The sequence below is a fragment of the Lithobates pipiens genome, unplaced genomic scaffold (genome assembly GCF_037356315.1).
Source record: "Lithobates pipiens isolate NorthernLeopardFrog02 unplaced genomic scaffold, aLitPip1_a1.2 Scaffold_25, whole genome shotgun sequence".
NCBI classification, from domain to species: domain Eukaryota; kingdom Metazoa; phylum Chordata; class Amphibia; order Anura; family Ranidae; genus Lithobates; species Lithobates pipiens.
In genome coordinates this window covers 100,902,986-100,975,074 of record NW_027507787.1, presented here as the reverse complement: position 1 = coordinate 100,975,074, position 72,089 = coordinate 100,902,986, and the positions used below count along the sequence as shown (strand labels likewise).

Genomic DNA, 72,089 nt, shown 5'->3' with positions numbered 1-72,089 from the left:
TGCCAGGCTGTGTGTTTGGATAAGGGTCTAGTATGGATTTTTGGGGGGACCCCCATGGCATTTTTTTATTTTGGCATGGGATTCCCCTTAAAATCAGGTCTGATAAGGAGTTTGAGGGGGACCCCTATGCCATTTTCTCCAAAAAAAAAATTGCCGCAGGGTTCCCCTTAATATTCATACCAGACCCAAAGGGCCTGGTAATGGACTGGTGGGGATTCCATGCTGTTTTTTTCAATGACTTTTATCTGTATTGTCGGGACCCGACAATTCATTATAGCTGCGAGTACTTTTAAATTACTTTTTTTCCTTTAGAAATGTCCTTTTGTGCAGGGACTGTTCTAAACACGGGAAAAATGCACCACTTTACAGGCATACTATAGATACCCCCCAGGTACGAAATTTAAAGGAATATTTCACTTTTATTGTTTCACTTTATGCATTATTAAAATCACTGCTCCCGAAAAAAACATCAGTTTTTAAAACTTTTTTTTGCATTGATACATGTCTCCTGAGGCAGGACCCGGGTCCCCAAACACTTTTTATGACAATACCATGCATATTATGCCGCATACACACGGTCGGATTTTCCGACGGAAAATGTTCGATGGGAGCTTTTTGTCGGAAATTCCTACTGTGTGTAGGCTCCATCGGACATTTTCCATCGGAATTTCCGACACACAAAATTTTAGATCTGGATCTCAAATCTTTTGACAACAAAATCCATTGTCAGACATTCCGATTGTGTGTACACAATTCCGACGCACAAAGTTCCACGCATGCACATAATCAAGCAGAGGAGCCGCACTGGCTATTGAACGTCAATCTTCTCGGCTTGTTGTATGTCACTGCGTTCTTGAAGTTTAGAATTTCTGACAACATTGTGTGACCGTGTGTATGCAAGACAAGTTTGATCCAACGTCCGTCTGAGAAAATCCAGCGGATTTGGTTGTCAGAAATGTGCGATTGTGTGTACGCAGCATAAGCCTTTAAAATTAGCAATTTTGGTGTCTCCCATAGACAATTCATTATAGCTGCTAGTAATTTTAAATTACTTTTTTTTCTTTAGAAATTTTCATTTTTTATGACAATAACTTGCATATTTACCCTTAAAATTTGCATTTTCAATTTTTCATGTTCATGTCCCATAGACTTTAACAGTCTTCGCGTTTTCAAGCAAATTTTTGCCTGTTTGCATGTTCTGCTGAGAACCAAACCGGGGGGTGTTCGGCTCATCCCTATTAATGGGGGCTTACAGATTCCGATAAGCCCCCCATTTGCAGACCCTGCCAACCATCGACCAGGGTTGTTGAGAGGAAGACCTTGTCCTCATCAACATGGGGGGTAAGGTGCTTTGGGGTGGGGGCTTAGAGCACCCACTCCCCCATGTTGAGGGTATGCAACCTGGTATGGTTCAGGAGGGTATGGGGGGGGTGCGCTCGCTCGTCCTCTACCTTTCCTGACCTACCGGGCGGCATGCTTGGATAAGAGAGTTTACTACTAGACTGGACGAACCTGGTATGGACCGGGAGGGGGGGGGGGGCAGGCTTTCCGGCAACCATCTATATACAGTGTTAAAATAAAAAACGCAAAACACTTCAAACATTGCATATCACAAACACAACACTTGCGTTTCTGGCGCGGTTCCATTGAAATCTATTACCCGCAAATCACAGCAAAAAAGTCCCTGACCCGTTCCAAAAAGGCACCAGCTGCAAAACATATAGATGTGAACTTGTACCATAAGAAACCATGTTAAATGGACTGTAGTGCGTTTCTGCAAGCTGCAAAACACATAGGTGTGAACCAAGGGTAAGTAGCAGGAGCCAGCCCTGACACCCCCTTGTCCTCTGTAATGACCTAATAGTGAACAACTCAGTGCATGTTCACTTGGTGACCATATGCCCTCTTCACCACCTCTTCTCAAGAAAGAATAACTTCAGTTCAGGTAATCTTCCCTCATAGCTGAGCTACTAAGTGCCTCTTATCAAAGGTTGTCCTTTATCTCCACTTTATCCAGTTCTCCAACATCCTTTTTGTGAACAGTGCCCAAAATTGAGCTGCCTTTTCTAGATGAGGTCTTACTAAAAATTTGTACAGGAGAAAAATAATGTCTTTCTCTGGAATCTATACCATTTTTATTACAAGAAAGTATATTGCTAACTTTAGAAACTGCAGCTTGGCATTGCATGCTATTATTAAGTCTATGATATACCAATTACTTTCTCCACCATGTTATAATGTCAAACTTTATAGTTGAAAACTTTTCACCCACAAAACTTTATTGTGTTATGTCAATAAAACGATACTTTAACAGTATGTATATGACTCTTTGGTTATTGATTGAGGGGTAGTACCTTTGTTAAAGTCTCATTTTTTCTTTGGATACATATTCAGAATTCAAAAGACTCCAAATAAAGTCAGGCCATTGCATCCCTTGTGGTCCTGATGCAAACACTGTCAGACTCAACTCAACTCATTCCACTATTAATAGCATACAGAGTGCAGTGGTCACTAGCCATATACTGTATAGCCTAGCATACAAAGTGCAGTGAGCAGGAGCATGAAATGCACAACAAAGTGTATACAGTACATGGTACAAGAATACATGTCCTGTAGGGCTCAGGAGTAGGTAAAGCTGGGTACAAATTTGAAAATCGTCTGGTTCAGCAGGAAAAATAAGATCAATTTCTACCAACAAATATAAAGAAAAATTGTAGTTCCATATGTGCTGTAGAGTAAATGGAAAAACACTCTGCCTACTCCTTGCAAATAAAGGATCTGACATGTCAGAGGATAAAAGTTACTGTATTAACCCGTGATTGGGTGCAGTGGCAGAAAAACAGTCAGGGGTAGATTTACAAAAAATTATGCACTCAGAATCTGGTGCAGCTGTGCATAGTAGACAATCCGCTTCTAACTTCAGCTTGTTCAATTAAGCTTTGGCAATACGATTTGGAAGCTGATTGGTTTCTATACAGAACTGCAATAGATTTGGCACTCTCCAGCTGCAGTAAATCAACCCCTCCGAGTCCAAGTACAGAGAAACCGAAATATACTGTAACGGGAGCTCTGCAATAACAGGCCTGATGGGAAAGCAACTGACCGGGAGCACTCACAGCAGGAGAAAGTGGTGTGTCAGTAGAATGAGGCCTAAGGTGTGCCAAGAGCATCTGTCTGGAAGGGTGGGATGCAATCTGGCCAGTCCGTACCCAACTGGGAAGGCTTCCAGATAGGATGACATGTCCCTGTACTTTCCCTACTCTTCAGGAACCACTCCCTGGTGTTAAGCATTTTCCTTGCCAGGTGGATGACCTGTCAATACTTTAGCCACATGTAAAATGTGTGCCAGCCCCGGAAGCTAGGGTCTGAAATATACTCTGCCTGACCCAAGATGGCCACCAAAGTCACATGGGCCTCTCTATGACTGAGAAAACCATAGAGGAGCTAGGTTCTTCTTGACTTCCTCCTGCATGCAACCTGCATTGTGGCTTCAGATGGGCACCACCTGCAGTGGAGAAAATAGCACCTGCCTACAAACCCTTTATGCTTCATATTACAAGAAGCAATCATATCGAAGCCTATTATCCAAAGTGAAGAGATATAGAATTTTCAAACTGCCAACTTTGCCCTAGGGGGAAGAAAAGCACAGGTTAAGGGTGACAAATGTCAGTGGAGACTAGGTATCCCTGAACAGGGATATTGATGATAAAAGATGGAGAGTTATCCAGGTGGCCAATGAAAGTCTCTCACATCTGCTTTCAGGGAGGGTAAAGAGCAAAGGAAATTTATAGGCCAAAAAAATATAGTTTGCACGGACAAAGGCTCAAAAAATACCCATAATATCATAGCATTATATATCACTGGCATAAAAATTGGTATGTGGAGACACACACTACCATCCCCGAGAAAATGAGAACAAAAAGAGAAACCCACCACGTGGGAAGTATAGTAGATGGTCAAGAGCCTGCAATCTACAATTTTTGCAGTGGGGCTGTTTCAGGCTCAGATCTGACGGTGCAGATCTCAGTGGTTGTTGCACCTAGAACAAATTTAAGGATTAATAGTGTAGGTCCACTGGGATCTCTTGTTCAAGAGTGTAGAGATAGTTCTTGATTTCCCTCAGGGTTGCAGCGTTGAAATCGGTCTTGCAGTTATCGAATATGGTGCGATTTTAGGAGTTGAAGGAGCGTTTTCATGGCATTTCTTTTAAGCACTATGTAATGTGCCAGATCAGCATACATTTAGTAAGTATTTAGCCGAAGAGACAAGATTTAGGCATCTCATGCTTAGTAAAAAAAAGTGGAACTTGAGGACAATGTGCCCAGGAGGGCCATCTGTCTGCCTTCAGGTAAGGGCTCTATGGAACATGACAAACTAACTCTTTGAAGGGAGCCAGAATTGAGCCTTGGGGGTCAGTGATACTCTCCAAGACTAATTGTGAGAGCTCTGGTGAGGTGATGACTGCCCCCCCCCCCCCCCCCTTATCTGCACACAGGGCTGCTGGACCTGTCAGAGGGTCATAATCGGCAAGGTATCAGTTCTTATGTTCTCCTGGCCCAAAATCTGTCTATACAAATGATAAATTGCGAACATCTGTGTAGTTCTCGAATCACTAAATAAATAAAAACTTCTGTCTACTACTGGCCACTTAAAAGCTAAAATATTGGTGAGATCAGCTTGCCTCTTTATTTTCATATCACACCAGGTCATCCTTCCTGAGATTTCCCTAGCCTGTGACTGGACAGTAGGTGATGATCGTAGCTTTCAGTTCTATCAGTTTTGTTCCTGTTCTAGTTACATATCTGCATATTATATAAGGTTGTGATTACCTGCCACTATGCTGTAGACATTTTGTTTAGTGCTTGGTACACTTTCAATAATCCTGTGTTTTGTGCAAATATGCCAAAGCAAAAGGGTCATTAAACATCATCCTTTCAACAGCACTTTATTACCTTTTTTTATTTGCTTACCTGCCACTCCCTTCTACTGCCAGGGCTGAGAAAATGAAACCCTTAGTCACGCTAGTCAGAGGACTGTCTACAGCACCTGTGGGACAGCACTAGGCCACCAGGTACCAGCAGTGTCACATGGGAGGAAAATAAACTAGTTATATGCTTCCTTCATCCTAAGAAGTACTGGTACTTTTCTTGGCTACCAGTAGCTCAACAGATTGCCCACTGAGCAATGGAAGGGTGAGTGTGCTGTTGGGAAAAGGGGGTATTAGGACTCATTCAGACAGGTGTTTAGACTCATCCTTTGTACTGAGCCATTTTATTCTACCTGTGCATCAACCTCAGAGCTGTGATCAGGCAATCCATAGAAGCGGATGCAAAGGCAGCAGCTGCATGGACACAGATACATGTCAAAATTCAACTTGCAGGCACAAGCGGGTGCACAGATCCGAACTCAGATTCATGCACCTGCTCCTTTCTGCATACCATTGAAAATTGTACTCCTCTCTTTCTTCATATTGGGCCAATAGTAGATTGTATGTCAGTTCATCTTGTTGTTGTCATAAAGTTGCTCCTTGCAGAAGATTTTCATTCAACTTCCAAGTAAAGGGTAAATTCAATCCCCTAGAAAAACATGGGAATGGTCAGGCCAAAATCTATTTTCAATATTAGATTGGGGAAAGCAAGATAAAGCGTAGTGTGAAACCCCAAAATTCAGCCATATGAATTATGTACACTAAAGTCACCTGTAAACTTTCATCTGCAGATGTTGAATACGCCAGATGTCTACTAGCTGCATTGCATATAGCCATTTTTCAAATTATGTCATTGCTAACATAGATCATGGGGTTTTGCCAGAGGTGGAGTCAAGCACAGAGTCCAGAACAAAATTCTCCCTCTAAAATCACCCTCAGCAAAATTCCTCACCGGAGAGAGCAAAGTAGAACCTGTTGTTGATTAGGTAGCTATATATTAGCCAACATGATTGCTTTTTGGAATAAAAACCCTTTTATGAAAAATATCTCCCCTCTGGATCACTGTATTGCTGAGCTATTTTAAATGGAAGGGAGGTATGGATCCCCCCTCTCTCTCTTTTTGATTTTTGCATAGTATAGTCCATTTAGTAAAATATCGATTGTGAAACAAGGTATGCTTAATCTTCTTTAAATTTAATAATTGCTAGTGTCTGTAAATACTTTGAAAATGTATCATTTTTTATTTTTGAAGTTATATAATTGTTTTAAAACCTGCAAGCTCCTGTACCTGCCATCTGTTCTATGGTAGCTGTAGTAAACAAGGTTTATTTGTTGAACCAGCCCCTTGTGCTTTCACCACCATTGCTTCTATTATAATACTATAAAAAGAACAAGTGTACTACTAAGGGTATAATGGCCAAAAATGTGATAGTGACATCAGTGCAGAATTTGGACAGAAGACAATGTAGAATTCTTTGTGTGTTTTTGATACACAATGAATAAGAACTGTGCATTAATCACAAAGGCCTTGAGCTGTCTATGAGATTGTTACAGGCGTTGCATGGTACGGGCTGGGTAAAGCACACATAGGAGTGAAAGCAAATTATGCCTGGAGTCCATACGCAGATAAGGAGCAAGTTAGCAGCCTTGTGATTTGTTTCAAAGTGACACTGTGTTAAAGAGACATGTTACACTGAGACAAGTCTGGAAAAGTCAGTCCCTCAAGTTGCCTCAGAAGAGACAAAATTACTAAAGTCCTAAACCAATTAAAATAAAGTAACAAGTAAATTATTATTATTATTATTATCCTAAAGTAAAAAGTAATTACTTGAATAGTTTTATAGTTTAATTGGGCAGATTTGCCAGAATAGTTAACTATTTTTATTTGAACATGGGTCTTTAGTTATAAGCCAAAAATATTTTAAAATGCAATGGTTTACCACCAAGTTAGTCTGCACTGTACGTAAGTTGTCACTGGCACAAGTTGGTACTGCACAAGAAGTATTACACCAAATTAGGGACAAAGGTGGGAGGTTTGAGCTGGACATGTAGGGGATTTATAGCCTAGAATTAACCCTTCACTCAGTGTTTGTCAAGACACCATCTGTTTTGAGTGGTGGTGCTGAGCGTTTCTTTCAGCAAATATGTCCAGATTGCACATACAGGCTTTCCTGTAGGGACAGTGGATTTCATGTGTGGCATGCATGTAGTAATGAAGTGCCTATTTAGAAAGGATTTAAAATGGACAAAGGTCCTCTTATGCATTTTAAGACGTAAACAATTTCGCACAGTTTCTAATATCAGCTCCCTATATGTTTGTATAAGAAGCATGGACTTTATGGGCACCAATAGTAAAAGCAAAAGTTTTTTATTAGTAACAATTCACATATAATAATATAAAAGGACATATAAAAACATTACTGCAGCATCCTATAGTTTGACATTGACATCTCCAACTATAGCCACTGAAATGGGGTCATGAAATCTGGCAACCCTGATAATGTTCAGTACGGCTGGAATAGAAGGTTGTAATGATAGATAAGCTGTACATGTTTTTTGATATATACGCTTCTTCAGGAACATATTTGCATTTACATTTCTAAATGAATAAAGAGACATTAAATAAGTATACATGCAACATGTACATTACATTAAAGTTAATTATAAAAAGCTGGATCCAAAATCCAAAAACCAGAGAGTTACATGCACAGTTAGGTCGAGGAGAGATGTGGGGACACACCTGGTGCTTTTAAAGGTAGAAAAAGTAGTAAGGTTCTACACCAAAAGTGATTTTCCTTAGAATACATACAGTATCTCACAAAAGTGAGTACACCCCTCACATTTTTGGAAATAGTTTATTATATCTTTTCATGTGACAACACTGAAGAAATGACACTTTGCTACAATGTAAAGTAGTGAGTGTACAGCCTGTATAACAGTGTAAATTTGCTTTTCCCTCAAAATAACTCACACAGCCATTAATGTCTAAACCGCTGGCAACAAAAGTGAGTACACCCCTAAGTGAAAATTTCCAAATAGGGCCCAAAGTGTCAATATTTTTTGTGGCCACCATTATTTTCCAGCCCTGCCTTAACCCTCTTGGGCATGGAGTTCACCAGAGCTTCACAGGTTGCCGCTGGAGTCCTCTTCCACTCCCCCATGACGACATCATGGAGCTGGTAGATGTTAAAGACCTTGCACTCCTGTGCCTGCATAGGTTTCCTCTGGGTACTCTGGTTTCCTCCCACACTCTAAAGACATGCTGTTAAGTTAATTAGCTCCTGTCTAAATTGGTCCTAGTATATGTATGAATGTGTGTTAGGGACCTTAGGTTCTAAGCTCCTTGAGGGTTCGGGACTGACGTGACTGTACAATGTATATGTAAAGCGCTGTGTAAATTGACAGCGCTATATAAGTACCTGATATAAAAATAATATAATAGATATTTATAGATGCCTATTTAAGTTGATGGCCCTGTTGACAGTCACCAAATAATCCCACCTTTTCTACTATTTACGCTGAGAGGCTACTATTTATATTGTATCCAATGACATTCGTCATATGTAGGTGTATTTTTGTGACTACCAGTGTAAACTTTGGCAGTATGGTTTAGGCTGACTCCTGATGCAGGGTATAGCGTTAACATATTTGGTGGTAGTCTCTCTCCTTATATATGTATTTTAAGAGAAAATCACTTTTGGTGTAGAACCTTACTACTTTTTCTTCCATTAAAAGCACTGGGAGTGTTCCCACATTTCTCCTCAGCCTAACTGTGCATGTAACACTCTGGTTTTTGGATTTCAAATATAGCTTTAATACCCTGTTTATAATTAACATTAACAATGCAATGTACATGTTGTATGTATACTTATTGATGTCTCTTTATTTATTTCGAAAAATGCAGATAGGCTCTTGAAGAAGTGTATATCGCAAAACATGTAGAGCTTATCTATCATTACAGCCATCTATTCCAGCCATGCTGAACATTATCAGGGTCACCAGATTTCATGACCCTGTTTCAGTGGCTATAGTTGAAGATGTCAATGTCAGACTGTAGGGTGCTGCAGTAATGTTTTTATATGTCCTTTTATATTTTTATATGCGAATTGTTACTAATAAAAACCTTTTTTTACTTTTGGTGCCTATAAAGTCCATACTTCTTCTCTAGGGATGAGCTTCGTGTTCGAGTCGAACGTACGTTCGACTCGAACATTGGCCGTTCGTGCGTTCGGCGAATTCCGAACGTTTTGGCCGTTCGCGTCAAAATTCGAGTGACGCGCGCGCGGACCACAATGCACTGCGTTGGCGCAGTGCATTGCTGTCCGATGATTGGCCAAGCATGCACTGTGACCCCGCATGCTTGGCCAATCGCAGCGCCGGCAGCGAGGAGAGCCATGATTGGCCACAGGCATCCTGCCTGTGGCCAATCATAGCTCAGACTGTGTAGTGCACGCCCCACACTATATAAGGCCGCCTTTAAGGCGGCCTCCTGTAGTGTGTTACTTTGCATCTGAAGCAGTGGGTGTTCTGTGTACCTTCAACACAGTACACACCAATCGTTTTTGGCTGATTTCCTATCTTGCTGCTGTGTAGTGGTTGTTGTCTGTGCCCTGACTGCAGTATACACCACTATATTCACCTCACCTATATAGCTAGTGATCTAGCTTTAACCACTTAACAACTGCCCATTGCCGATTAACGGCTTCAGGGCGGTTGTTTAACTCAGAGAGGCCGTTAATTAACGGCCTCCCAGAATTCTGCTCTCGCGTGCCCCGAGGTGTGCGCACTCGAGAGCATCCGTGACCGCCGGGTCCATAGGACCCGGCGCATCACGGTAAACGGCCGCTCATAGCGGCCGTTTACCACGTGATTGCTCCGTCAAATGACGGAGTGATCACTTGGAAACAAACCGGCGTCATGTTATGACGCCTGTTCCTCCCTCCCCTTTCTGTACCGATCGGTACAGCGGAGGGGAAAGAGATCGGTGTCAGCAGCGATGTGGGCTGCATCTGCAGTGCCCACATCGCTCCTCACCGAATTTAACCCCTCAATTCCCTGCCAATACTCTGCAATACCAGTGCATACTCTGCAGTACTCTGCCATTACTCTGCAGTACCCCGCCATTACTCTGCAGTACCCCGCCATTACTCTGCAGTGCAGTACCCCGCCATTACTCTGCAGTGCAGTACCCTGCCATTACTCTGCAGTACCCCGCCATTACTCTGCAGTACCCCGCCATTACTCTGCAGTGCAGTACCCCGCCATTACTCTGCAGTGCAGTACCCTGCCATTACTCTGCAGTACCCCGCCATTACTCTGCAGTACCCCGCCATTACTCTGCAGTGCAGTACCCCGCCATTACTCTGCAGTGCAGTACCCCGCCATTACTCTGCAGTGCAGTACCCTGCCATTACTCTGCAGTGCAGTACCCTGCCATTACTCTGCAGTGCAGTACCCTGCCATTACTCTGCAGTACCCTGCCATTACTCTTCAGTACCCCCCATTACTCTGCAGTAACCCCCATTACTCTGCAGTACCCCCCAATACTCTGCAGTACCCTGCCATTACTCTGCAGTACCCCGCCATTACTCTGCAGTACCCCCCATTACTCTGCAGTAACCCCCATTACTCTGCAGTACCCCCCAATACTCTGCAGTACCCCCCATTACTCTGCAGTACCCCCCAATACTCTGCAGTACCCTGCCATTACTCTGCAGTACCCCGCCATTACTCTGCAGTACCCCCCAATACTCTGCAGTACCCGCCATTACTCTGCAGTACCCCCAATACTCTGCAGTACCCTGCTATTACTCTGTAGTACCCCGCCAATACCCCGCCAATACTCTGTAATACCCTGCCATAAATTGCCATACCCAGCCATACTCAGAGATACCCAGCCATACTCGGTGATACCCTGAAGTACCCAGCCATAGACGTCCCCCACCCCTCACCGCCCTCTGGTGCTTCTACCAACTCGCCAGTACGATCAAAGCCAGAATCTTTTTTTTAATTTTTTATTTCAGGCTTCCCAGCCTAGAGGTGAGATGTGGGGTCATATTGACCCCCCAGATTTCACTGTAAAGAGGACCTGTCATCCCATATTCCTATTACAAGGGATGTTTACATTTCTTGTAATAGGAATAAAAGTGATCAAAAATATATTTTTGGGAAAAAAAATGTCAAACTAAAATAAAGTAAAATAAACAATAAAAAAATAAAATAAAAATTAAAGCGCCCATGTCCCCATGTGCTCGCATGTGCCACACATGTGAGGTATCGCCGAGAATGTTAGAGCGAGAGCAATAATTCTAGTCCTAGACCTCCTCTGCAACTCAAAACATGTAACCAGTAAAAAAATATTTAAAGCGTCGCCTATGGGGATTTTTTAAGTAGCGACGTTTGGCGCCATTCCACGGGCATGTGCAATTTTGAAGAGTGACATGTTTGATATCTATTTACTCAGCATAACTTCATCTTTCACTTTATGCAAACATTGGGCTAACAAGTGGTTAATAATAGAGCTTGCAGTCAGTAGTGTTAGGAGATAGTGCGTGCTGTCTGCGTGCTCTGTACCCAGTACATACCGCTATAATATAGGGCAGGCCCATACTTTCAAACATCCAACTTACAAACATCTCCTACTTGCAAACGCAAGGAGACAGCAGCAAGTGAGATGAAAAAAGATGGACGACAAAACAAAATTATACAGGGGTGATAACCCTTCCCTATGTTTTCCAAAAAGCTTAAAGATATTTTTTTTGACTGGAGCTACACTTTAAAAATGTACCGGTTGAAAATGACAAACAGATTCAACTTAACACAACAAACCTACACAGTCCCTGTCTTGTTTGCACCGCCTGTATACTGCTGTTCTGAGTATATAGGGCCTGGGGGCCACACGCATTTCCTTTTTTTAATATGGGTACGGGGTTCCCCTTAATATGTGTACAAGACCCAAATAGGCTGGTAATGGGCAGGGAGGGCTACCCATGCCATTTTTCTGAATGATTTTCAACCATATTGCAGGAACCAGATATAACATTAAAACCGCAAGCAGTTTTAAATGGTGTTATTTCCGTTTAATGTCATTTTGTGCAGGGACTGTTCTAAACACGGGAAACACGTGGCAATTCACAGGCATACTATAGACACCCCCCAGGCACCATATTTAAAGGAATATTTCACTATTTTTTTCACTTTAATCGTCATTAAAATCACTGCTCCCGCCAAAACGGTAGTTTTTAAAACTTTTTTTTGCAGTGACCCATGTCCCCTGAGGCAGGAGGCAGGTCGCCAAACCCTTTTTAGCACACTATCTTGCATATTAGCCGTTAAAATTAGCACTTTCCAATTCGAACGTTCGAGTCCCATAGACTTCAATGGGGTTCTAACGTTCGTACCGAACGCGGGGGTCGTTCGCAAGTTCTGGTGCGAACCGAACCGGGGGGTGTTCGGCTCATCCCTATTCTTCTCTAAACATGCAATATTATAATGTGGCACTTTATACCGTGTTTGTTTACACCCACAGCATCATCCTGTGTTGGTGCTTGCCAACCGGCTCACGCTGATATACGTCAGTAAAGTGGCACGGGTGCACAAAACTATATACCCATACGACCCTTCCGTCATCGTCAGCTTGACCCGCTGGTCCCACGGGCTCGATGTCTGCCGGTGGTCCACGATTGTGGCATGGAGAGGCAGAGCGGGGAGATGCCTATGTAAGCAAGGCATTTCCCTGTTCTGCCTAGCAACATGAGAGGGATCTACAGCTCCCAGTGATCATGAGCAGTGATCTCTGTCATGTTCTAGTGAGCCCATCCCCTTTACAGTTAGAACACACTGAGGGAACACACTTAACCCCTTGATTGCCCACTAGTGTTTAACCCCTTCCCTGCCAGTGACATTTACACAGTAATCGTGCATTTTTATAGCACTAATCGCTGTATAAATGCCAGTGGTCCCAAAATAGAGTCAAAAGTGTCCGATCTGTCTGCCACAATGTTGCAGTCATGATAAAAATCTCAGATCACTGCCATTACAAATAAAGAAAAATAATAATAAAAATGCCATAAATCTATCCCCTATTTTGTCGATGCTCTAACTTTTTCACAAACCAATCAATATACACTTATTACGATTGTTTTTTTACCAAAGAATAAGAAGAATACATATTGGCCTAAACTGAGGAAAAAATAGTTTTTTTTATATATTTTTGGGATATTTATTATAGCAAAAATTAAAAAATATTACTTTTTTTCAAAATTGTCTTTTTTTGTTTATAGCGCAAAAAAATAAAAACCGTAGAGATGTTCAAATATCACCAAAAGAAAGCTCTATTTGTGAGAAAAAAGGACATCAATTTTGTTAGGGTGCAAGGTTGCTAGACCGTGCAATTGTCAGTTAATGCGACGCAGTGCCGTATCGCAAAAAAGGGCTTAGTCAGAAAGCGAGTAACGCTGGTTTCCGTTACATCAGAGGGGGACGGGGTCACCCATACGTCATTGGGGGAAGCCCTGGCTTCCCTCACTAGTGTCAGAGGGGGCGGAGTCAGGTGACGGGTGGCCCTGCCCTCCTAATATAAGAAACGTCAGGCACCGGGATCCCCGCAGTGTCTCCTCAGTGGAGACAGAAGATGGATGCATGGATGGACTGCTCTGGACTGAAAATCACCTGTCGCTGGATCAGATCAGCCATCGCTGGACCCCAGAGAGATGATCATCTGTCGCTGGATAGCAAGAGTGGATTACCACCGCTGGAATCTTTTTTTTATTTTTTTTATTTTTAATCAAGGAATTTTTCAAAAGTGTGTTTGTCTTATTTAACCATTTCTTTACACTTTCTTTGTGAAATGGTAGGGGTACTTTTGTACCCCCTCACCATTTCAAACAGAGGGGGCCGGGATCTGGGGGTCCCCTTGTTAAAGGGGGCTTCCAGATTCTGATAAGCCCCCCGCCCGCAGACCCCCACAACCACCGGCCAGGGTTGTGGGGATGAACAACATGGGGACATGGTGCTTTGAGGGGTCACGGACCCCCAAAGCATCCTCCCAATGTTGAGGGCATGTGGCCTGGTACGGTTCAGGAGGGGGGGACGCTTTCTCATCCCCCCTCTTTTCCTGCGGCCTGCCAGGTTGCGTGCTCGGATAAAGGGTCTGGTATGGATTTTTAGGGGGACCCCACGTCAATTTTTTTTTAATTTGACGCGGGGTTCCCCTTAATATCCATACCAGACCTGAAGGGCCTGGTAATTGAATTTGGGGGAACCCCATGCTTTTTTTTAAATCAATGAATGAATTGTCGGCTCGCGTAATACAGAGAACACTCATTGAGTGTTCTCTGTATTACGGAGCCGACAATTCATTATAGCCACGAGTGATTTTAAATGAATTTTTTTTCTGCAGAAATTACACTTTGTGCAGGGACAGTTCTAAGCACGGGAAACATGCGCCCCTTCACAGGCATACTATAGACACCCCCCAGGTACCACATTTAAAGGAATATTACACTTATATTGTTTCACTTTAATCTTTATTAAAATCACTGCTCCTGAAAAAACTGCAGTTTTTAAAACTTTTTTTGCATTGATCCATGTCTCCTGGGGCAGGACCCAGGTCCCCAAACACTTTTTAGGACAGTAACTTGCATATTAGCCTTTAAAATTAGCACTTTAGATTTCTCCCATAGACTTGTACAGGGTGTTCTGGCTTTTCGAATTTGCTGCGAACAGCCCAAATTGTTTGCTGAACAAGCGAACAGGCAATGTTCGTGTGGAACATGAGTTTGTCTCGAACTCGAAGCTCATCCCTATGTACAAACTAGATGTCGTTTACTGTGTGACAATACTGAGGGTGAATCCACACAGAGGTATCCTCTTGGTTGGGGTTCCCCTTCTCCGTTAATAGATTAAAAACTCTACATGTTTCGTGACTAGATCCGAGCTTGAATATTTCTATACATGAAAAGGTATTTTTAGTAACACAATTGTACAAAACATGCATAAATCTACAGATAAAAATGAGTTGCTATAATAAATACATTCAATGTATATAAAAATTATAACTAGACTCACTTGCACTGCAGATAAGAGACAGAAGGCTCCCCCCAAGATGAAAGGGGAAGAGGCCACTCAGGTGGGTCACACATGTGCCGAATAGCACGCAGTCTAGGCGGCTATAGGCAGTCTTCCCCTATCCCTCCCCCTCACTTTAGCCTCTCCTTTGTTTTCCCCTTAGGATTATTAACAGCATCAACTTCGCAGTATATTGCTTGCTAGCAACAGAACCATCGCTATCTCTTATCATTAGCAAACTTTGCTTTATAGTATCAGCAATGGGCTTTAAGGTAAACCCAGGCTTCTCCCTGTTCTATTTACATTATCAGTACTTTTTTGCTCCCATATCAAGCTTTAGAGAACTTTATGTCTCTTCTCCTTTTATTATTGTTCTTGTCTGTGTCTAGCTCTGCAAGGTTCCATACAAAGCCAAACAAACCTGCTTTAACCAAACAAATTGCGTGTGTTTGATACGTGAGTATTGGGAGGGACTTTCCCAGTATATAGTTATATATCATGTGGGGCTTTTCACCCCAATGATATATTTACTCCTCTTTTCCTATTCAATTTTTAGCTACTATGTATGTCCCCACACCAATACAATCATGTATTAACCGCGGCTGCTTCCTGGTTATGGAGGCCGGGGTGGTTTGTTTCTTCCCCTTTCATCTTGGGGGGGGAGCCTTGCTGTCTGTTACCTGCGTTGCAAGTGAATCTACTTATAATTTTTATATACATCAAATGTATTTATTATAGCAACTCATTTTTCTGTAGTTTTATGCATGTTTTGTACAATTTTGTTACTAAAAATACCTTTTCATATATAGAAATATTCAAGCTCCTGAAGAAGCGATGGATCTAGTCGCAAAACATGTAGAGCAGAATTTTTTTAATCTATTAATGGAGAAGTGGATCCCCAACCAAGAGGAAACCTCTGCGTGGATGCACCCTCAGTATTGTCACACAGTAAACAATATCTAGTTTGTACATTAGGGGAGCCACTAGTAGTCCAACTTTTATGTTGACGCTATACATTTACCGTTATACTGTGATATATATATGTATATTAATAAACCAATTTTGTTAAAAAATCTATATACGTGCCTTTAAAGTCCATCCTTCCAAACATTACAAACTCTATATACTCTATGGGACGTGGCACACTTTTAATATTCTTGGTGCCTTATTGCCACCTATAGACACCAACCCATCAAATTTACAGTTATAAAGCAACAGTAGGGCCTCATCGCAGCCATATTTTCTGATTTAAAAAAAACAACCAAATAACACATACAGTCAGTTCCATAAATATTTGGACACAGGCACAATTTTAGATTTTTAGATATTTACCAAAATATATTCTAGCCATAGTTATATATTTTGAGGGTATGTACATAAAATCATAGAAAGGGTTTAGGAATTACAGCTTTTAATAATAGCCATCCCCCCTTTTTCAAGAGTCCAAAACTAATTGGACAATTGAATCAAAAGCTGCTTCATGGCCAGGTGTGGGCTACTCCTTCATTGATTAAGCAGGTAAAAGGTCTGGAGTTGATTCTAAGTGTGGTATTTGCATTTGGAATCTATTGCTGTGAACCTACATCATGCATTCAAAGGAACTGTCCATGCAAGTGAAACAGGCCATTGTAAGACTTGAAAAATGAAACAAATCCATCAGAGAGATAGCAGGAACATTGGGAGTGACCAAATCAACAGTTTGGCACATTCTGAGGAAAGAAGAACACACTGGTGAGCTCAGCAGAATAAAAAGGCCTGGACGTCCACAGAAGACAACAGTGGTGGATGATTGCAGGATCCTCTCTATGGTAAAGAAAAACCCATTCATAAAATCCAGACAAATGAAGGACATTCTCCAGGAGGTGAGCATATTATTGTCAAAGTCTACAATAAAGAGAAGACTTCACGAGAGAAAATACAGAGGGTTCACAACAATGTGCAAACTATTCATAAGCCTGAAGAATAGAAAAGCCAGATTAGACTTTGCCAAAAACCTAAAAAAGCCAGACCAGTTCTGGAAAAGTGCACTTTGGACAGATGAAACTAAGATTAATCTTTACCAGAATGACGGAAGAAAAAGGTGTGGAGAAGGCTTGGAACAGCTCATGATCCAAAGCACACAACGTCATCTGTAAAACATGGTGGAGGCAGTGTGGTGCATGCATTGCTTCCAGTGGCACTGAGTCATTGGTGTTTATTGATGATGTGACAGAAGACAGAAGCAACCGGAGGAATTCTGCAGTGTTTAGAGATGGACTGTCAGCCCAGATTCAGCCAAATGCAGCAAAGTTGATTGGACAGCGCTTCACAGTACAGATGGACAATGATTAAAAACACACTGCAAAAGCAACCTAGGAGCTTTTGAAGGAAAATAAGTGGAATATTCTGCAATGGTCGAGTCAATCACCTGATTTCAACCCAACCGAGCATGCATTTCACTTGCTGAAAGCAAAACTAAAGGCAGAAAGACCCACAAACAAAAAACAACCGAAGACAGCTGTAGTTAGAGCCTGGCAAAGCATCAGAAAGGAGGAAGCCCAATATTTGGTAATGTCCATGGGTTCCAGACTTCAGTCAGTCATTGCCAGTAAAGGATTCTCAACAAAATATTAAAAATTAACATTTTATTTATGATTATATTCATTTGTCCAATTTAATTTGAGCCCCTGAAAATGGGGGGACTGTGTATAAAAATAGTTGCTACAATTTGTACTTGATATTTATGTTCAACCCCTTGAATTAAGGCTGAAAGTCTGCACTTTGATTTCTTTTGGAATATTTCATTTTAATTTTATTCTGGTGGCATACAGAGCCAAAAGTATGAAAATTGTGCCTGTGTCCAAATATATATGGCGCTAACTGTACATGAATAAGATACTGAATAAGTGTTTTAGATACAGAATAAGAAGTAAAAAAAAAAACTATATACAATTGGAAGTGAAGGAAAAAATAAAGCTGAACTCTAGACAGCTATAAAAGACGCAAATCAACCCAGCTCTGCAAAGCTTTAAAAATCTTTACAGGCTATCAGTTTAGAGTTAACCGTGAATTACGGCACTAGAATTATTGCACTCACTCAGACATTTCCAACTATACTTCACATGTTTGTTACAATTGTGGTTTGCATACACATGCTCGCCTTATGCTACACTTTTTATATGGGGTGTGATTGGGTGACAGGGGTACTTTAAATAGTTTTTTTAAATTTCTCTTTATTTTATGGAATTCTTTTTAACCTTTTATTTTTATTTACTTTATTCATCACAAGGAGGCAAAAAATCAATGTGATAGTATGGTCAAGTGACAGGTACCCTTTATGGAGACCTCCAAAGTCTCCTTTGCCCTCCAATGCAACTTACTTGGAGGAAGCAGTTTTCCACAGTCTTGGGCTCCAAGTGGAACAGGATATCCCAAGAACCAGTTTGAGTACTGCCCATGGGGGAGATGGGTCTTTTGAGAACCCCATAAAAGTGATTGGATGGGTCTAAAGCCACCCAATCAATTTTACCGAAAAGCCCTGCACTGGCTCTTAAAGTTGGTATCAAGCTCACAGTTGAAGAAGCAGCTGTGAGCTTAGCAATTGTCTACCATTATGTTTTATAAAGTACCTTAGTAGACAAACGGTTAAATGTATTTTTTTTAATCCAAGCAGTATAAGTACCATACCTGGTGTCTACCTCTTTTAGTCCTTGTACAGTAGACCTGGAGTGTTGGAGGATGAAGCAGTACAAGGAACTAATAAGTTCATGTGATGAAAAGAAGCATGCTGATAGTAGTTGTCTACAGAGTGATAGGGTCACCGTATTGCTTCTCCTTTTACTGTCCAATCACAAGCTGGATGGGTCCAGGCTGAGCTGAGCTCTGTTGAAGTGGTTTGAATGATGTTGGCCACTATCAGACTGAGGATATCTAGTGACAGAAAAAACTACTGCAAGGGTAATCTCTGGAGTTCAATTTTGCAGCAAAAGCTGGTTTTATTTTAGATTTTGAGCAATTCATTTTTATCTTAATGATTTTGGCTGGAATTTTGCTTTAACGTTTTCTACAGTTATAAAACAACAGTAGGGCCTCATCACAGTCATACTTCTGTTTTAAAAAAACAACCAAATAGCACATGTATGGAGCATTTGTACTACTGCTCACTTCTGGATTTCAAGGCAAGTAAGCAGAGAGCTGTACAGATTAATGTTAAAAAACAAAAAAACCTGTAAAAGAGATCAGTCCCATGGCCATAAAAATCATGTGATCGACCTCCTCTCCAGTTATGGAGTTCTCTTGCTGCATGATGCTCTACACCACACCTGGCATTTTATGGAGAAAAGCTGGCCATACATTGGTAGATTTTTGTATGAACGTTCATGCAAAAATGTCATCCGTACATTCATGTCAGCAGAGACTTGCCGAATGTTGTTGGAAAGCTGTTTTGGAATGAATGGAAGAATTTCCCAAATAAAAAACAAAAATCCCATTTATTCAAGATCATATTTCAATCTTGCTCGTTTGATTTTTTCATCACTGCAGCCAAAAACAATCATCGATTTGACCCTAATAACTATTAGAAAGATCACTCTGTTTGTTTCATAGTAAGGATATGTCTTTTGCCTGAAAGCTTTATACTAAGGCCCGGTTCACACTGATGCGACAACTTCTCCGACTTTGGAGCACTAGTCGCATCAGAAGTCTGACCCCAGTCGGACCCCATTCTGTGCAATGGAACCATTCTAATAGGCACGACTTGAGTCGCTCAGACTTAGAAAAGGTTCCTGCACTACTTTTGGTCTAACTTTGGTACGACTTGCATTGACTCCTGTTAAAGAAGGCGCATGCAAGCCGTGCCAAAGTCGCGGGCAGTGTGAACCCGGGCTAAAGGTATCTCCATTTCACATTAACTAAAGCTGAGACATACATGTAGTTATGGCTGTAATCAGGCCATAATCAGACTCCTCCGTGCATGATTCTGGGGCTATGGAAGGAGTGACTGTGGAGAAGGAGCCGGTGGAATAGACTGCTTTGGCAGCTGCATTGGAAGGCAAACTACTCTGAGCCTGGGTGACAGAAGATGAGGAGGATGAGGGCAGCTTCTTTATCCACTCCACCAACTCTTTTGCATGTTGTGGCTCAAAAACATGACCAGCAGCAGCAAAAAAGGACAAGCGTGCTGCACGGCCCCCTGCAGAGGATGCACCATGTCCATGACCACCATTGTTGACTGTAGACACAGAGGCTGCTTGCCCTCTTTTAGTGGCCTGTGAGCAGCTGCCTCTCCTTGGTGGCCTTCAATGATGTATTATTTGTTCTGCAACAACACACTATACTGTATTAGATACTGTTTAGACCGCCTGAAGTGTATTAGAAAGTATACACCACCAAATGCACTGTATACATAGGCTACACTGAATGCAGAGTATATATATATATATATATACTGTACATATTAACACACTGTCTGAAGTGTATTGGAAACTGTACACACTGTATTAGATACTGTGTACACCGTTACGAACTGTACAACTGTCAGAAACCATGAATCAGACTGAGACAGAAGTACAGTTAAATCTTACTTGTTTAAAAATAATAAAAAAAGGTAAACAGAGTAAACGTAGTCAAAACATAGCCAGAGTTCAGGAACCAGAATGAATAGTTAGACAAGCTAAAACATCGGGGAGACAGAGATGAGCGTAGTAGAACAGCAAGCAGGATCTGGAGCCAGAAGGAATGTCAGTCAAGTAAGTCTTTAACAGGAACACAGGAGAGCGTCTCTAGAGATGTGACCAAGGCGAAGGCAGAAAACATCTGGACTGGACGGCATAAGTAGGCAGGACTGACAACAGGTGAGTTACCGTGGAGAGATAGGAGCTGGCAATTAGCCTAAAGCTGACCGGCCAGCTTTGAGAAGGAAGGGCTGAGCCCAGCCCTGACAACAACGGCTGCACTGTATTGTATACTGCGTACACCACCAGACGTGTAGTAGAAACTGTGCACACTGTATCAAATACTGTGTACACTGCCTGCACTGTATTAGAAACTGTACAATGGCTGCAATGTATTGTATACTGTGTACACCACCAGAAGTGTAGTAGAAACTGTACACACTGTACAGGAAACGGTACAATGGCTGCACAGTATTGTATACTGTGTACACCACCAGCAGTGTAGTAGAAACTGTACACACTGTCTTAGATACTGTGTACACCGCCTAAAGTGTATTAGAAACCAGTGCACCACCAAATGCACTGTAGATATAGGCTACACTGAATGCAGTGTATATATATATATATATATATATATATATATATATATACTAGACTGTATATATATCGTTTCATAGTTAGTAAGTAAGGTTGAATACACCAGTCCAACCTGAGTGAGTGTCTACCCCTATCCCTGTACATTGCACACTCACATTGGTCCCTACTCTCAAGGAGCCCACAATCTAAGGTCCAGATTCATATACTAAGGCCAATTTTGAACAGAAGCCAATTAAGCTACCTGCATGGCTTTGGAGTGTGGGAGGAAACCGGAGGAAACCCACGCAGGCACAGGGAGAACATGCAAACTCCAGGCAGGTAGTGTCATGGTTGGGATTCAAACCAGCGACCCTTTTTACTGCTAGGGGAGAGTGCTAACCACTACACCACTGTGCCACCTAAATAGTGTAATAGTAATGCACACATTTCCTACACTGACTGAATATAGGGTAAACACTGAATATATAGTCTATGCTAAATGCAGAATATATATATATATATATATATATATATATATATATATATATATATATATATATATATATATATATATATACATTAGACTGACTGTATATATATATATATATATATATATATATATATATATATCAAATACACTGCACTAACTGAATAACCCGCCTGCTTAACCTAACTCAAGCTATCTCTCTGTCCATGCCAAAAACACTACACACGGCTGCTATGTAAGCAACCTTATATAGTGTGGGGCGTGGACTTAGTTCCCCTGATCGATGATTGGCCAAAGGAATCCGGCCTTTGGTCAGTTATGGCTCTCTCAGCAAAGCATGCTGTGATTGGCCAAAGCATACAGGTCAGGTGCATGCTTTGACCAATCATCATACAGCAATGCACTGCGATCTCACAGTGCATTATGGGGCGTTCCACAGCACTAAAATTTCCTGCGAATGCCCCATAATCTTCACTGTTCGGGGAATGGGTGAACACCCGATGTTTAAGCGAACTTATGTTTCGACCCGAACATCAAGCTCATTCCTAGTTATAGCATATTAATGTATTATTCATTTTACTGTGAAATTACTGGTTTGAAGTTATAACTTCAAACTTCAGTAATTTGTCTGTCATGCCACCTGCTTTAAAAACAATATTTCATAATTATTTTTATATTACTTATGGTAATTAACCACTTGCCACCCAGGCCAATTCTGACACTTCTGTCCTACATGTAAAAATCATAATTTTTTTGCAAAAATTACATCTTAAAGGGACAGCATTTGTAAATATTTTTGTTAAATGAGTATAACTAGTAGAACTATAATCGCCTACATATTGAGAATCAAATACATAACCTGTGTGTATCTGGCTCTGATACTCAGACATCCCAACCTGCAAAAATTAATTTCAGGGAGGTGGCAAACTCATTTTAGGGAGGTTTTGCGCCGCCCCCCCTCAATTAAATGCAGCCTCACTATGCCCATCATTGCAGCCTAATCATACCCATAATTGCAACCTCACTGTGCCCATAATCACAGTCTCATTGTGCCCATAATCACAGCCTCACCATGCCCATAATCGCAGCCTTATGGTGTCCATAATCGCAGCCTTACAGTGCCCATAATTGCAGCCTCACCATGCCCAAAATTGCAGCCTCACTGCCAATAATTGCAGCATTACCGTGCCCATAATCACGGCCTTACAGTGACCATAATTGCAGCCTTACAGTGCCTATAATCGCAGCCTTACCGTGCCAAAAATCGCAGCCTAACTACGGTCATTACACACAGCAGGCATCCCGTGTCTCAGAATTCAGTGTGAAAACCTTGGCCGTGCTGTGACAAAAGTCCCGCCCTCTTCCTAGGTCAACTGATAGAAGCAGTGTTCTGTCTATCACACGAGCTGGTCTAGGAGGAGGGCGGGACTTTTGTTTACACTCAGCTCTGACCGCTGTGTGTGACTGACATAGTGGAAGAGGAAGAGGGAGGGCAGCGCCACCTGTCACTCAGCCACAGACAGAGCAGCCCGAGCGGCCGTACTCCATTCGGCCGCTCGGGATGCTCTGTTTGTAGCTGAGTGACAGGCGCAGCCGGGAGATCGCCCGCTACATGCGGGAGAGTTGAGATGTCTGGATACTAGCCAGTGTCTCACCAGCCACTGACCTCACCGCATGTCCCTGCTGGGTTATATTAGTGGGGATTATTATTATTATACAGGATTTATATAGCGCCAACAGTTTACTTAGCACTTTACAATATAAAAGGGAGACAATACAGTTATAATACAATAAAATACAAGAGGATTAAGAGGGCCCTGCTCAGAAGAGCTTACAATCTAATAGGGTGGGACAGGTGGTACAGAAGGTTGTAACTGTAGGGAATAAGCTGATGGAAATGGTAAAAGATTAGTTAGAGACCTGAATAGATGAGTTTTCAGGGATCGCCTGAATGCTTCCCCAGTGACCCAGGAAACCATAGAGGAACTGTGCTCCTTTTGACTTCCTCTCCAACTGCAGTGCCACTGTGGAAGAGCACCACTTGCAGTGGAAAAGTAGATTGCACCTGCCTACATACAGTTACATAATTTTTCAACATAGTCCTCTTGCTTTTCAATTCACCTGTTCCAGTGTTCCACAAGCTTGTATTATACAGTTAGGTCCATATATATATATTTGGACACAAACACAATTTTGATACTTTTGGCTCTGTATGGCACCACAATAAAATTAAAATGTAACAATCCAAATGAATTTGAAGTACAAACTATCAGCTTTAATTCATGGGGTTGAACATAAATATCAAGTACAAATTTTAGAACTGCAACTATTTTTATGCACAGTCCCTCCATTTTCAGGGGCTCAAATGTAACTGGACAACCAAATGTAATCATAAATAAAATGTTAATTTTTAATATTTTGCTGAGAATACTTTACTGGCAACAACTGCCTGAAGTCTGAAACCCATGGACATTACCAAAGACTGGGTTTCTTCCTTACTGATGCTTTTTCCAGGCTCGATTGTGCGGTCATGCGACACTCGCAGCCAATGGCAGCATAGCTATAACATAGACGAGGGCGCACTCCCTAGCACGGTGCACAGATCACGTGCTAGGTACGTAATCCTGTGCAGGAGAGCCGCCTTGCCACTATATATGTACTATAAACGATTGGCAAGCGGTTGACCTGTGAAATGTTAGAAAGACTCTGTTCTGCCAAAGTCTTTACAAAACTAGACTTAGGAGGGGCATATAACCTTGTCTGCATTTGTCAAGGAGACAGTAGAAAACCACCTTTAGAACAAGATATGGACATTTTGAGTGCTTGGTTATGCCTTTAGCACTAATTACGCAGCTGACAAAAAAAGGGATGCCATTTATGTGGTCACCTAAGGCAGAGACTACCTTTAGCAAGCTAAACACTCTTCACTTCTGCACCAATATTGGTACATGCTGATCATGAACTACCTTTTATTGTACTAGTGGGAACTATGCTTTCTCAGCGCAAAGAAGAAAAGATGCAGCTCCACCCTTGTGCTTATTTCTCTCATTTAATGTCTTCAACTGAGAGGAATTATGACGCTGGGAATAAAGAGTTTCTGGCAATTAAGGAAGCCTTTCCGAATAGAGGCATCTGCTGGAAGGTACTAATCATCTTATAACTGTTCTTATTTAGCACAAGAAATGTAAGCTTAAGCTAAAAATGTGAGGGGGGCAGAGCTTTGACATCTGAGGAAGCACTGCAGAGGACAGCTCTGGATTGAAGGTGAGTATTGCAGCAAAATATGATTTATTTATTTTTCCCTTTAGCTAGAATATTTATTTTTATTTTTTTACCTAAAATGCTGCAGTAAGTTAAGCCCACTGTGTTCCTAAGCCTCAAATGTGTGGTTGCCCTGGCGAGGCAGAGCTTCGTCATCAACCAGAAAAGTGGGGCTGAACCATGAGACTGTATGGGGGTATTTTAAGTATAAAGTGAAGAAGATAGATAAAAAGCATCATCCCCCTATGTTTTGGCGGGGGGGGGGGGGGGGGGTACAAAAATCATATGTCAAGTACCTCATATGGGTATAAGTAACTAGAAAATGGATGATGCAGAGACCCAAAGGCAGTGTGTATCAAATAGGCTGAACCTAGTAAATGTGGTGAAAATTCACTTTGCAAAGAATACCCTCATTAAAAAAAACAGTATTTCTGCTTGCACATGATTAGATAATTGAAGTCAGCAGAGCTTCACCTCTTTTATTAAGTTAAGGGAAAATTCTCTTTCAAAATGAGTGGCCTATCTGCCTTTTGCTCATCAATGCCCGAGAACCAGGTGTGTAAAAATCAAACATTATAGCAGTTCCCCGGCTTAGAAATGAGCCATAGACAGTGTGCAGCAACAAAAGTGCAGAGCCTTCCTGTAAGAATGCTGTCCCATGACAGTATATGCAGTACCTTTGATGTATATTGTATTCAGGGGGTACACTACTGAGCCTATGCCCTCTCCACCAGTCCAGCATACCTCTATCAGCTCACTCCCACTGACAGAATACAGTTCCGCCTTGCACATAGCGTGGACCTTATGCGTGCACTAAATTAACTGTTTCCACTCGCCTGTACCACGCGGCCAGGTACATGAGGTCTCTGTACTGCAGGCTCAGTTGCAGTTACTTTGGGGAAACCAACCACTAGGGACAGAACCAGAACACCGATCCCTTCCCTACTAGGGGACCTGTCGCCTTAACCAGGTACCAATTTCATGACTAGCTACAAGTTACTGGTTACCCATAGCAACTGCATTCCTTCTCCTACTTGTCTTGCTAAGTTATGCCCCATACACACGGTCAGAAATTCAGACGAAAAAAGTCTGATCGGATTATTTTGTCGGAAAATCCGATCGTGCGTGGGCTCTATCGGATTTTTTTCTGTCGGAATTTCAGACAGAAAAAGTTTGAGAGCTGGATCTAGAATTTTCTGACAACAAAATCCGATCTGACGTTTTCTGATCGTGTGCAGAGAATTCCGATGCACAAAGTTCCACGCATGCTCAGAAATTTTTTAGAGACGAAAGCTATTGGCTACTGGCCTCTACTTAGTCCCGTCGTACGCTTTGTACGGCACCTTGTTTCGAGTGATCAGATTTTCAACTTTCAACAACTTTGTGCGACCGTGTGTATGCAACACAAGTTTTGGCCAAAATCTGTCGGAAATGTCCGACCGGTTGTATTAACCTTTTGTAGTGTGAAAAAGGGAGGGAAATAATGCGCTAAACCAGAAAATAAAAACAAATAGCTGCTAACACTCAAATAAACAAAGTCCAAAACAGGATACAAAAACCAGTGTAGTGCTAAATAATGTGACCATATGAACGGAAACATCTATGCATGTGACTAAAAGAAAATTAAACACATAAATGAAGGGACTGGTAACTGAAAACGGCCAGTACACATAAATGATAATAAGGTGAGTGTGGACACACTCAAACACATGGAATGAATGTGTACACATGTGAATACATATAACACATCATGTGATAGTGTAACACAAATATAAAAAAATAAAAAAAGTCCAAAAAGGTGTAAAAATAGGAAAAAGTTGTATTTTTCCCCCAGTTTCCAGACATGGTTTTGACATATGATTCAGATGGACTGGTTGGAAAGCCTGTAGACACTTCAAATGGATTCACAGATAAGAAGTTGGGTACTCTTACCGGATATGGTGGGCATACATGCCGTTACGATAGTGAGTCAAACGAGCATAAATCCTTAGGTCCTGGTGATACAAAGATGCCACACTGGATACAATGATCGATTTGCGACTCCAGACCGTATGGCCAGACAGCAATGGACACCCGACAGCTGAGCCAATCCAAGGAATGATGGTATAAGAAAAAAGGCCACCAATGCCCAAATTTGGGATAAAAAAGAAAAATGGGCTCCATATGGCGCGGGGTTAACCAAATATGGTTTATTGAAGTATAAAATATCATTCAATATAAATACAGCTGTTCTGTGAAACACTCAAAGATTTGTTAGAGAACATTAGTGAACAAACAGTATCGTGAAGGCCAAGGAATACACCAGCCAGGTCAGGCATAAAGTTGTGGAGAAGTTCAAAGCAGGGTTAGGTTATAAAAAAATATCCCAAGCTTTGAACATCTCACGGAGCACTGTTCAATCCTTCATCCGAAAATGTAAAGGGTATGGCACAACTGCAAACCTTCCAAGACCTGGCCATCCACCTAAACTGACAGGCCAGGCAAGGAGAGCATTAATCAGAGAAGCAGCCAAGAGGCACATGGTAACTTGAGAAGCTGCAGAGATCCACAGCTCAGGTGGGAGAATCTGTCCACAGAACAACAATTAGTTGTGCACTCCACAAATCTGGCCTTTATGGAAGAGCAGCCAGAAGAAAGCCATTGTTGAAAGAAGTCCCATTTGCAGTTTGCGAGAAGCCATATGGGGGACACAGTAAACATGTGGAAGAAGGTACTCTGCTCAGGTGAGACCAAAATTGAACTTTTTGGCCTAAAAGCAAAACGCTATGTGTGGTGGAGAACTAACACTGCACATCACCCTGAACACACTATCCCAACCATGAAATATGGTGGTGGCAGCGTTATGTTGTGGGGATGCTTTTGGACAGGGAAGCTGGTCAGGGTTGATGGGAGGATGGATGGAGTGAAATACTGGCCAATCTTTGAAGAAAACTCATTAGAGTCTGCAAAAGACTTGAGACTGGGGCAGAGATTCACCTTCAAGCAGGACAATGACCCTAAACATACAGCCAGAGATACAATGGAATGGTTTAGATCAAAGCATATTCATGTGATAGAATGGCCCAGTCAAAGTCCAGACCTAAATCTAATTGATAAACTGTGGCAAGACTTGAAAATTGCTGTTCACAGACGCTTTCTATCTGAACTGACAGAGCTTCAGCTATTTTGCATAGAAGAATGGGCAAAAATTCCACTCTCTAGATAAGCAAAGCTGATAGAGACAACCCCAAAAAGACTTGCAGCTGTAATTGCAGCAAAAGGTGCTTCTACAAAGTATTGACTACTGTAGCTCAGTGCTTCTGAAGACGGGCAGTGGGAGGGACGAAACGTGTCACATTCAGTCAGTGGAACGTGCGCCAATGCTTTACTTCTGGTCTGGCAATACTGTCCTTTTTTACTTTTTCTTTTTAAGTGAGTGTAACCAATTTTGAGTAAAATTTTAATAAAATAGAATCACGTTATGTGAGCTCCTCTTGCCATTCCTTTAGCATGTGAGAGTACATCATTATTTGAGACCTGCCACTACATTGAAGAAGCGGTTGCAGAGAAGGAATACAGGCCCCCAGTAATACCAAGGCACCAAGCACTCCAAGCATTTATGACTATTATTTTCATATGTAAGAGTCTACAGCTATTGGTGAGTGTGGGAACACAGGAGGGGCAAAGCACCACCAAAAGTTTCCAAAAACTGTGGTGTTTATTCCTTCTCTTAGCTATCAATGGACTCTCGGCTCTCCCCAACATGCCTGAACCAGACCTTCCCCTATTTAATCTCACACAGTGTGGAAGGTTGGCCCATGACAAAAAGCCTGGGAACTGAAGTACTAAAAGTCAACCCCTTCCCCAGCCTGGGCAAGCCAACCATCTAACAACCATCTAACACAACACAACACAATACACAACACTGCAGGCAAACTGCTTACAAGTACATCTGCAGACCTTCATATAGCCATTTACTGTCTTCTCATTCTCTGGAAATGTTAAAATGTTTGAAAGAGAGCGTAGACGATTGGCGTTACATAAAGTCGCTGGTTCTGAATATTATGCTTGTGGTAATCCTATCCCTCATTGCTCATCTTACTTTCTTCCTCCCAATGCTGTAAAGGCATTTATTTTATGTATAAATTTGACCAGAATCACCGTGTGGCCAGAAGTTGGTGAAACCAGGGATCTTGCTTTAGTTGGCGGTGTATTGCATGCTGACACAGGTGTAAAGTCTATATAATGGAGCAAGGACAACACATCAAGACCATTTGTAAGCTAGAAGCAAGCCAAGGGGAATACTTATTTAACTTATTGGTGCTGGCAGGGCCATTTTAAGGCAGGGCAAAAGGGGCAGCTGCCCTGGGCCCTGTCATTGTTGTGGGGCCCAAAGCAGCTGCCTCATACTTGTCAACGTTCCCAGTTTAAATTCCCTCATCCCTTGAGGTTTTAGTCCTGTGCTGTGTCCCCATATCTCAGTGTGAAGTGCTGCTACTAATGCTGCCCAGCTCTGCCCTATTGTTGTGTACAGATGACTCACTGCAGACCCTGTGTTTACATGTAAATTACCAGCATTCATATGTAAATAGTGGCAGCATTCATATGTAAATAACGGCAGCCAGTGGCATTCATATGTATATCATGCCCCCAGAGGTCATGTCCACAGTATTCTATAGCAACCAATCAACAAGCAGAAATCATGTGCTTTAACCTCTAGCAACCAGTCAGTGAGCAGTATTGGTGTTCAGTAATCTCTAGCAACCAATCAACAAGCAGAAATCATGTGCTGTAACCTCTAGCAACCAGTCAGTGAGTGGTAATGATACACTGTAACCTCTGGCAACCAATCCCAATAGCTGCCTGATCTGATTCAGTAAACTGATTTTGAGTCTAACTGCTATTTATTATATGTCTCAGAGCAGGTGGAGAGCAAAACTGCATGGTGGGGGGGTGCAAATGTTTGCCCAGGGTCCAATCAGTATTAAAGATGGCCCTGGTTGCTGGTGAGTATAGTTAATGGGGTGTACATGGGATTAATTATTAGGGTCCTATATAAGGTTAGGCTGGAAGCTTCCATTCTGCCCTGACCTGCCTTGTGAGCCTAAATGAGAGAAAGAGTGAGAGGAAGACAAACAGGGACCAAGCATAGTTGTGGAGATAAGCTCTCTTCCTGAGGCATCACCTAGGCAACAAAGGCCTTCGTAACCTTATTAAGCCTACAAGCATGTTTTCTATAATGAAATACTATTTAGATATACAAATATTCGGTTTAAAACCTGTACTGAGAGGAATATTTGCTTGTCAAGTTAAGAATTTGCCTGTTTAAATTAAGTTTAAATTTAGTTAGGAATGTAACTGAGGAGAATGATGGCAGTTTAATTTATCTATTTAGTTTAGTTTATTAAACTGGACCTTTTCTTCGCTTTACTAGTCTCTATGAATATATTTCTTTAAGTAGAACAAAATATAAAAAGTAAAAAATTGCAAACAGGCTGGCTTTTTATTGCAGAAGAGAAACACAATGTCTCTTCTGCAATAAAGTACACTTAACTGTCTTTTCACAATCATCTGCAGAATGTACACTGAGCTGCATGTGTACAGCACAGTTTACATTCCAGCACACTGCCAGTGTGTTGGGATGACTACACTCCCTTTCAAGTGTGGGAATGATGTTATCCCATGCCAGCCAATCACAATGGCTGAAGACTAGCACTTGAGCAAGAAGTCGGAGAGAAGATGCCAGCGAGGGACCTTACAAGCTTTGGACCATTGGAAGTAAGGTGTGTTTTTTTTTTTGTAATTCCACTTAAAGGATACATCATATACTGCAGCTATTGAAAAAAGCTGTTCTTAACCCCTTCCTACATGCCTGCCACAACCCTTTTAACTGGGTCGTAATGTTGGGTGGGTGGATTGGACTTGCTGATCAAGTGATAATTGTGTTTGGCTGTTAAAGCAGGTAGACAGTACTGCTTCAGACCTGCGCCTCTCCTCTGCTTTAGACAGTATTGGTGCTGGCACAAGAGCCCATCTGTACTCACAACCCAAAGACACAAATAATTATAAGCCGCACTCTGAAATCTACTCCATCATGTGCCTTTATATGACCACATAAGTCATGACAACATGGGTGGGGATGTTTTGCATGTTGTGATGCTGTTTGTGGTCCAATAAAGACACATGATGGAGTGGATTTCAGAGTGTGGTTCCTGGCTATCAGTCTCTTTGCACTGGGAGCCCATCTCCATGGCTCCTGATCATAACTAAAGGTGGGTAGTTGTCAGTGACAGCTTGGTCACTGTGCTGGAAGCACTCTTTCAGCACAGAAACCTAGCCACCATAGATACTTACTGTATGTGTGGCATGTAGGTGTAAAGGCCCACCCCCATTACCAACATACATAAGACTACATGGTAGGCAAGAGGGTAAAGCTGAACTTTAGGTATGATTTCTATTGCATAGTTACATGGGTCCAGCTTAGACCAATGTAAGTATGCATAATTCATATCTGAGGGACAAGTGTGGAAATTGCAAGCTAATGTGTTATTCCGCACTACTATAGTGATACCAGCACTTCTAGGTCCTCTGCCAAACATTTTACCCCTATGAGTCCATAGTTTCCCTTGAAATGAAGCAAGAAAAACACACAAAATATAGTTTGCGTACGCTGTGTGTGTAATTCTTGCATATGCTCTACAGTTAATGTGGAGTTTATTTTACAGTACAATTGTAGTAATGTACAATACTATTATAAAGAGTAAGGGTGACCCCTGCTAATGAGAGGCAGTTGTCAAAACTAGAAGTATAAGAATGAGTAGTGTGGTTTTGAATGCTGCCTTGTTCACTAACAGCTGAGTGTGTATTTTGTACAGAAATAGCAGAAAGAACAGGGCACGGCACTGGGTGTAATGGAATAAGTTGCCAATATCACATCAGAGTGATTGACGGGCACTGCTGTGATGTTGACCCACTGATATGGGTCTGGCTGAGTGACAGCTGGGAGCAGCTCAAGTAAAGCCTAGCAGGGAGGGGGAAGGCGAGGGGGGAGAGTAGGATTTAAAGAGACGCCCTAATCCCTCAGAGCTCTCTGTGTGCTGGTCTGTCTCGTGAGGTCCCTCTTTACCTGTCGTTCCTTCTGCAAGGACATTTAGAGGTGAGAACTGATCTTTCTCGACATAATGCACCCTTAACCTCATTGTACAATGAAAAAGGCAATCACAGGAGCTTTTTAAATTTTGAATATGCCTACATTGCTTATTTTACCCTCTGCTTATTTTCTTAGAATACAATATATAGGCAGATCTTGTACCAAGAGCAAGTGGTTAGAGATCTCTCCATGTTCTTTTAGATGATGAAATGATGAGGGTCTGTTGCAACTGTTCTTCCCAACTTCGTTGAAGTTTGTCAGTAAAGCGTGTGGTTCTATGTGGACTTTTATTCAGTTATGAGCAATTCTGCTGGTACTTGTTACCACTCGACAATTAACTCCTATGTATCCTATCACAAGTGGTGCTTGGACTAGTTGCATCACTAGTAAACATACCTTGGTGGCCCTTGGGCTTGCAATAATTGGGCAAGTTTTTCATTCAATTTGAAAAGAGAGCTGTATATTTGTGCTATAATCACAACATCTCAGAACATGACTAAATGTTTCTGTTTTATGCATATACAGTAAAATTATTTCATTTTTTTCTGTGATAAAAAAAACAAATGTCAAACATGTTGATAACTGATGCTCATAAATTTCAGCACTTATAAATGCTCATTGTTGCTGCTTATTATATCACAAAATCTATAGCGATACTCAAATGGCTCGAATTTGTAAACTAAATTTACATTACCCTAGATTAGATTATTTTAATTTGAACTATGAGAAAAGGAAGGATTGTTTCTTATTATATGCGGAATATTTTGTGATGTCTTAAGCTGGTTGTACCACTAGCATTAACCCAATTGTCTATAGCTGGCTTTAGATTGTTTTTGTGATCTTTAATACGTGATGTTGTTACATACCCTCTAAACTGCAAATTTAAGAGCCCAGTGCCATTTTATCATGGTTTTGTGTGGTAGAGTTGGAGCTAGTAAAATGGAGGGACAACTATGGCATAGCAGAAGGTCATGTAAAGAAGGGATGGGTTCAAATAGGGCCACACTTATTATAACCTAAGATCAACATACATAATTTGGTTTTTATTAGGTATCCCTGCAGTGGTCATTTGCGCTACTTTTTATAATTATTTTTATTGTTTTGGTTTTAAATTATAATAACATTGCGTTACACTAAAGCATCTTGGTGTTGACTCGAGTAATTATTATTGTATTGTTATTATTACAATAATAATTATACATTTATTAACTAGCTTAAAAGCAACGGTAATCAACAAAGTGCTGTTGTCATTCTTAAGAACCATTTAGCTTTTAGCATACTGTAGTCTGATCTGGTAAGAAATGATTTGAGATTGCTGTGAATTTCTCAGTACTGTATTGCTTTGCCACATAGGGTCTCAGATAGTGCTAGATTCCATAAATCCATAGTTGCAATATTGCTGTGGTATTAGCATCTGCTGAGAGTTTCATTTACATTTTTGCTACATTTAGTAAAGAACTAATATAATAGTTCAGTTGTAAATACATGAGTCATGATTTGTCTGTTAGGAGATGCAGTTATTGCAACATCTATTGTTTGGATGGATAAAGCGGGTTTTATGTATTTTGAAAACTAGTGAAATCAAAGATAACAGTCTTGAGTTCCCAATGTCTGATCTTGGGGTCACAGACACACATTTGACAAGATTAAAACTGCTAAAAATCGTAGAACAGTAAGGATCTCAAGCCTAGAGATAAAATATTTTAAGCATGACCAAACCTACTTTGAAACATAAGCAGCTGTCCCTAGTATAACAACAGAGAGTGTTGGGTCATCCCATTCAAGTATAATTGAAGCTATTAATACGGTTTGCACTATGGGTGTCTTTATAAAATATCTGTATAGCAATTTACCCAGCAAAAGTGTCTGTACATTCATTCTGTTCAAAATAAATTATTAGGTTATTTTTTGTCCTGTTAAATGTTTTTCATTTATTTAAAATTGAAATACTGCAATCGACCACTAGATAGCACTAGTTATCATATGAAAAAACAGTGCCCTCTAGTGGCCAAATATGATATATTTCTTTTTTATTCCCTCGTTCACACCGATGCGATTTGACAGTTCCAGTCGCAGCACACTGCCGGAAATGGAACTGTTCAAATCACGGCGACTCACATTGCAGCAACTTTGAAAAAGGTTTTTACACTACTTTTTTCATGGCGATTTGCATTAGGCTTCTGTTAACCCCTCCGGAAGATTTGCACCCCATTCATGACCAGGCCATTTTTTGTGATATGGCACTGCATTATTTTAACTGACAATTGTGCAGTCATGCGACACTGTACCCAAATAAAATTGATGTCCTTTTTTTCCCCACAAATAAAGCTTTCTTTTGGTGGTATTTGATCACCTCTGCATTTTTATTTTTTGTGCTATAAACAAAAAATTAAAATTTTGAAAAACAAACAATATTTTTTACTTTCTGCTCTAAAACTTATCCAATTAAAGAAAATGCAAAAATCGAATTTCTTCATCAGTTTAGGCCAATATGTATTCTGCTACATATTTTTGGGAAAAAAAAATCCCAAAAGGCGTATATTGATTGGTTTGCACAAAAGTTATAGCGTCTAAAAACTATGGGATATATTTATGGAATTTTTTTAAATTATTTTTTGTTTCTAGTAATGGCAGCAATCAGCAGCTTGTAGCAGGACTGCGATATTGCGGTAGACAAATTGGACATAAACGGATACTTTTGACACTTTTTTGGGAACCAGTGACACTAACACAGTGATCAGTGCTAAAAATATGCACTGTTACTGTACTAATAACACTGGCTGGGAATGGGTTAACGCCAGGGGCGATCAAAGGGTTAACTGTGTGCCTAATTGGTGTTTCAATGTAGTGGAGGAAGTGCTTTTACTAGTGGAAGGTATGGATCCATGCCTTCGGTACTGACAGAATGGCACTCTGCCTTGTTTACATAGGCAGATTACCGTTCTTCCTGTGTACAGAACGATCAGTAGGCGTCATCGGGCATCAGGTCCAAGGGACCCGCTGTGTAGATTTACAGCAGGAGCGAGCCCCCCACTGACACGCACTCGCGCCTGATACCCTTATCATTTATATATACACATGATCCTACGCAGGGTGGCCGCCCTGTAGCAGTAAATCTGCTATAGAGCGGTTAGCAAAAGGTTAAATGAAGTCACAAGCTGCAATGAAATCAGAGGTGCAAATCACACTGATCTGTGGCTTTTCATGTCGCACTGAAGTAGTGCGATTGCAAAGCTTTACTGGTGTGAACCAGTGCTTAATCCAATAAAAACATTTGAGCAACACCGGAAATAGCCTAATGAAATAGTGAACTGTTATGCAGTTATTTTTATTAATACACCCCCTAGAGTAGATTGTCTCAGTGAATGCAAATGCCCAAAGTATTTATTAGGAGTAGACCTGCAGACCACCATTTTAGAAATCAGTAACAAAAGGCATAAGCCAATACAATGCTACAAGGATTGCGAAGAAAGCAGGAATAGATCAGCAAGCTATTGGGGAGCGTCAGTGATTTTGCCTGTTGGAAATAATTGCAGGTTTTTGGAGGCTGCTGCAGGTAAATGCAAGCACCTATAGGTTTATATCTGCAGCCATTTTTAAACATATACCCAATCATGTGACCGGCCTCAGGTGATACACAGAAATGAAACAAATCCTCCTACATAAACTGTACCTGTTTGTCTGCAGCCTTCTCTCCTCTACAGCCTTCTAAAGCACACATTTTACACAGTATTTCTGAGCGTGAAGGAGTTTAAAAGGCAGAAGGCTTTTCATTTTACTGCATTCTATGTATTAAGATAAAAAGCCTTCTATTTGCAGCAGCACCCCCTAATACTTAACGGAGCCCCATCTCTGTCCAGCGATGTCCACGAGTCCCTCGGTTGTCCGAGACTGATTTGCTGAAACACAGCAGCGGCACCATTGGCTCACGTGACTGTCAATCAAAGTCAGTTAGCCAATCAGGAGAGAGAGGGGGTGGGGTCTGAATGGGCACAGGGAGCTGAGACTTGGCTCATGTGCCCCCATAGCAACCTGCTTGCTGTGGAGGCACTCAACAGGAAGGAGGGGCCAGGAGCAGCGAAGAGGGACACGAGAAGAGGAGGATCCAGGCTGCTCTGTTCAAATCCACTGCAACAGAGCAGGGAAGTATAACATGTTTGTTATTTAAAAAAACAAAAAAAACAAGACTTTACAATCACTCTGACCACTTTAGCCCAGAAGATTTGGCTGCTCAATGACCAGGACATTTTTTGCGATTGGGCACTGTATCACTTTAACTGATAATTGCGCGGTCGTGCGATGCTGTACCCAAAGAAATATGACTTTTGTTTTATTTTTACCAGAAATAGAGCTTTCTTTTGGTGGTATTTGATCATCTCTGTGGTTTTAATTTTTTGCGCTATAAACAAAACAATAGCGACATTTTTGAAAAAAACACAATATTATGTACTTTTTGCTTTGATAAATATCCCCATTTTTTCTTTTAAAAAAGCAAATTTTTTTCCTCAGTTTAGGCCGATATGTATTCTTCTACATATTTTTGGTAATAAAAATCGCAATAAGCATATATTGATTGGTTTGCGCAAAAGTTATAGCGTTTACAAATTAGGGTATAGATTTATCGCATTTTTATTTATTTCTTTTTCTATGGCGATCATCTGCGATTTTTATCGGGACTGCGACATTATGGTGGACACGTCAGACCATTGACAATTATACAGCGATCGGTGCTATAAACATTCTGTGTAAATGTCACTGGCAGGGAAGGGGTTAACCCTAGGGGGCGATCAAGGGGTTAACTGTGTTCCCTGACTGTGTGTTCTAACTGTGGGGGAGGGGACTGACTATAGGAGATGACAGATCGTGGTTCCTAGCTATTAGGAACTCACGATCTGCCTCTCCTCTCCTCACAGAACAGGGATTTGTGTGTTTACACACACGCGTCTCTGTTCTGCCTCTCGTGCCTGCGATTGCACGTGGTCGGCGGTCATAGCGGCTATAAGCAGTGGCACTCCTGTAATGCAGTGGGAGACGCGTGTGAGCACCTGCTATCCTGCTTAAAGAAGTCAACGTACAGCTACAACGGTTCGCGGGATCGTGCCGACCTGCCGCAGTATAACAACGGCGGCTGGCCGACAAGTGGTTAAAGAGGGTTGGGACCTGATGTCACAAACTGAATGCAACACAGAGGAGAGCTGAGTGTAATCTGAGACTTGAGTGGAGGAGTCTGCCAATCACCAGCTGTGTGCTGGATGGTGGGGCGTCTCCTGGAATTGCTTGGTGTCGGCCTCAAAGGCTTACTTTTGAAGCATGTTACATGTTACACCCATATTTAACGTGTAACATGTAACATGCTCCAGCTTCTGCCTCCACACCCTCCATGACAGAGAGTGGGGGATCTTCTCCTCGGCACCCACTGTCACATTTCAAAATTTGTGTGACTGTGAATAAAGAAACTACAGGTCCCGTCTTTCACCGCGGCAGATGATTTGTAGTTCTTAATGAACTATGAGGACACTGATAAACACCCTCGTTGTCCATTGACACTTTCTTCAACTTTCAAACTGACAGCCAAGCTGGAGGCAGTGTCTGCAGGAGCCTGACATTGCACCCAATATCTCCTGATCATGGGTGCAGTGCTCTGCAGACTCCGGTAAAAAATAATAATAGATGCACATTTTTTTCCCTCAAAATATGTGAATTTATTTATTTTTAAAAAGGAGAACTTAGCCAGATATCAGAGGAATAAGTGAGCAGCTAAAATTCACACTAGGTGCTTTTGGTTGAGGCAAGTACACACTATAGAAGGATACACTTTGTTCACGGGCGTAACTATAGGGGGTGCAGCAGTCGCGACTGCAACTGGGCCCTGTGATGCAGGGGGCCCATGTAGCCCCCTCTACATATGGCCGGCAGCAGCATAGGCAGCTAGGGGTACCAGTGCACCATGCACACAGGTGGCTGGAGGTGGAGGGTGACTAGCAGAGCTCCATGCTCGACTATTGCACTGGCTGCTCTTTAGTTGTGCATTCCCCGCATGACCTAAGTCTTTGGCCGGCTCCTCAGAGTACCCCTCTCCTGCTCCATGCATTGCCGCTCAGTCCGATGTCTGTTCTCCCCAGCCAGAGTCCCGCCCCCCTGAGTCTGGCCCACACTGCACTGCATACTTCTCCTGGGTAAACAAACTTTAAGCACACAGATGCAGTGCAGCCCTATGAGAGCCGGCTATCCGGAGGACACGGCAGGCTTGTCTGCCAGCCCCACTCCTCCCCCGTCATACACAGATGATGAAAGGTCTTTCTGGGAGATATGCTGATCACCCGTCCAGCACACTGGATGGAGCCCAGGCCAACATGGATGAGTGTGCAGCCTGCAGCTTGGTCATGGTGAGTGAGAGGACCCCATCCCCCACACACCATTACATACCCCCTCCATCTCCCCCTGGGGATAGGGTCCCCCACCTCCCCTGGGGACAGGGACCCCTTCTCACCTGGGGCAGTAACTTCATATGCCCTGGAGAAAAGGACCTCATCTCTTCTGGGGACAGGGACCCCATCCTGCCTAAGGACAGTCCACCAATGGGGCACCTAAAAAAAAAAAAAAAAAAAAAAAAAAAAACTAATGATACCAGTGGTGGAACTACAGGGCTCACAAAGGTCATACCTGTGACCACGCCCTGGAGTTCCACCGCTGGACTCTAAAGGAAAGGGCCCTGGCTGGGGTTCAGGGTGGCCCTTCATGGTTTCTTGCATCAGGGCCCTGAAGGTTCTAGTTACGCCACTGACTTTGTTTTTCATTTCCGAGGTTTACAACCACTTTAACATATTTTCTTTAAGCTACATACTGGACCAGAGATTAGTGTGAAACAAATTAGAAGTAATTTAATACCTATTTTCATGACTATCTGACCCTAGAAGGCCACAGTGTTAGTATTATAGGATGATACTACAGTGCCTTAAAAAAATATTCATACCCCTTGAAATGTTCCACATTTTGTCATGTTACAACCAAAAACGTAAATGTATTTTATTGGGATTTTATGTGATAGACCAACACAAAGTTGCAAATAATTAATAATAATAATAATAATAATAATAATAATAATAATAAATAATTAATATGAAGTGGAAGGACAATGATAAATGGTTTTCCAAATTTCTTTACAAAGAAATATCTGAAAAGTGTGGCGTGCATTTGTATTCAGCCACCTTTACTTTGATACTCCTAACTAAAATCTAGTGGAACCAATTGCTTTCAGAAGTCACCTAATTAGTAAACCTGAGTGTAATTTATTCTCAGTATAAATACAGCTATTCTGTGAAACCCTCAGAGGTTTGTTCGAGAACCTTAGTGAACAAACAGCATCACGAAGGCCACGAACACACCAGCCAGGTCAGGGATAAAGTTTTGGAGATGTTTAAAGCAGGGTTACATTATAAAATAAATATCCCAAGCTTTGAACATCTCACAGAGCACTGTTCAATCCATCATCCAAAAATGGAAAAAGTATGCCACAACTGCAAACCTACCAAGACATGGCCGTCCACCTAAACTGACAGGCCGGGCAAGGAGAGCATTAATTAGAGAAGCAGACGAGAGGCCCATGGTAACTCTGGAGAAGCTGCTGAGATCCACAGCTCAGGTGGGAGAATCTGTCCACAGGACAACTATTAGTCGTGCACTCCACAAATCTGGCCATTATGGAAGAGTGGCTAGAAGAAAGCCATTGTTAAAAGAAAACCATAAAAATTGCCATTTGCAGTTTGCAAGGAGCCATGTGGGGGACACAGCAAACATATGGAAGAAGGTGCTCTGCTCAGATGAGAATAAAATTGAACTTTTTAGCCTAAAAGAAAAAAGCTTTGTGTGGCGTAAAACTAACACTGCACATCACCCCGAACACACCATCCTGAGATGTTTTTCTTCAGTAGGAACAGGGAGGCTGGTTAGAGTTGATGGGGAGATGGAAGGAGCTAAATACAGGGCAATCTTAGAAGAAAACCTGTTATGCCGCGCATACACGGTCGGAATTTCCGACAGAAAATTCCAGACCTAAATCCAATTGAGAATCTGTGACAAGACTTGAAAACTGCTGTTTACAGATGCTCTCCATCCGAACTGACAGAGCTTGAGCTATTTTGCAAAGAAGAATGGGAAAAATGTCACTCTCTAGATATTCAAAGCTGGTAGAGACATCCCAAAATGACTTGCAGCTGTAATTGCAGTGAAAGGTGGTTTTACAAAATACTGACTTGGGGGCTGAATACAAATTCATGCCACACTTTTCACATACTTATTTGTAAAACATTGTGAAAACCATTTATCATTTTTCTCCAACTTCACAATTTTGTGCCACTTTGTGTTGGTCTATCACAAAAAATCCAAATAAAATAAAATGTTTTGGTTGTAACATGACAAAATGTGGAAAATGTCAAGGGTATGAATACTTTTTCAAGGCACTGTAAATTGATTTCTAAAGCATGCACAAGATTGCAAGTAACTATGAGAGGCAATAAGGCCACAAATCATAAAAGAAGTGCAAGATAATATTCTTTTGGGAACAGTTAAAGACAAACACAAATTGCAGGATTTATGGTATCGCATGTGTCACTATCTATGCTGATTACCTACTAATTTCAGGTGACAGAATGTGTAAATCACTTTCTTGGCATTTGTGAAGTCTGTTTTAATTTTTAAGAGATATGTAATTTTCATCCCAGCTAGCAGTTCTAACTAGATGATTTCTCTAATCCATTGCACAGTGAGATGATGATTCGGGCAGTAGACCATTTTCAAGAAGTCACACATGGCATATTAATTCACACATAGCAGTTCAACTGCAGAACACTCCTCACATGCAAATGTAACACCCACTCAGATACTGATATCAAAGAGGGTTGAAGTGTTCACCAAAGATTATTTGACAAAATCCCAGGCCAAACTCACAAAACACATTTTAAGTGAAACTATGGGCAAAATAAAAAATAACATATGCCATGATGCAGTCTGTTGCTGGCGGGATTTCTTTTCTTTCAGTCCCCTGAAATATAGTTTTATAATCTATTCATTCTTCCAGTAGATCTGTTATTTTCCTATAAAAGTAGCCCAAACAGATGGGGACAATAAAAGATGGGGCTTACTGCAATAAAAAGCAATACATGCGGTGAATCTCAAAAAATTTATGTTTATTGGTATGTACAAAACATGTAGATATAATAAAAACCTAGTGCTAGACCAATCCTGTTATTTTCCTACTTCCTGTAATGGGGGGACAATGCTGATGCCAACGAGCACTGTCACCCTGTGGAGAGGATTGTTTTGGATGGATATATAGTTTTAAACTGACTTTAAAGTTTAAATACTTTGTAGTATTAAGACAAAAATCTGCATTTCTACTCCAGATTGATGGTGTTGAAGGCTCAAAAATGAAAGATTTTTTTAAAAACATTTTCACTCCCCCTACCTGCCAAAGATGGTGCCATCGTCACATGTGATCTGCTAGGACATCAGCTTAAAAAGACAGTTGAGAACTGGCATACTGAGTGTTATCACCAGAGGCATGCCTTGAATGTAGTATGAACTGCCCATGCACTTTTAGGCTAAATATTACTGAATCTACAAATAATATCAGGTTGCTTTCTCCTGTGAAGAGGGCAAGCGCTAGCTGAAATATTATTTGTAGATTTATTTTATATTGGATAATTGGAGGTATATCCAGTTCAGCAGGACAGCTATTGATATAACACATAGAGCAGCCTTTCTCAACCCCAGAGGAGCCCCTAAATATTTTTTTAGGTCTTGGAGAACCCCTACTAAAACCAATTCAAAAGGGATCAATGGGAAAACTCCCTTTACGTTGGGGGTCAGTAGGAACAATGCAAAATTACATTGGTGTTCAGAGTGCCACCCTTACACACAGCTAAAAAAGATTACTGAGACATGCCGCTGGCTCGGTCAAGTGGTACTATAGGCAAGGTAGGCACCGGCCTACAGCACAAATCAGTGGGGGGCGCCAGTAGTGCCTCCTCCTCCATTGCCAGCTGTGCTGGTTAGGGACAGCCTGAGAAGGAAAGGGGGGCTTCCTGTCATTCCAAACACAGTGCAAGCTGAAATGGCTACTGGAGGGAGGATTTTGCTCCCCCCTTTCTCCAGCTGCGGGACTGGATCTCCTCTGGATCTGGGGATGCGGCCAGCTTTGGAGATCCCGCCTGCCTGATTTGCCCGCACACTCACATGTGTGAACCGCCCATCTGAACCACCTGCCGTCCACCTACATGTCTAAACCATCTGCCTGTCCGGCCCTCCGCTGGCACTCGGAGGGAGATGTTAGTTGACCAGGAGCAAGTGTGTGCTGAGGTAAGCTCAGCTGACTATACCTTATTGCCAGAGCACTAGGGGAATGGGACTGCAGTAGGCTGGAAGTGAGGAAAGGGTTAACATTGCCCTATCCACCGATGTAAGTGGGGGGTGGAATGATTCAGGGGCAGTGAACGATACCCCTCCAATCCCCCACCTTGCATTGTCCTTGTGGCAGTGACATTTTAACCCACCTCCCCCTTTGGGCTACCTGCAATTGCTCCGGAAAAGGATAGAACAGAGATCTATCAATGTAAGCAGACAGATTTCCGTTCTGAAAGGGGTGAGGAGAGTGATCTGTTGTTCCTAATGCTTAGGAACAACAATCAGTCTCCTCCCATGGGCATAGCCACCTCCCTCCCCGCAGTTAGAATAACTCTCTAGGACACACTTAAACCCTTGATTGCCCCCTAGTGTTAACCCCCTCCCTGCCAATGACATTTATACAGTAATGAATGGCTATTTATAGCATTGATTGCTGTATAAATGTCAATGGTCCAAAAATAGTGTCAAAAGTGTCCGATTCGCCCGCCGCAATGTCGCAGTCCTGATAAAAATCTCTGCCATTACTAGTAAAAAAAAATGTCATAAATCTATCCCCTATTTTGTAGACGCTATAACTTTTGTGCAAACCAATCAATAGATGCTTATTGCAATTTTTTTTTACAAAAAACTTGTAGAAGAATACAAAATGGCCTAAAAGAAGAAGAAATTCTTTTTTTTTTATATATATATTTTTGGGGGATATTTATTATATCACAAAGTAAAAAATATTGTTTTTTTTTTTTATTGTCGGTCTTTTTTTGTATATAGAGCAAAAAATAAAAATCGCAGAGGTGATCAAATACCACCAAAAGAAATTTCTATTTGTAGGAAAAAAGGACCTGAACTTTGTTTGGGTACAACATTGCACGCAACTGTCAGTTAAAGCGTCACAGTACCGGATCACAAAAAGTGGCCTGGTCAGGAATGGGGTAAATTCTTCCAGGCTGAAGTGTTTAAATTCTGTGACACGTATTCACTATGTCCTGTAACTAGGCACTGGTGTGTCACACATTTCACAGAGTCTGAATTCTGAACTACAGAGATGTTGAGAGGAGGAGTTTCAGGAAATGGAGTCAGTATACAGGAATCGCTGCTTGCAGGCAGCAAGGTACCATGGGGTATGTACTGCTTGGAAAGTAAACAGTTAACAGCAGAGCAGATGCTGCAATGCATGCACAGAATCAAGATTGTTGTAGAAAGAGGTGGCCAGCAGACAGGCAGTGCTCATAACATCAGATGAGATATTTCAAGTAAGCTTTTATTGGATTGTCAAATACAGTGCTGTGCAGCCATTTTAGGCAGGTGTGAAGAAACATTGTATTGTAAGAATAATTTCAATAATATATGTTTTAAAGGTGAAGCCCAGCCTGAGCTTTTTAGGCTGGGCTTCTCCTATGGGTCACACGAGTGAAATTCGTTTTGCACTCCTGTGACCCATTTTCAGCGGAGAGCAGTCTAAAGTCCGCTCTCCACTGGTGTCATTGCTATCAGTCAAGGCACCGCGTTGTCCCGACTTCAGAAGTCTGGATCCACCAGGTGTCTTAACTGATGGCAGTCTCAGCATCTCAGTGAGCCGCCGCTCCCCGCCTCTCCACAGCTCATCGCTCCAATGAGCATGGAGGATCAGAGCAGGAGAGATGCTGACTGACTGACAGGCTGCATCCACCTAGGTAAGTATGAATATATATATATATATATATATATATATATATATATATATATATATATAAAAACATACTTCTCTTTTAATTGCTTATTTTATCAATTTACAAAATGCAAAGTGAGCGAACAGAAGAAAATCTAAATCAAATCAATATTTGGTGTGACCATTCTTTGGCTTCAAACCAGCATTAGTTCTTACACTTGCATACTTTGTATACTTGCACAAAGTCAGGGATTTTGTAGGATTTAAGTGGGGTGTATGATTACTCAATTAAACCAAGCAGGTGCTAATGATTATCAATTTCATATGTAGGTTGAAACACAGGCATTAACTGAAACAGAAACAGCTGTGTAGGAGGCTTACAACTGTGTAAGGAACAGCCAAACTCTGCTGCTAAGGTTAGATCGTGGAAGACAGTTTCATGTCACAGGTCATGCACCTTGGCAAGACTAAGTACAGCAAAAAGACACAAGATGGGTATACTGTATCAGCAGGGTCTCTCCAAGGTATAGATTTTAAATCAGACTGGGGTTTAAAGATGTGCTGTTCATTCTCTTTTGAACAAGGACATAGAAACGAGCAATGCTGGGGACCATAGATGAAAGGCTCATCATATTTACTTACCTTTGACATCAGTAGATGTCCCAACAGTGCCATCAGAACAGAACTGGTGGAAACCAGTTGGACTCAGGTACACTCATCTTCTGTCTGGAGAAGTCTGGTCAGAAGTGGTCTTCATGGAGGAATTGTGGGCAGAAAGCTATATCTCCAACGTAGAAACAAGGCTAAGCAATTCAACTACTAGCGAAAACATAGGAACTGCGGTGCAGAAAAAATGGCAGCAGGTGCTGTGGACTGATGAGTCAAATTTTTAAATATTGGGCTGTAGCAGGAGGTAATTTGTTGGCCGTAGGGCTAGAGAGTGGTACAATAATACATGTCTGCAGGCAACAGTGAAGCATGGTGGAGGTTCCTTGCAAGTTTGGGGGTACATTTCTGCAAATGGAGTTGGAGATTTCGTCAGGATCAATGGTGTCCTCAATGCTGGGAAATACAGGCAGATATGTATCCATCATGCTATCCATCATGCCATACCATCAGGGAGGCGTGTGATTGGCCCCAAATGTATTCTGCAGCAGGACAAGGACCCCTAACATACAGCCACTGTCATTAAGAACTAGCTTCAGCATAAAGAAGAACAATGAGTCCTGGAAGTGGTGGATGGCCCCCATAGAAACCTGATCTCAACATTATTGAATCTGTCTGGGATTACATGAAGAGACAGAAGGATTTGAGGCAGCCTACATCCACAGAAGATCTACATATGGCTAGTTCTCCAAGATGTTTGGAAAAACCTACCAGCAAAGTTCCTTCAAAATCTGTGTGCAAGTGTACTTAGAAATTTGATGCTGTTTTTAAGGCAAAGGGTGGTCACATCAAATATTGATTTTATTTGGATTTCTCTTCTGTTCATTTACTTTCCATTTTGTTAATTGATAAATATAAACTATTAACTCTTCTATTTTAAATTTTCAGCAGTTTTCGCACCTGCCTAAAACTCTATTGTATTGCTAATAAAATGCTGATGCTATAAACTATGTATGCAGTGAACTATGCTATTGCTATTGGTTAGGTTAGTTTCTTTTTGAGAAAAAAACTTTTGCTAACGCTTTAAAATTAGTAACTGCCACTTTTGCTGGACAGCTTAGCGTGTTAAAGGAAGTAAGAATTGATTTACTGACAAACGGGTAATAAAACTTCAGGGTAGGCTCAGAAAATGAAAAATTGCTGTGATAATGCTATTGACAGACTGCGCCATATATGAAAGCAAAGATATCCATTGTTCCAAAGACACATCCAGGTAGCAGAGTGCAAATGCAATAAACAAATGGATAATAACAAGGGGTATTTGTAATTTTTATTCTAGACCAACAGTCAAATACTATCATTACTGCTTGAATCACACATTCTAAGAGAGAAAGAGGCCATATGAGCCTTTAAAGTGATATTAAAGTCTTTTTTTAAATTGTTTTATAACAAACATGTTATACTTACCTGCCCTGTGCAGTGGTTTTGCACAGAGCAGCCTGGCTCTTCCTCTTCTCGGGTCCCCTGCCAGCGCTCCTGGCCCCTCCCTTCTGCCAAGGTCACCCAAGCAGGCTCGTTCCTGAACCGCAGCTCTGCTCAGCCCCTCCCACTCCTGATTGGTTGGCTCACTGGCTGTGATTAGGGATGGATGAACGGTTCGGCCCGAGCATAAGTTCGGGCCAAACTTTGGTTGTTTGGATGTTCGGCAAATAACGAACATTATGCGGTTTTTGCAGCAAATTCGAAAGCTACGGAACCCCGTCAAAGCCTATGGGACACTAACATGAAAAACCAAAAGTGCTAATTTTAAAGCCTTATATGCAAGTTATTCTCATAAAAGTGTTTGGGGACCCTGATCCTGCCCCAGGGGATATGTATCAATGCAAAATAAAGTTTTAAAAACTGCAGTTTTTTGGTAGCAGTGATGATAATGTTCAAAGTGAAACAATAAAAATGAAATATTCCTTTAAATATCGTGCCTGGTGGGTGTCTATAGTATGCCTGTAAAGTGGCACAGTTTTCTCGTGTTTAGAACAGTACTACATTGAAAAAAAACACATGGGTCCCCCCCAGTCCATTACGAGGCCCTTTGGGTCTGGTATAAATATTAAGGGGAACCCCAAACCAAAAATTTAAAACAAAATTGTGTGGGGGTCCCCCCAATATCCATACCAGGCCCTTCAGGTCTAGTATGAATATTAAGGGAAACCCTGCGTCAAATAAAAATGGTGTAGGGGTCCCCCCAAAATCCATACCAGACCCTTATCCGAGCACGCAATCTGGCAGGCCGCAGGAAAAGAGAGGGGGATGAAAGAGCGCCCCCCCCCCCTCCTGAACTGTACCAGGCCACATGCCCTCAACACAGGGAGGATGCTTTGGGGTCCCCAAAGCACCTTCTCCCCATATTGATGGGGACAAGGGCCTCATCCCCACAACCCTTGCTTAGTGGTTGTTAGGGTCTGCGGGCAGGGGGCTTAACGGAATCTGGAAGCCCCCTTTAACAAGGGGACCCCCAGATCCCGGCCTCCCCCCATATTAATTGGTAAGGGCTACATCGTACCCCTACCATTTCACAAAAAAAGTGTCAATAATAATAAAAAATACAGTAGACACTTTGGGACAAGTCCTTTATTAAAAAACTTTAACCGGAGGGACTTGTAGAAGTCCTACATCATATTTTCCCTTGGCCCAGAGAATATCAGGTATTTCAGAAACACAGAACACATGTACACAGAGGACTTTTGACCCTTTAGAACCACTTTATTGATGCAACTGCTGTCATCGATGAGCAGGAGATAAATACACAAAGAGATTTAAACAACGTTATCCCATCTGAATCCAGTCCACATTTCTGGAAAGCACCCTGCAGACCCTCTTGTGTCTGCATAAAGCTGGCCATACACTGCCAGGGGACCGAAAAAACAAACTAGTAGGTTCCTCCATCTATGCAAACAAGGTAGATGGCAGAATCTTCCACCACCAGGACATTGTATTCTCACAACTGGACCTGCAGCTGTCAGAATACACTGATCAATGGCTGCGGACCAAAATTGAGCAAATAAACATCCAGAAAAAAACACACATCAATAGAAAAAGCACCAGACCAAAGGATAAGAAAGACTAAATCCATGTATTGGTTTACATAAAAAAAAAAAACAGCTAATGTGTTTCAGGGGGCAGTAAACAACTCCTCCTTCATCAGGGCTACAACAAATACAAATACAGCCAATATGTGTGCATGTGCACATGTATGGGGTTAATTTACTAAAACTGGAGGGTACAAAATCTGATGCAGCTCTGCATAGAAACCAGTCAGGTTTTTTGTCAACCATTAATTGAATAAGCTGACGTTAGAAGGTGATTGGCTACAGTGAACAGCTGCATCAGATTTTGCACTCTCCAGTTTTAGTAAATCAACCTCTATGTGTATTTATGTATGCACGTATATGTACTCGTATATAGCCCTGATTGATCTGAACCAATGAGATCTCCAAAAGTTGTTGTCCTTTCACTACTTTTTATGAACTCACACCAAAGTCTCAGCGCTTCCAGGGTGTTTTTTTCTTCATTGGATCAAATGAACAACAGCTGTTAAGCAGGGATTGCCACACACTGATCATTGTCAGATAGGTCTAATTTAAATCAGTGTGTGGCTAGGTTTAGCCTTGCTGGTTCAACAACCAGCTAATTTACAGCATTGCGCTCATAGCAGCAGAACAAAAAAAACTAAACTTTATTTGTACTATACAGTCTTATAGCTGGACTATAACATTTTAAATATTATAATTCAATTCTAATGTTCAAGGAAAAAGTTACAGCAGTAATATATATGTATTATATTATATATAATCGCCAAAGTCTTCTGGATAAACTTAAAACAATTTTTTACTAAATAAAATATGTTAAAATAAGAACATGCTCTGACTTTTTTTTCAATTTATGCACTTATTTAGTACCTTGACTTTTTCAAAAGTTATGTTGCATAGAAAGCTGCCTTGTTGAACTGCTTTAAATGTACTATACCATCCAGATTTTTTTCCTTATTAAGTATAAGCAACTCCTGGTTATGTGAAAATTCCAGATCCTACAAAGCCTATTTATGGAGTGTTATAAGCTTCCAAATGACCCCCTGTTAGAAACTTTACAACACTCCATATATAGGCTTCACAGGATCTGGAATATTTACACAACCATGAGTTTGCAGTGGATATCAGTTGCCTCCATCTCAACTGTGAATCCTCAATACCCACATCGGATGGGAACAAGTGCATGTAGCTGTTATATATTATATGGCACTGTACATCCTATGTAAAAGGTGAGCACATTTTTTTCTTTCACACTTTCTCTTTTTAACCAGCACGTGTGCTCCCAGATATAGCCCCTACCTGGATATGTTTTTTTTTTGGGACCAATGGAACTGTGTTTTTTTACGAGATGCTGCTCCACCACCTTGTCTGGATTATTTTATATGGACATTCTTTGTGCTCTAAAGGAGATCTCTTGCATCGGAAATATGCTATTGCAGAGCCTTACTGTAATTTGACTACAAGCTCTGTAAAGAAGACATCTGTAAAAAGCTGTGAGATAATCATATAACAGGGAGAGGGTGGGATGAGTTTAACAAAGATAATACACAAATAAAGCTATGCCATGGCTGCCAGGAATTGGAATTTCTTCCCCAGTTTTATTAAATCATATCTTCTGCAAATGAAAGAGTGGGTGGTATAGCATCTATACATGTTATGAAAGTGAAGTTCATTTAGGCAGCTCTAGGTCATATTGCCTATTGGTCGAAAAATTGCTGGGTGCAGGGCTACTGACTTCTAAAAAAAAAATATTTAATAATGTGGAATTGAACTTTAAAACCTTCATTAAAATAAATTATAATAGAACTCTAGACCTGACAGGACAAAAGATGATTTGAAAACCGTTGCTAGAGGCTACTGCACTTTCAAACCCACCTATGAACCAGACTGTGTCCCTTGTAGGTCTAATATTGCATGTAAAATAAATGTTAAAGAACAGCAAGCAGCTAGTGTTAATGGGGGAATTGTACAGTTGTCTTACCTTCCACCCTTGGTGGAAAGAAAGAAAATTGCAGAATCTATTCCCTGTTTGAACTTACAAATAATTTCCACAATTTTATCATAGAGATACAATTTGGCACAATTAAAATCCACAAAACGGCCAAAGGGCACAAAAAATTGTAAGGCTGCATACAGCCTTGAAAAACTCAAACTTGAGATGGCTTCTGTAGAATCATAATGGAAGTTGGCAAGTGATTTATACTTTTTGCAAAGCTGACCATTACCTTATTACATTAGGGGGGAATTACGATTTATGGTTTTAATTATGCAATCAACGAACAGCATGGTATGCTGTTAATTTTACCAAGTATCTAATAAGGACAACCTAGGTTTATTGATTTGTATAAGTTGATGAAAATGTGAAAAATAATGAATTTTAAGTGTCTGATTTTCATTATTGGCATTGAATCTCAGATATATTTTCAATAACAAGGTTCTGTTTGTAATGTAACATTAACTGTAATGTGCGTTTGTTTTTCAGGACAAGACCAGCAATGGTAAGTAGAGTATAATGCCTAATCGTCCTATGCCTGTCTTACTTTGTCCGACTCTTTCTCACACTTGTCAGCTTGTGTTTGCTTTCCTCTATCTGTCGTCCCTCTCTTAAGCTGATTATCTGGTAATGTTACTGTGTCATCTTCTTCCACATAAATACTTCTCAGAAAGGGACATGTCCTATGTCATTGAAAGGCAATGTTGAATGTGCCTGTTCTTCCAAATACAGTGAAAACAGGTGTCAGTGCTCTGTGACACTTTTCTTCTGGCTCTAACTAAAATACTTCCAATCAAACTGAGCTAAATCTATAAACTGGGTATAAAAGCACTGAGATTTGCCTGAATGTCATTCCTAAGCACCCCAGAAATCGCTGAAATATGTGCTGAGTTTCTTTAACTCTCCAGCTTTATCAGTGCAACACATGTAGTCTCTCTAACATGTTGGTGGTTCACATTTAAGGAGAAGAGACAGAGCTCAGAATTGTAGTTCGTATACCAGTTTGTTCTTAAAAGTGTATGCCAAGCCAAAAACATTCTAGCTTTGATTAGAGTGGGGTTAGATTAAAACTACACTATATTACTAAAAGTATTGTGACGCCTGCTTTTATATGCACATAAACTTTAATGGCATCCCAGTCTTAGTCCCCCGTTGGGTTTAATATTGAGTTGGCCCACCCTTTGCAGCTATAGCAGCTTCAACTCTTCTAGGAAGGCTGTCCACAAGGTTTAGGAGTGTGTCTATGGGAATGTTTGAACATCCTTCCAGAAGTACATTTGTGTGACTGATGTGGACGAGAAAGCCTGGCTTGCAGTCTCTGCTCTAATTCATCCCAAAGTTGTTCTATTAAGTTGAAGTCAGGACTCTGTGCAGGCCATTCAAATTTTTCCACCCCAAACTCACTCATCCATGTCTTTATGTACCTTTTTTGTGCACTGGTGCGCAGTCATGTTGGAACAGGAAGGGGCCATCCCCAAACTGTTCCAACAAAGTTGGGATCATGAAATTGTGCAAAATGCCTTAGTATGCTGATCCATTAAGAGTTGCCTTCACTGGAACTAAGGGACCAAGCCCAGCCCCTGAAAAAACAAAACACCACACCATAATCCCCCTCCACCAAATGATTTGGACCAGTGCACAAAGCAAGGTCCTTAAAGACATGGGTGAGGGGGTTTGGGGTGTAGGAACTTGACTGGCCTGCACAGAGGCCTCACCTAATCCCGTGAGTATACCTTTGGGAGGAATTAGAGCGGAGACTGCGAGCCAGGCCTTCTCATCCACATTAGTGCCTGACCTCACAAATGCGCTTCTAGAAGAATGGTCAAACATTCCCATAGACACACTCCTGAGTCTTGAGGCAAATGGGGGGAATATGGGACTTTTCAGGTGCATGAACACATAAATGCATAGAGGAATATTTTAAATAAAAAATTGTTACAAAATGACAAAACATTTTTAGATTTAAAGCATTCTGTACAGTCATATAATGTGATTCATCACGCATGTTATTCAACATGTTTCTCCTCTTCAGGCTTCTTCAGGAAAATGTGTGGTGATACTACTGGCAAAATAAACATATATAAATTAAAACATAATCACACAAACATTGTTATATCCACATAATTTGTTATACCTGTCTGACAATAAAGGCTATGTCCACCTATTGAAAAATAGTCTCCCAAAACAGAATCCCTACCTCCAAATGATGAAGAGGCAAGTAGGTATTATAACGAATGTAAATATGAGCTGTCCAGGAGTGCAAATGTGTATCCGCCAGGTGGGGCCAAAGCCCAACAGCTGGACTTCCCGCAGAGAATATGGATCTAGATGCAATAACAAACAGCTCATAATTCATTTCCCAAAAGATTTCTATTATTTTTTTCTATTATATAATACTATAAGCTTAAGTCCTTTTCTTTCCTGTGTTTGTCAAATTAATCAGTAATGAGCACTCATTTCTTATATCTGTCTTGAAAAGGCATACAGGGAGTCTGTATTTCCACAAGATGGCTGACAAGGGGTCTAATAAAGGTGCACGCACATCACAGCCACGTTAATTGAACAAACTTGCCTGCAATAAAATCGCTTACCGAATTCAAAGCAATAAATTATAAACCTTGTGGGCAGCCTTCTCACAAGAGCTGAAGCTGTTATAGCTGCAAAGGGTGGGTGGTCAACTCAATATTGAACCCTACAGACTAAGACTGGGATGCCATTTCTCCCCAGCCCTCTTGGTTGTTCCTGTTCCTCCTGGAGACTTGCCCGGTAGTGTTCTCCTGCTGTCCTCTACTTACTCCCAGCGCCTCCTGGCCAAGACACCTGCGTGGTCCCGTCCACACCCAAGGTCAGGCCCAAGGTCACCCCCCCCAGACTGGGGAGCTCCCTCAAAGGCCACCACAGCCTAACACCAGAACTCTCCTCCTCAGCTAGGCTGACCCAGAAAATTTGAGGGGGGCCTGCCCCCTGCCAACCCAAGTTGGAGATTGGTCAGGGTCCTCAAAATACTCCAGGCAGCTCCACCTTACTTCCCCTCCCATCTTTCTAGAACGTTCCAGTACATTCTAAAAAAAAGAGGGCAGGTCTCAGTGATGCTGTCTGTGAGTCATCCAGGTCTCCCTGGATCTCGGCCTTACCCAGAAAAAACACAGATAGGCTTGGCTGCCAGCAAGTGGCATCACTAGGGGGTGGCTATTGAGGCTGGAGTACCGAAACTGGGACCCATAGCTCAGAGTCCAGGGCTAACCTTACCGTGAGAGTGTTGCAGGCTGCCTGACACAGTGCTGTTCGCGAAGCCACGACACTCTCAGTCTGCACTCCATGCTTAAACTGACAGCCAGAGCCAGGAGATCAGTGTGTGTGAGAGAGTGATTCTCCCTTGCTCCGCCCATATCATAGAGTCAGGAGGAACTTTCTCATACAAGCTCCTGAGCAGACCATGGGGGAGGGGGGAAACTATATACACCAGCCACTCTGTATACACCAGCCTCTCTGTATATACACCAGCTTCTCTGTATACACTAGCCTATCTGTGTATACACCAGCCTCTCTGTATGTACACCAGCCTCTCTGTATATACACCATTTTCTCTGTATACACTAGCATCTCTAGCCTTTTCTGCTATGGGCTCTAGCCCCAGATCTTTTGTAGACCTAGCAATGCCCCTGCTGCCAGCCAAGCCTGCAAAATGTATCTATTCTTGAACACATGAAAATTATCTACATTTCTAGCACTAGAGTATGCTACACAAGTAACATGTGCTTCCATTATTGACCATAAACTAGATTTCCAAAAGTTGCTTATCAGTTGAATGTTTTATTTGCTTTGCTTACTGGGCTTCTGAGATTGTCAAGCTGTCTTGGTAAAATAAAGCTGTTTTTGTTCTGTTGTGTTTTTTAATTATTTCAGCTGTCACTTGATCAACTTATACTGGATCACCCCATGTACTCCAAAGATGGAGACATAAATACGGGGTGGGCTCCAGGAGTTGCTCCTGATGGTCCACCATGGGAAAAGGGCTCATCTGCCAATTCACAAGACCTGAAGAATAGCAGCAATGGAATGGACCATCAACCAAATGTCACTGAGTGGTATAAGGAGCTACAGAGAATTCTGATTAATGCAGGATTGCCAGAAACAGAAGACAGGACCAAGCAACCACGCACAGGTATGTTAAACCATATTCAGGACATGTTTTAGTCAAACAGAATGACCTAACTAGCAACAAAAATAGCATGATGAACAAATATCTGAGCCCTGGGCTCAATTGTAGAAAAAGTAATAAAAAAAGTAATAATTATCTTACCTAGCTATCGCCTTGTACTAGAAATCTACATACAGATGTTAACTTGGAAGGCATACCATTAGGCTGAAAATGGAGGTCTGGTAAGTTTTTCAAAATGAAATTGGAAATATAGCCTCAGGTTTTAATAGGCTGGTTCTGTTAAAATGAATACATTTTGCAGCTGGAACTTCCATTGTTACATATGGGTCAATTCACTTAGAGTTAAATAACAGCTAATAAGCTAGTAAAATATAGTAACAATTGTGCAAGTGTTCAATTCATTAAGAATTTTACGTTAAATACTGAATGTGTTATTTATTAGATTTTGCGGTAATTACTGCATTATTTAATGCGGCAATTTACCACATTGAGCTGGTTGCTACTGAGCAGCCTGGGAAGCCGGCCGCCATGACCTTAACAATGAATGACATCAGCTGAATGTAAGAAAAAGAAAAGCAGACAATTAAAAATAATGAGAAAAAAATAGCGTGGGGTCCCCCCATGCATACTAGGCCCTTTGCCTGTTTTTGCCCATTTTTTAAACAATTTGGCATGGGGTTCCCCTGGGCTGGGTATGCATTGGGGGGGGGGGGGGGGGGCATGCTGTTTTTTTTTAATTGTCTGCTTTTTTTAAATAAGCCTTTTTTAAATAAGAATGAGCCTTCCTGGCCCACTCCTTAGCAACCAGTTATTTGTCAAAAGACAGTGTGGGTTTTTTTTTTTTTTACAAATACTGCATGTGATACCACCAGCAGAACCCTGGTGGTAAATATTGCATGCCTTTTTACTCTCTGATTCGTTTGTGAATTGGACTTAAATGGGTTATAAACCCTCATGTTTTTTCACCTTATTGTATTCTATGCATTAAGGTGAAAAACCTTCTGTCACTCAGCAGCCTCCCCGAGCCCCCATTATACTTACCTGAGCCTTTTTTTCCCACAACGGGAATGAGCACACCGCTCACATCGGTGTCTCGTGTCCTGATTGGATAGATTGATAGCAACACAGCCATTGGCTCCCGCTGCTGTCAATCAAATCCAATGATGCAGGTGCAGGGGGCGGGGCCGTGTCCTGCATTCTGTGTGAATGGATTCCTGCACGGATGTCTATGAAAGGGAGCGCTTCTCCGATGGGGCACTGGAGAAGAGGAGGAGCCAGGAGTACCACTCAGGGACCCCAGAAGAGGAGCAACAGGGTCACTCTGTGTACAACTGCACAGCGGAGGTAAGTGTGACCTGTTTGTTTTATTTTTAAAAACCAAAACCTTTACAGCCCCTTTAAGAAGAGTTTTTAAAGCGTTAGCCTATAAGTAAGAAAAAAAATAATTAAAAATGCACATCTACTATACAGCACTACTAAGCAGGAAGCAGAGCCTGCATATGTATGTTTTCGTTCATATTTGAAAAATTCTTTGTTAATTTGTTAATGCCTTCCACATTTACCATATATATTAAAACATAAAAGATTCTCTACTTACCATATACTAGACTAGTAATGTCAATCAATAATATTTTGTTTTCTACCCAGGCCATAAAGAGGACGCCACCACAATTTGTGTTGCTGGGGCTCCAAGCTTTACTATATCCATCCTTCTGGAAGGCGTGAGACAATGTCCAGGTAGGATGATATCTCTATAAAAATAAAATCATTGGGCCATGGGAAGAGATGAAGGTTTGAAAGTGAACTTCCTGAAAGGCAAAATATTAAAATATTTTTGTGGGAACAGAATTATTGTGGGGTTCCCTAATTAATCCTGGAGTCCTCAAAAAATTAAATACAACAATTCTATAAAATTATACTTAAAAAAGAGGTCTGGGGTGACGTTTTAACAGTTTTGGTATTTGTCCAAAAATGTGGTGAATTTGAGAATATTTTTGAGCTGATGAAAGTTTAAGGTTTCTTTTTTTTGGTACGGCCTTTTTTTTTTTATAATTCTGATATGTGCCTATTTAGGCTTTATGTGGCTAGCAGGTGCTAGTCTTTCAATAAATATTATTCCCAGTGTCCTGTGATACAATGTTCCAAAATATTCAAAAAAAATGTTTAAACATAAAAATATATGTACAGTATACTATATATGAAATTCAAACACATAAAATGATGAAAGGTCCCCAGTCACTGTGCTCTTGTGATAAATAGTGCGATAACTGTCTCTTCTTTAAATGTGAAAAGGTGTTTATCCACGTGCCCAGGTTAAGTGTACACTTACCAGCTGTATGTGGCTAACAAACCAGCCCACACACCTTGTAGGGTAAACCCTGCAATTGTATTATCAGATCTTCTCCATACAGATTCCAATGTCTCCCAGATTGATGATTTCACTAGTATAAATTCTCATTCACTCGTATGAGTAAATAAGAAACCCAGAGATAGATCATAGCATAATATGTTTATATAAAGAGGAACTGCAGTATGCTCACATAATTTGTAATAAAAACATCTTTGCCCATTTTGAAGCTTTCCTCCAACGACTGTGCATATCATTTTATATATACTGTGATTCTGTATTTGCCAATATGCTCCCTCCACTGAGTCTGGCTGTATCGATTTTAACTGTGGGAAGCTGAAGTTGCTGCCTGTTCACTTCCTGGATTTAAACAGACACACAGAGGCACCCTTTACAGCTCTCATTGGCTCTCTTATGACTGATCCCCCCTCCCTTCCTGGCAAACTCGCATAAGAGTGACAGAGAGAGCTGTGCATGATGTCATAAGCCTAGACTTTTTACCAGATGTGAAACAGAAAGTGGGCTGTATAAGGTATATACTGGCAGAAATAAAATGTTTTACTATCCAAAGTTAAAACAACAAGGGCAGACAATGTTATAGATGGAAATATGACTGAAGTTCCTCTTTCAAAAGTAAACAGATAATGTAATAAAAGTCACTCACGTTCTGTAGGTGCCAATAGGGCACCAACACAATCAGCTCCACTGCTACGAACTCCTGCATCTCTGCTCGTATTTATGTATTTTCTATTTTCACAAAGTACTGGGATGTCACTGTAGTTTTTAAGAATAATTTAATAAAAACAAGGATTTGGGGCATATTAGTATGAACAAGAGCGATATACGAGGTTTAATAGAATTTATTTGTATTTTGTCATCACAAGTGTTTTAAAAGAATATAAAATGTGTCTGATTTAAATAGTTGGGGTTCCATGAAACACACACAGCTTCTACTGAGTAATATCCAATATTCTAGAAGATTGCCTCTTTTTGGGTAGTAAACTATGATCCCACCAATCAGCTTTAATCTCGGGTTATATAAGGCTCCAACAAAATTACATCGGTTGAGCTTCCTGAAGACTCGCTGCATAGAGGCTAAGCCGCACTCTCCGCATCTGTTTTTTCACCCTTTGGAATGTATGCTGTCTTTGGGAGTACGAGCAGCGGTACAGGAGTACATAGCAGTCAAGCTGATTGTGTGGATGCCCTATTGGCACCTACAGAATGTGAGTGACTTTTATTACATTATCTGTTTACCTTTTCAATAAACGCTATGATCTATCTCTGGGTTTCTTATTTGCTCATATGGGTGAATGAGAATTTATAACAGTGACATCTTCAAGTTGGGAGACATTGGAATCTTTATGGAGAAGATCGGATATCACGGCTACAGGGTTTATCCCAAAAGGCATGTAGGCTGCTTTGTCAGCAGCATACTTCTGGTGAGTGTACATTTCACCTGGGCATATGGATAAACACCTTTTCACATCTAAAGAAGAGGCAGTTATCACACTATTTAACACAGAGCACGGTGACTGGGGACCTTTCATCATTTTATGTGTTTTGGACTTCATATATATATATATTTTTACATTGTATCAAAGGAATGGGAATATTATGCATTGAAGGGCTAGCGCCTGCTTTTAAGTGTTTTACACTTAAAGGGGCTGCTGGGTCTACCCATCTATATATAATTTAAATACCGGCTATAAGAAAATAAAGAGGAAAATAGCATGGTTCTAAAGGCAGAATTTTTTTTATCTTAATGCATTCTATGCATTAACATAAAAAAACTTCTGTGTGCAGCAGCCCACTCAGCCCCCTTAATACTTAGCTGAGCTCCATCTCGATCCAGTGATGTTGCATGAGAGACTCAGCTGTCCGGCACTCTCCCTCCTGATTGGCTGAGACACAGCAGTGGGCGCCATTGGTTCCTGCTGCTGTCAAAGTTAGCAAGCCAATGAGAAGGGGGCGGGGCCAAGCTTTGGCTTCGTGTCTGAACGGACACATGGAGCATCGGTTTGGCTCAGATGCCCCCATAGCAAACTCGGAAGGAGGGAGGGGCCAGGAGCACCAATGGAAGATCCGGGCCGCTTTGGGCAAAACCACTGTATACATCAGGTAAGTATAACAGGTTTGTTATTTAAACAGCAAGAAACAAGGTTTTAACCACTTACTGCCCGCCCACCGTCAAATTACCGTGCTGCTCTCGTTCTGCGTGGACGTCATATGAATGGATTCTATTAAACTTTGTACAGTTAAACTTTGGGCCACCTTGGGTCTAGTTTTTTTTAGATATAATCCAGACAATCAGCCAAACAAGGAGCAACAGACATCAGCTGTTCAATTCAGCATCCAGCAAACTTCTCCCCAAATGATGGAATCAAAATTCTCAAATATAAATTCTTAATGCAAACGAAAAGATTGTGCAAGATTGTATATAATGCATCATTTATTTAACCAACTCAGCCCCAGAAAAAGCAGTGATTTTATAGACTTGTAATGATTGCAAAATGACCCAGCGACTCATGTGTCACCGTAGCAACGGATACACAAACTATGGCTCATATACCGCAACGTTCGTCACAAGGCTTTATTCCCTTGAGAAAGTCACGTGGCATGTAACACAACGCATCAGGAGGAGCCGGGGGTTTAGTGCACTATTATTTATATATATATATATATATATATATATATATATATATATATATATATATATATATAAAATTCTTTATTGGTGTCAGGTCACTTGTGAATAGTTACAGCTGCCCCCTTTGATTCAATACCACCATTCCCTATCAGTGCTTAAGTATATTTTCCTTATATATTATTTGGGCCAAAGTAAGTAGATTTGCAGACTTTTGGAGTACAATGTTTTTATATGTAGGATCCCAAAAGAGTTAAAGCAGACCTTCAGTCTGTTTTTCAACTTTCCATCTGTTTAATCTTGTCTGGTAAAAAGCCTAGGCTTTTGATATCATGCACAGCTCTCTCTCTCTCTATCTTGTGAGAGTTTTCTAGGAAGGGGTCAGTCATAAGAGGGACAATGTGAGCTGCACTGGTGGTGTGCCTCTGTGTGTCTGTGTAAATCCAGGTGGTGATGGTGAACAGGCAGCAGCTTCAGCTACCCACATTTAAAATGGATGCAGCCAGACTCAGTAGAAGGAGATTTCTGCAGCATATTTGGCAAGTGCAGAATCACAATATCTATAAAATAATATGCAAAGTGGTTGGAATGGCAAAGATGTTTTTATCACAAATTATGTGAGCAGACTGCAGTTCCTGTTTAATGTAATTTACAGGTTTTCTCTTACAGACTTTTCTTTTTATTACAGGCAAAATATTCCTCTGTCTGTCCTCTTCATGGTTCTGCCCACGGCCTCCTGCCTCAGCATGCCCACCTCCTGTCTTCATCAGACAGGCTATAACTTTTGATCATGGGGGTCAAACCTATTTGGATACCTTCTCTCCTCCTCGAAAAGTTACATACCTCTCCTGGTTAGGAGAGCAGTTCTTGCTGGAAGACCAGTGGGACTGCCCGATGGGAGGATCTCCCCAGCTTTCCTGCATCCTTGCTGATACTTTGGGGGTGCGACTGTTGCTAGATCACAAAGAAATTCCACTTCCTCCTGCCCTGATTCTTAATTCTTCACACCAGTTAGACCCTTGGGAACCACATAATGGGGAGGCTAAATCCACAAAAGTGGTGGAGCTCCTTCAAAAGGAAGGTCGAGAACAAAGAGTACAGCAAGAGATCTCTGCATTTCTTACATCACTAAAATTAAAGGGTCATCATAAGGTAGGAAAGACATATCTCTCAATTTTATGATTTCGCTATATAGTTTGCTTATGCAGATTCTATACATTGTTTTATTTTATTTCAGGTGGTGGTGAAGACTTGCTGGCCTAGTCCAAACTCTTCTTCACCAACCTTCTATTCCACTCATGACCCAAGTCCTGTGTCTGATGCGGTACTGGACATTCTATCTGAGTATCCAGAGGCTCAAGCAGTTCTGCTTGAGGGGTTTATAACCCCGGTGCCCCCACGCAGAATCAAGCCACCACAGCCTCCTGCCTGTATACCGCGTAAGCATGGGGATGTAATGGGAGGGTAAATCTATTTGCTTCTTTATGGGAGGGGCAAAGAGAGAGTGATACTCTGCAGCATCCTCTCCTGATACCCCTTTCCTTCTGTCTCTTCCTTCCCATCTCTCTTTCTCTCTCCACATTTTGTCTCATTATTTATTTATTTTACTGCTTTTGTTTTTATTTTGTTTTTTGTTTTCTTGACACCTTTCATCTTTACCTTGATTTCCTGTTTACCTGTTCTTGCTTTATACTCAATCTGCATTTTTTTCATGTTCTGTATTAAACATGTTCCTCTCTTATTGCACACCCTGTCACACTTGTCCTTTTTGACCTCCTCTGTATCTCGCTGGGCCCTTACTCAATCATAAGGCCTGTCTCCTGTGCTGGGTAAGATTCCACATCTTTTCTAGGTGTATAGAGGTGACATTTTTTCCAGCACAGGACAGCAGCTTCATAGAAATCTGAGAAGAGGTTTCCCTCTTCTTATCCCAAATATTTTTTTTATTGTGAGATATATTGCTTCTGTATTGAAGGAGGGTCATTTCTTTCTTTCTCTCTTCCTTGTACATCTTTACTTCTATCATTCTCCACTTTCTTCGACTTCTGCCTCCCTTCCTTTCTCCCCCCTCTTTCTTCCTGTATTACTGTCTCTGCCCCACCCCCCAGGCTGCTCCGTGCGCCCCCCAGAGCTGGCGATTCGTCTCTGTGCCGTTGTCTGCCGATCTCGCGGAGACCAACCAATTCTAAGCAAGGTAACGGGGCTGCCCCCTATTCTCCTGGGGCTTGTAACCCCTCCAATCTACAAACCCTTATCCTGAGCCCCTGAAGACAAGAGTTCTTTTAGATTTTCTCATAATGGAAAATCACTATCTCAAATTTCATGAGCAAATAGTGTATTTTTGGCTAATCAGCAATTGTTTTATCTTGTGTTACTGGTCTTATCTTTTCTGTTATTGAGAAGGGTTTTGGTGCTTCGGTTCTAGGTGGTATGTACCGTGGGCCGGGCAGAAAAACCTCTCTGCCATCGATCGGCTCTTCCCCAGTCACTGGAAACAACCTTGGAATTATGGGGCATACAGGATGAGGAACAGAAGAATAATATTCGGGTCCAACTCAAAGAGACCTCAGAAAGGGTCATGAAAGTGATAATAGAGGAAGAGAAAAAGCTGAGCCCAAAAATAAGAGGAGGGAGCAAGGTGCAAACTGATGTACTTGGTAAGAATTACAAAAGTTCTTAAAAAATGTAGCATTAAAAAAATAGAAAACCTTTTTACAAAGATAAGAACACAAGCTTTAATTATAAATGTATTTCAAGGTAGACCAATTTTTCCTTTTCAATCAGATCTACCATTCTCCCTGAACACCAGTTTTTCATTTTAAAATACTAACAATAAATCATGTTTATTGTACTCACCAGTATTATCCATGGCATCCCTAAAGAATTAGACTGTGTTGGTAAATGAAAGCTTAAACGGCCTAGTTCATGTGGATCACAGATACGCAATTGCCTACCCACTGAAAAACTTTTATCAGCTAAGACCATTACTAATATGAGCATCGTACTCTTGAATACTTTGGAGACAGTGGCAGACTGCACACTTCCTAATAATAGAAAATAGATCCTAACACCACCGTGACCCACCCAGTGGATGCTAAGTTTAAAACTCTTCTTAGATATTACATTTTAGGCTATTCTGGTCAAACAAAGGTTAAATTAACTTAGTTTTTTAAGACTGGGCATGTGCAGAAACAGGGAAATTTCTGATACCTACTGACCAGATACTGTTAAACTCTCCAGGATAAAACTATATTTATATCTTTGTTTGTACTCTAGGAGTTGATCTTCTGCTTACTTGCATGGACTACATGGTAACCCCAGTAGTTCTTGGCATCACCACTGCCCTCTGCCTGGAGAGCTGTGGAATACATGAATGTCTTCTGGGAAGCTTGGCTGCAGCGAAATCTGTAACTGTTAGGTCTGCATCAAGTCCTTTGATAGAGACCATGCTGAGACGCTCCATGACCTATATGATGGAAGGGAAAGAGGTCCTGGTGATTGGAGCTGGTGGCATCAGTAAAGGATTTATCTGGCATGCAGCTCGTGACTATGGAATAAAGGTGTGTAAAGACGTTACTGTCTTTATACTGTAAATACAACATTGTATTTGATGATTTAAGACTCATACACTTTTGTTTTTCTTCTGTGGTGTGGGACCACCTGTCTCCAATACTTCTGTCACAGCCTTGCCTCTCGACCTCATCCAATCAGAAAACACTTTGCATTCATTGAGAAATTGCAAAGTATTCTTCAAATAGTGCCAGTGTCGGGCAACCAACCACCTTTGTTCAGATTGCAACAGGGCAACCGTTTGGCATGGGACCCAGCAGCTACTTGAGATCACTGGAGTAGCGCTGCCTACTACAGTGATCTCCAGCTTCTAGAGGGATCTCACAGGTATGGTATATGCTTTGGTACATTGGTCCAGGTTGAACCAATGTGCTATGAATAAAATGCCATACCTTTTCTTTAATATATTAATATATTAAACAACTATAAATTATTTCAGTTAAATTCCAAACTATTCATTCTTCTTAGCACAGCTGTAATGATCAGAAGGACTTTAGGATCGTTGGGTTCTTGGTTTTGGAATAGTCATAAGAGGGCAAAGGAACTGTGGAGAGAGTTCCACTCTCCTAGGGTCCTTGAGAAATACAGCAACACATGCCAGCATGAGTGGTCCATCTTCGTCCACCTATACCTAAAATAATAATTTCTGGTGGATTTAAGAACTTTGTCAGAAAGAAAAACACCCATTCATGATATCTCTGATGGAAGCAGCTGTTCCTCATTTAACAAATTACATACTAGTTTCGGGGTAGAGTTTGAAGATTCAGTTAGGTCTTTAAAAAAACAATTACAAAGTTGTAGAGCAAAGCAATGTACTTTCCAATGGTCTTAGATCATATGTTATTTTACAGTAGGCCAGGGTTAGGCCCAGTACACATTTAAATTTTTTTTTTTGTTCAACAAAAAAAAAAAATTGAGGAGCACGGGAGGAACTGGCTGTACTAACTATGCAATGTTAGTCCAGTGATCTCCCCACTGAGCTATTGCCCCCTACTGCCCCCCCCCAACAGAACACATTGGTCAGCTCTCACAACCATTGGCTGCTAGTGCTGATAGGATGCCAATGAGATGCTGGTTCTCCAGCATGCCCGTTCAACAGAAGACAGCCGTTCGGCTGGCTTCTGTCAGACAGGCTGATGTTCACACAGGCTGAATATCCGCCAGTTTCTGTTGAACCTGCTGATATTTGGATCATGTGTAACAGGCTTTAGTCTTTAGAACATCACAGGCACACAGATGTTTGAAGGCTCTATATTAATGCCAGTAATGGACATACAAATGTAATATTATTGTGTGTACTGGTATAATGACTGTTTTGATACCTTTGTTTTTAATGGTGTTTTCATAAACCTGTTACTTCTTTTCACACCTCTGTTTCTTTCAGATCCATTTAGTGGAGTCAAATCCAAACCATTTTGCCTCTTCTCTTGTGGCCTCCTTCATCCACTATGACTATGATGACCGCTCCTGTGAAGATGAGGAACATGCTCAAAATATTTTGACTATAGTTAAGGAGAGAGCTCTACATTTTTCTGGCTGTATGGCATTCTGGGATGAATGCACTATCCTCACTGCCATACTATGCCGCTTACTAGGTCTTCCTGGTCCTCCTCCAAGCGCAGTGAGACTTGCCAAACGCAAGACACAAACACAACTATGTCTCCTCAACATGGCCTCAAAGTTGCCACCATATCCATATGCTAAGGCATTTGCTGTACCCTGTTTCCCTCTGGGTCCAGGAACTGGTGGAATAGAAGCTGCGGAATCTGTCCTTTCCTACCCTTTGGTTATAAAACCAGAATCTGGTGCAGGTGCTGTTGGTGTACGCTTAGTGCAGGGTGCAGAAGAATGTAGGAAGCTAGTTAAAAAAATGGGAGTGGATCCTGAAACTTGCAAGCCACAAAATGAAACAGATGTTGGATTAGATGAAAGTAAAATCTGTAATGGTGAAGTGGGGTTAAGTTTGAGACAAGAAATGGCTGGTGTAGTAGTACAGAATGGAGAAACCAATCTTAACAAAAGCCAGCCTGCCGGAGATATTATTCAAACTACACCCCTGCCTCTTCTTGCTGAGTACATTACTGGCACTGAGCATGATGTGGATCTGGTTTTAGGTCCTAATGGTCGTCTTTTGGCTGCATATGTGTCAGATAATGGGCCAACACTCCTTCCTGGTTTTACTGAAACAGCAGCAGCACTTCCCTCCCGTCTAAATGAAGAAAGACGCTGCCAATTAGTTCAGGCTGCTTTGCGCAGTTGCCAGGCACTAAACCTTTACCCTGGGGTTTTTAATGTAGAACTTAAACTGACTGAATCTGGTCCAAGGTTACTAGAAATTAATCCTCGCATGGGTGGGTTTTATTTACGAGACTGGATTCGCCATATTTACGGCACTGACCTAGTGCTTGTGGCTCTGGCACTGTCTTGTGGTATAGAGCCAGCATTGCCTGAAAAAGGTGCTCTAGAGTCTACAGTACTTGTTGGGCTGATGTGTACAGGGGAATCTCACGAGGAAGCTTTTAGTAGCACAGCAAATCCACAGAGGTTGGTAGAGCTTCATAATGCTGGGCACATCCGCTTCAACCGCCTGGAGGGTAGCTCAGTACATGGACCAGATCAGGAACCTTTCTGCAATGTGGCTTGTGAGGGAAAGAATCAGAAGGAAGCAAGACAAAAACTTCTTGGGGTATGCTCAGTACTCGGGTTTGACAAACTGGACTACCCAGTACCGTATTTAACTGGAGAGTTTCAATAAGAAATCCATTAGAAGAGCTCTAAAGTACTATTTCTAATATGGCCATATCATAACAGCATTATCATTTAAAAAAAACAACAAGCCGTTTAGCAAAGAACAACAATGTTGGTTCCCCTAGTCCTTGTGAGGGTAACTTGACTATAGCTGTTTTCCTGTTTTCAAGTAAATTTAAATAAGGTTGATCATTTGATATAACAAATTGAACTTATATACATTTTTAAGATGGATAGATCACAAATTGTATATTTCCAATTCTACTACTTACTTACTTTAGCAGTTGCTGGTGAATTTTAAACTCCAAATCTGCATACTGTTCCAAGTCACTGACATACATTAATGCGATTGTAACCTTTCACTTTGTAAAACAACCCATTCAGTTTAAAATTGATATGAAAGGGAAAACATTTATGTATAGATATAAAAAAAAATCCCCTTTTTTATAAGTTATCACATTCCCTCTGTTCTCGGCTGCATAAGAGCTGGGGGAGGAGAAGCAGCAGCACACTGAGCTTCCCAGTGAATGACTGTGCAGGGAGGTGTCAGGACAAGTCTGGTCATTGCAGGAGAGCAGACTGAGTTCCCAGCATGGCTAGGGGACTGACCACACTGTGCTCTCATGCCTAGCGTGGTCAATTTGTAATAGGAAACAGAGGGACTTGGCAGGAACAACAGGGATTTCACACAAAGGAGTATAACACAATGTAAAATAGAGAACAGATGTTGTAAAACACTGGAAATAAGCATTCATCAGTGTTCAGCATTCGGCTTCTAAGATTGATTACAAACTGTTATTCTTGTTAAATTTAAACCCCAGTTTAAATACAAATATAAAATTTATGTGTGCCCCCCCCCCCCCCCCATCCTCAACACAGTAAAATTGAACATCTGTCAATTTTCTTAGCTGCCCAGTGGTTCCAGAATCAGGAACTGTCAACCCACCAACTAGGGATGTGTCCAGTATTGCAGCTTTTCCAGGTTGATGCAATGGCAATGAGCACATCAACATAGCAATGAATATGCATGTGCAATGTAATGTAATGTATTGTATAGGACAGATCTTTGGTCACTAAGCCTTGTAAACAACATAGGGGAAAGACGTCTTCCTGTTGTTTATAATGTCACTGTGAAACAAATAAACTACTCTGTCATTAGCCTTATGAGTCTGTTTTTCACTTAAACTGTACATCCTCTACTATGTTTAATACCCTTTACACTGAATTGTCAGTCTTGGAAGGATTGTTGGTCATTGTAATAAAGTTTTATTGTATCTTAATTGTATAGTCACTGTGTAGATGCTTTGGCTTGCCTATGTATAATCAAAATAAATAAAAAATGTTATTCCTAATTAGGAATGCTTAGTTGTTTATTGTTGGGTATCTCAGATAATCTTGCATTTGCCAAGTGCCAAAAATATTATTCCTATGAGCCTATATTGAAATGGTAACATAAAATAAGTTATTACACACCTTTCAACATTGTGGGATGGAAAACAGGGGGGAACATTAAGGTGTACATTAATGTATACATTTTAATACATTAAAGTACATTAAGGCTGCATTCACACTTTTGAGATTGCAGACATTGCATGTGATTCGCACCGCATTTTCTGTGGACATCACATGCGATGTCTCTGCAATGCAAATTCAGCCATACAGTTTGGCTAACATCGCATCACTTTCACACCAAAATGGTGCAAGACATTTTTTTTTTGTCCATGCTGGAATCAGATTGCATGGGTGATCAGACCCATGCGATCTAATTCCATCTGATTCCACAGTTCACTGCGTTTTAAAAAACGATTTGGGGGTGTCATTAACGTTATATTGACAGTGATGCAGGAACCCGCACACGAATTGCTGTGGTTCCTGCATTGCACCAGTATAAACCTAGCCTTAATCACAAAGTATATAGGTAAAGGACACACTCCTTCGATTTTTTAGTATTAAAGCGGGAGTAAATCCGCTGACATTTTATTTTTTCAGACCTGCAAGGGAAAAGGCATAATGAGCTAGTACGCACCGCATACTTACCTTAGAATGGCCCCGACATCTCACCCGATCCACGCCGATGGAGCTGACATGTTTCCTCGGCGTGTCTTCTGAGTATCATGACTCCAGCACTGTGAGTTTTTTTTTACCTAAAGGTAAGCCTTATTTTAGGTTTACCAGTAGGTAAAAGGTAAAAAAAAGACTATACAACCGCTTTAAGCACCGTGAGGATGAATGCACAAAAATATATATATATATTTTTTTCTTATATCACTATTTTCCTTTATTTTGGCCCTTCAAAATAACAAATAGAAAAATTTTAATTTTGGATAAAAGATTTTTGCAGTTTAGTGCAGTAAAACACTTTTGATAGTTTTATGAAACTCTTTACATAAAGCCACAAGGAGGGACAACCGAAAAAGAAAAAGGGATCCAAGGGATTTGTTTCCAAAATAGGGACAGTTCTTCGAGCAGTAGAAGGTCTGGTATACATAATTTTGCTGGGGAAAATGGTGCTCCCTCTTGTGGCAGATGGAGGTGCCTTTTTCACAATACTAGTAACTTTTTTTGGTTTATTCTGGGCACAGGTTTGACTTTAAGTTTTTTTTTTACCTTAATTCATTCTCTATGTTCCAGTTCCCTCTGAATACTTATCTGTGCCCAATCTCGATCCAACACTGTGTCCGTGACTCATTGGCTCCTGCTGCTTTCAATTCAATTTTGTAAGGAGACTCATGATTAAGCCTGTATGTGTGCCACCATAAAAAACAGCTTTTCTATGGTGGCACACAGAGAAGAGGAGGAGCTGAGAGCACTGGTGGAGGACCCCAGTAGAGGAGGATCGGGCTGCTCTGTGCAAAATCATTGCACAAAGCAAGTATAACATCATTAACCCAAGATCCCTTAATATGTATGTACAATCTAACAATGAACATTTGTTCTTTACTGTCTTTTGGGTCTGCTAAATATACCACTGGAAAAAAATGTTGCTATATATGTTCTAGAAAAGCCTGATACTGTTGAAAAAACAGTGGGCTTGTAACTTCTGTCTCTGATGCACTGAAACACCCAGTAATGCTATTAGCCCTACTCAATTCACCTTTGTAAAAGTGAAAACACTTCTTCCCTGTGTTCTAGAAATGAGGATCAGGGACAGTGTTTTATATTTCAAAGCCGGAGTAAGCTGCCTAGGGTGACAACACAGCTTCTTTATACATATGTAGCAAACCCCCAGAGGCGCTGCTTTTGATTATTAAAAAAAACAGTCACTAACACTATGTAACAGATAAAAGAGTAAATCACACAATACACAAGTTAGGTAAATTCCCATAGACACGCTGTTGATGTGTGACAAATGCTATGGCTAAAAGGGAACCCCAGGTTAGCCTATAACTCTTCCAATACACACAAGGAAGGGATTTTAAACAACCGTGGCATGTCCCCTTTTAGAGTTATCTCAATACTGTACCCTGAGCAAAGCTTTGAATTTAGTCTCTTCACCAGCATGTAGGAGCTCTGTGGATAAAGACCTCTCAACATAGCAGAGTTATGAAAAAGAATAGCTGGTAGCTGGTGCTGTGATGTAGTAGTGTTCCTTTGTGTATTCCAGGTAAAAGGGCCTGTACACATCATTAAAGTGGTGTATCTTATGAAATGCAATATGTTCCTGGGCAAAGCCCTCTCGCCAATACTTTATACAGTCAGTGGTCCTCCACAGAGCATTCGATCGACTCTCCTGGTTGCAGGGGTGTCACAATGGTGTCCTGTCTTTTAGCTGTTAAAAAGGGTCTCCCTTGTAAATGTCCTTTTTCAAGTCCAGCCTCAAATTCTCAATTGGCCTGAGATTGAGATTGTGGCTAGACCATTCCTGGACACAATAACGAAAAATTCCCTTACTGTAATTTTCCTTTCCTGACTCCATGGCAGCATACGTGTGGGTTAGCCATAACTACTATATAGGATCTCTCTCCCATAAATCTTTGCTACTACTCCAGGTATTAGGAGTGGACTCCTACTGCCATGGAGTCTATCAGGAATGGAAAATGATGGCAAGTATTTGATAGGAAATTTTAAATTTTTCCTGACAGACTCCATGGCAGCATATGTGTGGGAAATAACTTGCCATACATGCCAGGTGGGAAAATGCTGAGCAAAGAAAATTTTATTTTACACCGTCAACCAACAGTACTTGCAAACCAAAATTGGCAGATGATAAGTCAGCTGGTTCAATACAGTAGTGAGACAAATGTGTTGATAGACCACCAGGAAGCCGCCTTAAAGATCACTTCAGGGGCGACATGGCGGAAAGCTGCCCGAGATGTTGAAATCTGGGTTGAATGTGCTGTCACTGCCTCCAGAGGAGCCATGCCCTTTGCTTTATAAGCCCATTGAATGGTCTATAAGATTCATGTAGCAATGGATCTAACTGAGGCCCACATTCCTCTGTTTTCCCCATGGAGAAAGATGAAGAGAAAATCCAATCGACAAAAGGGAGCTGTGGCTTCCAGATATTACTTCAGAGTGTGCCCCACATCAAGGGGCACAATTTCTTGATTTTCATGGAAAATTGTGGTCACCTTAGGATTTGATCCCATCATGGGGATTAGCACCACTCTCTCTGGAAAGAAAGATAGACAAGGTTCCTTTGAACCCAGATTTCTGATTTCAGATACTCTTTTTGCCGAAGTAATAGCTACCAGGAAGGTGGTCTTAAGAGTAAGTTTTTTCAACGAGAGCGGCTTGCCAGTATCTGGTCTAAGTTGGGAAAGGAAATACAGAACAAGAGGGAGGTCCCACTTGGGGAACCTTGGCCTCCTCTGGGGCCTAAGCCTGTCGGCTCCTTTGAAGAACTTGCGAACAAGGGAATGTTTGGCCCCATTTACTCCTGAGAAAGCAGAGATGGCTGATTCCTGTACCTGAAGTGGGCTAGGTATCCCTGATAGGGATAGGTCTAGACCTTATTGCAGGAAACTATGAATGTCCTAGACTGCCGTAGCACTACACGGGTTGGACCTAGAGGACATGTGATCTGTGAACCTGGCCCATATTTGTTCATAGACCCTGCTGGTGCTTCTTCTTCTGGAGTTTAGGAGGGCCAGTCTAGAGCTTTGAGCCTTTCCCTCTCAAGAACCAAGCCCTGAGGTGTAGGTGGGAAGGACAAGGGTACAGTGTTGTGCGTGAGACAATAGATCCGGGGAACTGGGTCCTGATAACTGAAGAGTGTCAAGAGAGGGAACCATGGCCTGTTGGGCTGCCAGACAGGGATTATCGCTTTCACCTCCACATTCTCTTTTCTGAGCCTCCGGAGGAACTGGAGTATCACAGGCATTGGAGGAAAGGCATACTTTTTGGAACCTCCACTGATCTGTGAGGACATCTATCCCATAGGCCTGAGAGTTTCAGAACCTTGAGTAGTACTTGGCCAATTTGTTGTTGCATGTGGAGGCAAAATGGTTGATTTTTGGTGAGACTCCCACTGTCAAGAGCCACTCGAACACTGCTTTGTGGAGAGACCACACGTTGTTGTTCATCCAAAAACAAGAAAGGAAAACTGCCTGAACATTCTGGATCTCAGAAAGGTAGACCGCTGAAATGTTGGACAAGTTCTTCTGTGCTTAGCTTATAATGGCTCTATTTCCTGTAGCAGGGACCAGCTGTGGGTTCCTCCTGCATCCTTGTGATGGGAACGATCGAGTGACAATTGCAAAGGTTTTCCTGCCAAAGCCAACAAAGAAGAGACACCCTCATAGTCAGGGTAAGGTAGATGCATTGCCTCTTGCTGTCTGATCTCCATTGCTGGAGAAAACTTTTCTGGAAAGGTCATGTCTGCCACTGTGCCCACTTCCCCATAGGAAATTGTGGCCGCCATAGTGCCAATGACTTGCAGACACTGGAGGGCTGAGAGGTGAGATGAAGTGAGAGCTGAGCAGATTCTGTCTCGGACCACTGCAATCTTCTCCTCAGGGCATCGATATGGTGCCCTCTACTGTGTTGAAGATTCAGAAGGCTCTGAGAAACACGAGGAACTATGGGGGTTCCAGGTGACTCTTTTATAGATTCAGGAGCCACCCAAACTCTTGAAGGGTGGAGATGACCAGGCTCTTGTGTTCTAGAAGTTGACACTTGTCCTGTGCTAAAAGGAGGAAGTCATCTAAGTAGTGATGAAGACGAACCCCCTTGACTTGGAGCAGAGACACAACAGCCAGCAAGACTTTGGAGAAGAAACTAGGTGTCACGTACCTTACAGCGGAGTCCCAAATGAGGAGGGCAGTCTCTTGCACAGTCCTGGTCCTAGCAACCCTGGAGGTTGAGACAGGAACTGCTAGGGCAGCGGAAGGGTGCAGTTGCCTGTAGACAGGTGGCTGAAGAGCAGAATCACTGGAGCCTACGTGGAGGAGGTGAGACACTGATCACCGGACTAGTCCAGGAAAAGTCTATCAAGGTCATTTGCAGAGTCAGGGATAGGCAGGAGTTGGCAACCGTGAGGTACACAATCGGAAAGCAGGCTCATGGTCTGGGACAGGCAGAGGTTGTCAACAGACTGGCAGCAGAGTACAAGATCAGAAGATAGAACTGTAGTCAGAAGTCCAAGCCAGGGTCGATGCAGGTAGCAGAGGCAGACAAGGATGCAAGGATAATCCAAGAGAGTGGTCAGAGGAAGCCAGGGGTTCAGGATCAATCAAGCAAGACAGCAACAGGTACACAGGAACGAGCTGAAGACAATCCAGCACTGACACCAGGTAAGCTCTTCATTTAAATAGGGTGCCGTGCGCCATGATTCATTGACGTGC

General features: G+C 41.5%; 1 protein-coding gene across 2 annotated transcripts; it reads left to right on the top strand.

Annotated features, from left to right (window-relative positions):
• Positions 1-32,025: 32,025 nt before the first annotated feature.
• On the top strand, positions 32,026-66,656 carry CARNS1 (carnosine synthase 1). 2 transcript variants are annotated; one of them, XM_077454774.1, is made up of 10 exons: positions 32,026-32,105; positions 50,320-50,335; positions 53,737-53,995; positions 55,640-55,729; positions 59,675-60,138; positions 60,224-60,425; positions 61,095-61,180; positions 61,412-61,643; positions 62,263-62,546; positions 63,941-66,656. In XM_077454774.1, exons 2-10 carry the CDS (start codon positions 50,333-50,335, stop codon positions 65,309-65,311), a joined length of 2,991 nt encoding a protein of 996 aa, XP_077310900.1. In that variant the 5' UTR covers positions 32,026-32,105; positions 50,320-50,332; the 3' UTR covers positions 65,312-66,656. The 2 variants fall into 2 exon arrangements, with proteins under 2 accessions (XP_077310900.1, XP_077310899.1); XM_077454773.1 differs by lacking the exon at positions 32,026-32,105 and adding an exon at positions 48,981-49,066.
• The last annotated feature ends 5,433 nt before the right edge of the window (positions 66,657-72,089 follow it).

Excerpts from the sequence above, each read along its gene's own strand:
- CARNS1 (XM_077454773.1), top strand. The coding sequence starts at position 49,041 with ATGGCACTGTACATCCTATGTAAAAG. Across the intron at positions 53,996-55,639 it reads GACCAAGCAACCACGCACAG|GCCATAAAGAGGACGCCACC; the intron begins GTATGTTAAACC and ends TTTTCTACCCAG. Across the intron at positions 61,644-62,262 it reads GGTGCAAACTGATGTACTTG|GAGTTGATCTTCTGCTTACT; the intron begins GTAAGAATTACA and ends TTTGTACTCTAG.